We start from the raw sequence: 72,089 nt of genomic DNA, 5'->3' as shown, positions 1-72,089 counted from the left end.
TTGCTAGAAAGTCTGCTGTTCATGGTGGTTCCCTGATAAAATAATTGTTAAAAATTGCATGAAATCTAAACAGCGCAAAGATATTGTAAATTAATCCATAGAAAGAATTATAGAAATTTCCTGTGTAGAATTAGAAAAATATATTATTGTTTGTGTTTATAGACCACCATCAGCTGACTTCAGCACATTTGAAACTACAATGTGGATACTGTGGACCTCCCGGATCATTTCAATGAGCCGGAACAAATTAACAATCATTTTCTTGACGTTCCGGGTTCAAACAGCCAAAACATTTCTGTTCTCACTTACTACGAATTTCATAGGCACAGCTCTGCAGTTTTTAGGTTGAGCACGGTCAGTGAGTTAGTGATATCTAAAATTATTATGGGTTTTAAATCAAATGCAATGGGTATTGATCGTATATCGTTGGATATGATAATCCTTACTTTGCCGGAAACCTTGCCCGTCATTACGGAAATGGTTAATAGAGCTATCGTGACATCAACATTCCCTGAAATCTGGAAAACTGCTGTCGTTCGGCCAATACCCAAAAGTAATACTCCCACCAGTGTTCGCGACTTACGACCCATCAGTCTATTACCTTTATTGTCCAAAGTCCTGGAGAAGGCAGTATACGATCAAGTGCTTCAGTACTGCGAACTCTTTTGCCTGTTGCCAGAAATGCAATCGGGCTTTAGGAAACAGCATAGCACAAGCACGGCTCTTTCGGATGTCGTAAATAATATCCTTACATCTCAGGACGAAGGTAGTGGGACAATTTTGACGCTGCTCGATTTCTCTCGTGCCTTTGACTCTATAAATATTACACTCTTGTTGTCAAAGTTATCTTACTACGGTTTTGAGAATTCGACCATAAAATTCTTCAATAGTTATCTCACTAACCGCCAGCAACTAGTTGAGCTTAGGAAGTCAAATGGGTTGGTCATATTTTCCGACTGTTAAAAGAGGTGTGCCTCAAGGTTCGATCCTTGGCCCTTTGTTATTTATAATATACTCGGCTGATATTACACACAGCATCAAAAATAGCAAATTCCATTTATATGCTGATGACTTGCAGTTGATGGTCCCTTTTCATAAACACGACGTCAAGGGAGCTATCCACCGTATGAATGAGGATCTCTCTAGCATAGCTCAGTGGTCTGCGAAAAACTCCCTCGTCTTAAATCCTGCTAAGTCTAAATTTCTCGTGCTTGGGAGTAAAAAACAGATTTCTGGGTTTACGCAGTGCGATGATAAAGTACAAATTGCTGGTTTTCCTATTGAGCGAGTATACGAAGCCCGAAATCTAGGCATTGAAATAGATTGTCACCTACGTTTCGAGGCACATGTCATTAACACGGTCCGCAACTGTTTTTATAGACTGAAAGTGCTTTACGGGATACGTCATTTTATTTCGGTAGACATGAGAATAAAACTCTGCGAAGCTCTCGTACTGTCTAAGTTTAACTACTGTGACACAGTTATCGGCCCGTGTCTGAACAAAAAAACTCAAAAGCTGATCCAAAGAGTACAAAACGCTTGTGCCCGTTATTATTTTAATATTCCCCCGCGGGCATCAGTTTCACCTTACCTATGCAATGCAAGGCTGCTTAAAATGGAACATAGGCTGCACCTCCACTTAGCTTCTCTATTGTTCGGTGTAATTAAATACGGCAAGCCGTCTTATCTTCTGAAAAAACTTATGTGGCGACAACAAAGGCGGTCAGAACGGACTACAGCTAACTTGAAGCCGCTCATTCCCCCAAAATATAAATGTGCTGCATTTCGTGGCAGCTTCCGGTTCCAGGCTACCAAGTGCTGGAACGATTTGCCGCCTCCGATTAGAAACTGCGGTTCCAAATTTAGTTTTAAAAGGAAACTGCGTCAAATACTTTTGGACACCCAAATTGAATCCGCCCCACTTAAGTAATTTTTCTTTCTCTTTTTTTCTTATTGTAAGTACGTGTAGCATATTTGCTCAAATATCTTTCTGTAGGTATTGTATCAACCAATATATATTTTATGCCGATTTTACAAACGCGGTAACACAACACATGAAAAAAAACACGCTATATTTTATCCACAGAGTTAACGTCCAATAAAAATGTTATATGTAGGTATCACGAATATTTACTATTTATTTATTGCACTTTACTTATCTATTTATTTATTATTTTATTTTTATTATGTGTAGTTTTTTTTTTTTTTTTTTTTAATAAACAGCGTTGCAATTTTGCCTTGTTTGCAAATTGTGACAATATGCTGAGCCAATAAGCCTTTTCCTTACTGCACACATTGCTGGACTCAAGTCACTCAAGTGTGATTTATTCTTCTGTCTGTGTGTATATAATTTCTCTCTGCTGTCTTTGCATTGTCATTGTTATCCTTTTCTTTTTCTTTGTTTTTCATCTTTTTGTCCTGTGTATGTGTGCTTTATCGAATAAATGACTTTCTATTCTATTCTATTCTATTCAATGTAAAGTGTGCTGAAGTTAGCATGTAAGGGCCAAAAACATGTTATAGTCTGTGGAGATTTTAATGTTAACTTGCTCGAGTCCTCTAGTAATACTCTTAAAATGCTGTGTTTGTTTAAATCATTCAATTTATTTAACTTGTTTCTTGAACCTACCCGGGTAGGGGTAACTAGTGCAACATGTCTGGATAATATATTTTGTAATTGTGAATTTATAGATAAGCAAATGTTTAACTGTTTTCATTCTGATCATAGTGGTCAAAGGGCTGTTTTCTTAAGCGATATTCATGATACTCCACAAACAATAACATACAGACCCATTACTAGTAGTCGCTTGGAATCATTCAAAAATGAAATTCAAAAAAATCTCTGTATGTTACCATTTTCACATTATAGGTAACTGTAATAGTCTGTATGAAGATGTTTGTAGTATAATTATTTATCATTTTAATAAAAATTTCAAGGAGAAAACTATTAGTGGGTCAAAAACTAGAACAAAGTTTAGTGAATGGGCTACTGCAGGCATTTATAAAAGTAGAAAAAGGCTTTATGAACTTTATGGTGAGAGAGAGCTGAACAAAAATTCTGATTTCCTGGACTATGTAAGGAACTACTCAAAAATCTTCAAAAGAGTGTGTGTAACAGCCAAGACAAACTATACAAGTTCTAAACTGAAAGTGTCGGACAACAAAGTGAAGACAACATGGAATATTATAAATAGGGAAGCTAGTAAATGTAAATCACGTGATTGTCAAGTCAACATTGTCTCGGATATAACTTAAGAGCGCGTGAATCATTAAGAGAACTTTTCAAAGAAATTAATACCAACTGTAGCTTCCAAATACATATATGATAGTATTATTTATGTTATTAAGAATCTAGACTCCTTCACTAAGAATTCTGATGTCCATAACTTTAACACTAGAAATAAAAATAAGCTTGCTATCAGAAAGTTTCGTGTCCGTAAGGTACAAAAGTCATTCGTTGGGCAATGCATTCATTTTTATAACAAGTTACCTGAGGATGCTTTAAGATTACCCTTTCCAGCTCTTAAGAATTACTTAAAAAAGTCATTGATGTTAAAAGCTTATTACAGAGTCGAGGACTACTTGACAGACAAACATGCATGGTCCAAACCAGAAACTAATAAAAAGTAGCAATTAAAAACATTGTATTATGTATAGAGTTATAGGTGACACAGCTCAGGTAAGCAGGAAAGCACATCAAATATTATAATTATATCTAATTCTGTTGTGAAAGGGTGTAAAAACGGTTACAGAAAAATCTAATAAATTGATGAGATTTCATTTTATCGGTAAGTAATTACAGATTACATTGATTTCTTGCTTAAAACAAACATCAAGCGATCATTATTTCGTTACTGCGCGTGCGGCCATGATGGCCTTGTACGTGCGCCGTCCAAAGACACATTATAAAATAGACTGCGCTTTCGTCTCCGGCGAGCGTGCCGATCGAGACGGCCCGAAAGGGGGACTTCTGCTACCACATTCATTAAAAAGAGTGTCTATTTTGTGGGTTTTGACGTGCTGGTTTACTAACTTTCCCTTTAATAATAATAATATGTTTCTAAATGTTGTCATTTGGGAAATATAAAGCTTCTTTGGTTGTTGAATATTTTGTACGTGCTTAATTAAAAATATAATGTATTTATTTTAACATATTTTATATCTTTTAACTCCCACTTACTGCTACTTAATACTATTATATTAACTGAGTTAATAAACTGGCACGGCGGAATTTGTAATTATGACATTTATATTAATAAAAAAGGCGCATGCCTTGTTTAGCTGTGGCAACAATAGCAACATTCATTCAATTGTCACTTCGTCGATGCCCTAAAGAAAAGAAAGGGACACCGCTCTCCCTCGAGGTATTTTGTTCGGCGCGGCGCGACAGTGCAGTCTACTTTAACATATGTCTCCGACTTGGCCGGTAGTACGCATACTATACAACAGATGGCGCCTGTGTTGCTTAACGAGAATGTTCAGTCGGATTAGTATGAACGTGCTTATCCCTAGTTTATATCGATGCTTTCAGAATGTCCGATACCCAATCGTCCGCCGAGAACGCGCGGCGGCGCGGCGCAGCCACAGCCCAATATCAGCCTACGTGTATTCCAATAAGGTTCGCGTTCGACTGTAACGTACCTTGTATAGTTCCTCAGCGAGACATTTTCGGACATCTTCACCTGTACGGCAGGGCGTACTACGAATCTCGTTCACTGTGAATAAGCACAATATTGTCTTCGATTACGCTATAGTTACTCATGAAATGTAACTTTGTAAACGAAGTATATCGCGTATAATGAATTTAAAATATATCCCAACCACAGACTTAAATATACCATAGATCAAGTAAATATCACGATTTGTATTGAAACCAGGGATGTTGCGAACATCCGCATCCGCATCCGCAACCGCGGAACTTCCGCATTATTTTCAACATCCGCATCCGCATCCGCATCCGCATAAAATCGATGCGGAGCTTATGCGGATGCGGATGTCGAACAAGTCGGTACAGGAACGTCTTAGCGACGGCGTAAGTGCTAGGTAATTTCGTAATTACCTATAACGAAATCGTCTAGATCCAGAAAAGTCAGCCAAGTTACTGTTTATTAAATTTAACGCACCTATATTCTTGTTCAACGACTAAACGTTTCGTTTTTTTTTTTAAATAAAAAAACCGGTCAAGTGCGAGTCGTACTCGCCCATGAAGGGTTCCGTATTTAGGCGATTTATGACGTATTAAAAAAAAACTACTTACTAGATCTCGTTCAAACCAATTTTCGGTGGAAGTTTACATGGTAATGTACATTATATATATTTTTTAGTTTTATCATTCTCTTATTTTAGAAGCTACAGGGGGGGGGGGACACACACACCCATTTTACCACTTTGGAAGTGTCTCTCGCGCAAACTATTCAGTTTAGAAAAAAATGATATTAAAAACCTCAATATCATTTTTGAAGACCTATCCATAGATATCCCACACGTATGGGTTTGATGAAAAAATTTTTTTTGTGTTTCAGTTCTAAGTATGGGGACCCCCAAAATTTATTGATTTTTTTCTATTTTTGTGTGAAAATCTTAATGCGGTTCGCAGAATACATCTATTTACCAAGTTTCAACAGTATAGTTCTTATAGTTTCGGAGAAAAGTGGCTGTGACGTACGGACGGACAGACAGACAGACAGACAGACAGACAGACATGACGAATCTATAAGGGTTCCATTTTTTGTCATTTGGCTACGGAACCCTAAAAATACTAAAAATACATTTTTAGTATTTTTAGGGTTCCGTAGCCAAATGGCAAAAAACGGAACCCTTATAGAATATTACAATATTTGACGTTTTCTAAGTACCTAATCTTGACATCCGCATCCGCATCCGCATCCGCGGATGTGAGCCTTTAAAAATCCGCATCCGCATCCGCATCCGCGGATGTCAAAAAATCGGCATCCGCAACATCCCTGATTGAAACCAAGCGTGCCGACTTTTTAGCACCTACTGTGACGTCACAGCCGCAATTTAGTGATGGAAAATCCTAACCGATTCAAAGACACCGATGCCCCTCTGCCCCGCTACGATTCAACTGTCTTGCTCATACTCATAGATTTTATATCTGCGGTCTCGCTCGCTCACTCCCCGCTCCCCCGCGAACCATGCCAAAAATCACAAATCGATTGTCATGAATGACATCGATTTTCTGACAGACGAATGATAAAAACATACAAATGATTTTCTCCCCAACTTTTTCCTTCAATGAAACTGGTATTTTCAAAATCTATGACTGGATCATGTGGAAAACAAAAATAATGAGTGTTTTTAACACAATAGAAATTTATAACCCTACTAAACGTATACGCAAACATATAATCGTATGTGGTTACATTTCTTCCCTCTTTTTAAAGGTGTCGTGTAAAATTAGGACATGATTTTTTTTTATCAATAACTACTAATCGTTTTTTTAAATAGTTAATATCATTAATCTGTCCGATAAAATTGTAGTTAGATTTAGAACTACAATTAAAATAACTAAAACTAAAAATACAAAGGGCCTGGGATAACATAGTTTCAGTCTCTACGCTAAACTCACTTCTGAAAGTTCTGGACACAGCGACAGGCAGGGACCGAGCGAGGCTTCTGGTATCATCTAGGCCAGAGTCAGGTCAGTGGCTACACGCGTATCCCTCGCCTAATACCGGCACCTTTATAGACCCAGAGACGCTTCGCATAGCCGCTGGTCTCCGGTTAGGAGTTGCTGTCTGTGCCGACCACAACTGCGCTTCATGTGGATCTGAAGTAGATAGCCTCGGTCACCACGGGCTCGCCTGCTCTTCGGGTGCCGGCCGCCTGTCTCGCCATTCCGCCCTCAATGACATCCTGAGAAGGGCGCTCGTCAGTGCCGGCGTTCCCGCCGCTCTGGAGCCCCAAATAGTGCGGAACGACGGTAAGCGCCCTGACGGGATGTCATTAATTCCCTGGAAGATGGGTCGTGCGTTGGTATGGGACGCCACTTGCGCTGACACGCTAGCGGCGTCCTACGTCCCATCGCCCAGCAGGCGTGCTGGCGCGGCGGCGGACACTCGGGAGCGTCAAAAGGTAGCCAAATTCAGCTGTCTCGGTGCTCAATACGAATTCGTCGCATTTGGCGTCGAGTCGCTTGGTTCGTGGGGCAGAGGCGCACAGATGCTCCACAAGGCGCTCGGGAAACGGCTGAGGGAGGCAACGGGCGACCCCCGCGCGGGCAGCTTTCTCGCGCAGAGAATTGCAATCGCAATCCAGCGCGGGAACGCTGCCTGCGTATTGGGCACCCTCCCGAGGGCACCAATTTTTGATACCTAGGTATTTTTAATTTTTAGTTTTAGTTATTTTAATTGTAGATTAGTTTCAGTTTTATATTCCTGTCTATGTCTTTTAGTAATTTATATTAATAAATCAATGCAATAATCTGTCCGATATCGATTAAAATCGATTATTAGAAGCGATCGGTAGAACGAACAACACTAGTCGCTAAATTTGACGGACGAATGATAAACGGCCTGTACCACGAAGTCGATGCGATGCGCGCCAGTATCGCTAGTTCCGATATTCATCGTTTCTTAACTCACAACGTCAGATCAAACGCTAAAAGCAAACGCGCAATGTAATTGACCGAAGCGTAGCGAAGGTCTACGTTTTGACTCGGGCATTTTGCTTTTGTATATCCGGATGTTCTCCTCTACAGGTCGCAATTCTTAACCGATTTTCGTGAAATTTTGTGACCGAATTCTATGACTAAATAAAATTTTTTTGTCGATCCGGTTTTTGGAAATTTTTCAAAATGGCGGAGTTGAGATAGCTCCCGCCTAAACAAATAGTCGTATCGGTATTATAAGAGTTTATTCTTTTTGAGATATGGTTATAGATTAAATGGCCAAAAAATTCAGAAAATTTGTATCGCTGGTTTTGACAGTATTTAGATATTTAGTTTTTACTTGAGAATGAGTACCTAAATTTCGTCAGCTTTAGTAAGAACTATAATGGCGTATTTTGCAAACGTTCGCTTTTTAGGGTTCCGTAGCCAAATGGCAAAAAACGGAACCCTTATAGATTCGTCATGTCTGTCTGTCTGTCTGTCCGTCTGTCCGTCTGTCTGTCCGTCCGTATGTCACAGCCACTTTTCTCCGAAACTATAAGAACTATACTGTTGAAACTTGGTAAGTAGATGTATTCTGTGAACCGCATTAAGATTTTCACACAAAAATAGAAAAAAAACAATAAATTTTTGGGGTTCCCCATACTTCGAACTGAAACTCAAAATTTTTTTTTTCATCAAACCCATACGTGTGGGGTATCTATGGATAGGTCTTCAAAAATGATATTGAGGTTTCTAATATCATTTTTTTCTAAACTGAATAGTTTGCGCGAGAGACACTTCCAAAGTGGTAAAATGTGTGTCCCCCCCCCTGTAACTTCTAAAATAAGAGAATAATAATACAAAAAAAAATATATGATGTACATTACCATGTAAACTTCCACCGAAAATTGGTTTGAACGAGATCTAGTAAGTAGTTTTTTTTTATACGTCATAAATCGCCTAAATACGGAACCCTTCATGGGCGAGTACGACTCGCACTTGGCCGCTTTTTTTGTTTGCATCGGCAGGTCCCTGGTTCCATCCCCAGTAATTGTATACTTCTACATAACTTTTTGTATTTATTTTATACTTAAATTTTGTATAGTTGTTTTTTATTTTATTTTGAAAAGATTAAAAATTTCGTATTTTTTATTTATCAAGCGCGGATTAAGAGTATTCGTTTAATTTTTGTTTGTAGCTTTATGTAGTTTTTAATTTTTTGTTTATATTACATGTACTATACCTATATTTTAATAAATATTTTTGCCATACATTTATTCAGTTTTAAGCTCTGCTTGCGAGGTCTACAGCTCACAGAGCCACTAGTGTAAATAAAGTTTTGTAACGTTAATCTATAGTTACTTAGGTATATTATTGGAATCACAACTTGGAATACTTAAAAAATTGTTTTAAAATGAATTTACACATAATGTCATTTTAAAATTACTTACCTGTGATAGGAAATATGTCCTTGCCCTTGTGCTTGCAATTTTTGGGCTGTTGCAGTTAATTATCACGCAACGAGGCATTTTTTATTTTTTTACGGAGTACCGGCTGCAACAACTGGCGCGCATGTCAATAGCGACGGCCAACCTCGACGCTTGGTCGGGGTTCGGACCAGGGATGTTGCGGATGCAGATTTTTTGACATCCGCGCATGCGGATGCGGATGCGGATATTTAACCTTTACCTACGGGCCCTTGAATCACTCCGTCACCGCCCAATACGGGCATGTTTTGGCGAGAGTCAGCGGTTAGGCATAATTTCACTTACTTGTAACTTTTGAAGTATTACAGCTATACACTTGAAACTTCACACACACAATAAGTATAATGTGTTTAATCAATAAATAATCACTTGGAGTAATAATATTCACTATTTTTTCTGCTATCAAGCAATATATCAGTCACTAAGAAATTGAAGATTTTTAAGTTACTACTCGCGGATTTCACAAGTTTAAGTTTAAGAAAACATTAGTTTATAGTATACTTAACACAAATAAATACTTAAATAACGATAATTATGAAAATAATGCATAAATATCAATCACTTAAAACGTTGCATAAACACAGTTTGCCACTTATGGAAAAAAGTGATGTGCGTCTATCGACACATTTGTCGATATATCGATAACCAAGTAAATGTAAAACTTATGATTTTGGTGAAATTATTATTAGGTTGGTACAATAGTACCCAATAATGATATCCAGGGGTCGGACAAAAAGTGCGGATGACGTCAAACCACTTATAGGATGATTTCAAATAGTATTTTTGATTTTCATAAACAATTATCACTTATCATTTATCAACCTCTTTATTAAACGATATCGCCACTTGAAATGAGTAAGTACGTTTTTGACTGACACATTGTCAATCAGATGAACAATAAATTGACTTCGTTATTGTTTAGCTATTGTATCTTCACGATTATATTTAGCTAAAATGTATATTTACTAATGTATAAGAAAACGCTCTAAAATGTCATCTGTACTCGAATATTGTGGCAATTTTCCGTTTTTGGAGGTACGTGACAAACACGTATACTGCTCTTGCTGTAATCAAGATATACCAACGAAGAAATTTATTTTATTCACTACATCACCCTACCACCTGTATTATTAATTCCATGGATTTATTTACGATTATTTTGTTACTTCATTAATACTACTTTGTTACTACATGTCACACGGAAGTTTAAATACAAACTCAAACATCATCCTGTGTGCAAGATTACGTCATTTTTACGTCATCGGCTCTTTTTGTCCGACCCCTGAATTGATATCATAACATGTTAAATTCCAATATTTGAACCAAACACGGTAAAAAAAACACTAAAAATAACACTCCAAACACTGCCACGTCGTACTCTCATATCGACAACAAGTCGATGAAATTTAATGGCTCCTCTACACGATGGCCCAGCGCTGCGCCAGCGAGATGACCTTGTGGTGGTTGGAACGCATCTACACGATGGCGACATTCAGTGTGATCTAACCGGTTTCCAAGATGGACGTGGAAGCATTAGCCGTTGCAACAATTTATCTTCGATACGCCACGTACCATTATTATCATCAAGTAATTTAAAAAATGTCGTAGAAGTTGCAAGAGTTTTTTGATGATACCTACTTCCCGAAAATAAATAAATGTTAGATTTTTTAAAGAATTAAATTAATTGAATATCTTTTTTAATTTCATGTTACCTTATAAATTGCTTAAATTATTTTAGGGCATATTATAATTTTTATTTAAATTTGCTACTAGCTTACCGACATAGCTGTGCAAATTGTGCAATATATACTTGGTCAACCAGATCTTGACAATAGTAAAGGCGGCAAATTTGAAAAATGTAGGCGCGAAAGGATATCGTCCCATAGAAAATTTGAATTTCGCGCCTTTTTTTACTGACAAGATTTGGTTGACCAGCTATAGTTAGATATGTATCTGATATTCATTTATTTAACTATAAGTATGTATTGTTATATATATTTATTTAAATTGTAAATGTACTGTCTGCGTAAATTTTCTATTTCTTCATTACTTTCCTAACGAGGCCACGTACTCGTCATTTAATTAAAAAAAAAAAACGTAAATTGATACTGAGCACAAACGTCCGCACTCGACCGTGTTCGAGTACGCACTGTGGCTTGGGCCACGTGTAAATGCGTACCGCCATCGCTTGCCCAATCCCTTTGATGTGCGGCCGAAAAACCGACACCGCGGCCGCGGCCAACCCATCGCCATCCCGCGCGCCATAAGCCAACCGACACCACTACGCCCTCTACACGTTGGCCCAACATATTGGACCAATAGGTTGGGCCATCGTGTAGAGGAGCCATAAAACAACACTATTGTACGCCACATTGAGTTCAATTTTTAGCACCTCTGCAGTACGGGTGTCAACCCCAGTTGCCAGCAAAAAAGCGGTAATTTTAAAATTATGTTTATGTCAGAGCCATCTACCGAAATATTATGATATTTTTTTCTTTGTATCTATACTAATCCCAGTGCATAATGTGACGTTATTACCAAGCAAGGTCTCGTTTTGATTTAAAAAAATGTTTAACACGACCATTACTCCGATCAACTATTGTTGACACCCGTACCCCGTACTGCAGCGGTGTTGCCTTACTGGCAACTCTGGTTGACACCCGTAGGTAAATGGTTAAAGGCTCACATCCGCGGATGCGGATGCGGATGCGGATGTCAAAATTAGGTACTTAGAAAACGTCAAATATTACATTTTTAGTATTTTTTTATTAAAAAAAGAAACGTTTAGTATTTGAGAAGAATATAGGTGCGTTATATTGAATAAACAGTAACTTGGCCGACTTTTCTGGATCTAGACGATTTCGTTATAGGTAATGACGAAATTACCTAGCACTTACGCCGCCGCTAAGACTTTCCTGTACCGACTTGTTCGACATCCGCATCCGCATAAGCTCCGCATCGATTTTATGCGGATGCGGATGCAGATGCGGATGTTGAAAATAATGCGGAAGTTCCGCGGTTGCGGATGCGGATACAGACGTTCGCAACATCCCTGGTTCGGACACGCAAAAAAGATATGCATTTGCGTCATCTAGGTATATTTAAGTCTGTGATCCCAATGTTTTCAACTGTTTACAGCGGTCGTGGTCAACAAGATACTGAGGAAATAGTGGAGTCAATATAAAGTTAAAGTTACATTACATTAATTGCACAGTCAAATGTTTCTACACGGGTGAATTATATATCATATTGAATACCCGTCTGCGAATTAACAACTTGATATCAGTTCCCGTTTTTGAGAAATAACATTTTTTTTATTTTATATTTTATACTACCTAAACAGTAATTTCACACTAGAGATTTTTTGAAGAATGGGCTATGAAGCTTACACGACTACACGGTCTGAATTTCTCCCGACAATAATATTAATTATAGATTTAATGAAAAAAACAATAATTTTGTAAGTTTTTCATGACCGAGAATATCCCACACTGAGAGAAAAGTTTACTATTGTGGTTAATAGTATTTGTTTCGATCATGTTTAATTTATCTGCCCGAGGAACTGCTATATTCGCAGAATAGCAGCATGATTTTGGAAACAAACAGCAAATAATGTTCTACACAATTAATGGACACTTCTAGTTTTTTGGCAGTAACTGTACAAGTTACTGAAGAATAACATACTTATTTTTCTCGCAATAATTAAATCAATTTCCAGCATAAAAAGTCAATGAAGTATGCTGTATTTCCAGGCTTCCACAGAGGTCAAGTCAAAATTTGTTTGAGATGTCAAAAAGATATCATTTTGTTATCATTCGCCCAACCGTCTCGCTCGCACCAATACATATTTCATCTAGTACGAGTGAAATGCACGCGCGAATGATATAAAATGACATCTTTTATAACAAAGTTCGAATTAGCATCAAGGTATATTAGGAAAATATACCTTATGACTTATGGCATTGCGTTAAGGTTTAATAATTCAATGCATAAAGTGTCTGTGTTTATGTGAAAAATGATAGGTGTCAATTTTTATATCTATTCACAAAACGTTTAGAATACAGGATGCACAGTCAGATATAAAGAGTCCCTTGAAGTCTTACAACTATCTATGATACTGGATCTCAAGCTTATTTGGTTAGTAAGTACCGTCCACCAAGTTATACTTCGAATAGCCACCCGGACAAATTCCAAAGCTAATTTTGAATTTTAAAATTTGACAATCCACGAGAAGAGTAACGTAACGTCAAAGGATATGTTTGTCCCTTTTCAACGATCCTGTCATCCGATGCTTGAGTAGAGTGAAACTAAAAGAAGCAAATGTCAGCAATTCGTAACGCTTAGTTTTTCGTCGACCGTTAATTCTCCCATGACTATCTCACCCAGTTTCATCGGTATGCGTTGCGCGCTTACTTAACACACCTCAGGCCAAGCTCCTATAAAACGCGCAATGCATGCATACATTGCGGTATCTCCTATATGTCACATATGTCAGCTATGAAGCTATGACATGGCTATGACAGACTGTGGCAGTTAGTTCCAAACAAGTATACAGACTTGTCTACCCACCATAAAGTTTAGCGCAAAGAGAATATATCATCCTTAGTGAAAAACCATACGGTTTGTGCGAAGTTGAGCGTTATCTCAATGCTAATAAAGATGATGGTTTGACTTACGGAAATGAATAATATAATATCATTTTATTTTATATTTCCAATTCCCGTTTCATTTACACCCAATATTATAGTTATTTTCGATACAAGTGCGAAAAAGAGGAAATTCGAAACGAGTGGCGATAAATTAAAACACGACCGAAGGGAGTGTTTTAAATCGACACGAGTTGCGAATTACCTATTCGCACGTGTATCGAACAACGTTTTACAGTACATATGGCACTTTAAAGTTTCGACATACGCACGAAAACTGCTATTTTACGCACTAGTGCGGAAAAGTAGCCCCATATGTACTGTAAAATCTTTTTCCGTAATAAAATGCGTAGGTATATAATTACTGTCATCATCTGTATTTATTTTATTTCTTTAACCCCTTATTCATAAATGCGCTACAAACCTCAATTAGCTAATAATAGTAATAATCGTTTGTCCTTATCTGTCACTTTAACTTATGTATTTGTAAGTAAGGGATACACATAATTTAACTAAATCAGGCCCGTAAAGTTTATTAATAAAGTGGTTAATCTTTATTGCACAAAAGAAAAACCTTATAGTACAAGAGGCGGACTTAATGCCATAAGACATTCTCTACCAGTTAACGATGGCTTGTCCTCGGGGCCATTTGATCGATGACCTCCTTTGATTATTTATTTTTAATGGACGCCAAAATCCAGACAGGTACTTCGATTTTGACATTTACCACAGTAATGCAGTCGGTAGCAATGTCGCGCTTCAAAATTGCTGCAGTCGACTGCATTGCTGTAGAAAACGTGAAAAAGGTAATTCAAAGGGTAATAGGGTTATATACACCGCGGGATTTAATAACCCGAAAGATTTAAACCAACGATTTTAGAGCCTAATTAGAGTATATAAAGTTATATAACACATAGTCCAAAAACCCTTAATTTAAGAGATATTAATTATTTAAAACAAATCACAAGTTAAAAAATCTCAATTCTAACACACCCTTATGCGTGACGTAGCCACCAACTAATTTTACACGCAGACGCACTAACTGCATGGTTATTAGCCAGTTTCACTTAACTAAGTTTGGTATCTATCCTACAAAAAGGTTTCACTACCGAAATTTTGTTCTGTTCTCAATCACGAGAGTGCAAACTATTTACCTTCACGATAACTGGCTGATAGTTTGACGAAAATGACGAAACATCATCCTAGATATAACTTGACACTTCTTGTCATGGAACCCATGTCACTGCATTCGCCGTGCATCGTATGATATCGGAGTGATTCGTGAAATGTCATGCTCGCTCTCTGTTTCTCTACTTGAGATTAATTAAACTCGCTCACTTTCTGAAGTAAAGGTTTGTTCACAAAGAAGCGGTAAATTAATATGATTTAATTTGTACTGAAATAGCAGTTTAATTAAAATACATAATTGGACCCATGTTGATATAACAATATTTACTCGTACTGTCGTCAAAAATACGTGGTTTAAATCTTTCGGGTTATTAAATCCCGCGGTGTATAAGATGAAATGATGCATTAATAAAACTTTAGTTAATTAACAATATTATATTAAATCATTAACAACTTTGACAGCACGATCTCTTCGCAGGTAGGTGCTCTACAAGGAGTTTATACAACATTATTTTCAAGAAATAATCTCTCATTGTTACGAAAAGGTTGGTAGGGTGGCTTTAGGTTACTTTTCGTTCATATCGTCTTGGATATGGGTGAACATGGTGTTAATACACTCAGTATCAATCAACCTGTAAAGATATTGTAGCCTGGCCTTTTCTCGAAAAGTCTTCTAGAAAAATTTACGCTCATGTCGTCTCGGATATGAGTATATTTGGTATCAGTGCATTCAGTATAATATCCTGAACACAAATATATGAGATGACAAGCGCGAAAGGGGTGAGGGTAGTTGCTGTGACGCAAAGTTTTTACCATTTTTCTTTTAAACATACCATGTGGGGTACCAAATGAAAGGGCCTTGTGAGTAGATCACAAATATATAACATACTGTAACACTTTTACTACTTAATCCAACAAATTATTTGAAAACGTTCAAAAATTTCACAATGAGTTGATTTCCAACTGTTCTAAATTGACTAAGATAACTTGATCCCAAGTTTCCTTGCAATTATACGTAATCGAGGGCCAGGCTCATACTAGTTCTCATGTCGCGATGCGCTATCGCTAACAAAAACTAAGCGTTACGAATTGCTGACATTTGCTTCTTTTAGTTTCACTCTACTCAAGCATCTGATGACAGGATCGTTGAAAAGGGACAAACATATCCTTTGACGTTACGTTACTCTTCTCGTGGATTGTCAAATTTTAAAATTCAAAATTAGCTTTGGAATTTGTCCGGGTGGCTATTCGAAGTATAACTTGGTGGACGGTACTTACTAACCAAATAAGCTTGAGATCCAGTATCATAGATAGTTGTAAGACTTCAAGGGTCTCTTTATATCTGACTGTGCATCCTGTATTCTAAACGTTTTGTGAATAGATATAAAAATTGACACCTATCATTTTTCACATAAACACAGACACTTTATGCATTGAATTATTAAACCTTAACGCAATGCCATAAGTCATAAGGTATATTTTCCTAATATACCTTGATGCTAATTCGAACTTTGTTATAAAAGATGTAATTTTATATCATTCGCGCGTGCATTTCACTCGTACTAGATGAAATATGTATTGGTGCGAGCGAGACGGTTGGGCGAATGATAACAAAATGATATCTTTTTGACATCTCAAACAAATTTTGACTTGACCTCTGTGGAAGCCTGGAAATACAGCATACTTCATTGACTTTTTATGCTGGAAATTGATTTAATTATTGCGAGAAAAATAAGTATGTTATTCTTCAATAACTTGTACAGTTACTGCCAAAAAACTAGAAGTGTCCATTAATTGTGTAGAACATTATTTGCTGTTTGTTTCCAAAATCATGCTGCTATTCTGCGAATATAGCAGTTCCTCGGGCAGATAAATTAAACATGATCGAAACAAATACTATTAACCACAATAGTAAACTTTTCTCTCAGTGTGGGATATTCTCGGTCATGAAAAACTTACAAAATTATTGTTTTTTTCATTAAATCTATAATTAATATTATTGTCGGGAGAAATTCAGACCGTGTAGTCGTGTAAGCTTCATAGCCCATTCTTCAAAAAATCTCTAGTGTGAAATTACTGTTTAGGTAGTATAAAATATAAAATAAAAAAAATGTTATTTCTCAAAAACGGGAACTGATATCAAGTTGTTAATTCGCAGACGGGTATTCAATATGATATATAATTCACCCGTGTAGAAACATTTGACTGTGCAATTAATGTAATGTAACTTTAACTTTATATTGACTCCACTATTTATTAGGTCGACCTGTATGTAACTAACTATGTAATGGAATCTAAGGTAACTAATTTAACCATCTTCCAAGGATCGTAGCGTCATGGAAATTGGCAGCTGTATGTAGTTTTGATGACAATACAATAATATGGTACTGTTGAACTGATCTAATGATGGCCGGAAGATGTGAACTGGAACTTCATGATGGAAGCTCATAGCTGTGTTTTAGTGCACTGCCGTATGGGAATATAGTTCAGATCCGGAAACCGCTACCAACTTTTAGTATGTTGTTGGGCATGGTATTTAGTCTCCAAAACTGCCGGGAGCCAGCGGCGCCGGCCATCTACTTCAGCGGAATGACGTCATCAAAATGACTCCCGCTTCGTTGAGAATATTGCATATTGTACCCAAACTATGCATGGCACATAATCGTGTGGGGTACTGAATGAAAGCTAGTTAAATATGCTATATTTTATTTATACAGTGTGTACCAAAATATACAGCCGTTTAAGAGCCATTTACAAAAGAATAAAAATGATGTAAAAGAATATTCAATTATTTGGGTTTTACAACCAAACCAAAAGTCGGACGTTAAAGCAATGTACTACAAAATTTAAGACGACGTCTGAAGCCATAAGTTGATATCAATAAAGTCAAAATTGGACCAAATATATGGAAATTATGCATCAAAATGTAGGTATTTGCCCATACAAATGCATTAAATTAAAAAAAAATCAAAATTGGTCATTTTCAGGATAATCCGCGTAAGCTTCTAGTATGTTATTAGCAATAGGTATGACCTGGGTTCTAAAACTGTCGGGAGACCATCTCTATTGTCCCCCAGTCAGGAATAATGACGTCATACAAATAATCACTGCCGAATTTCGTAAAATGTAAATTATAGCTATACTATGAGTCACACATACATGTGTTTTACATGTAATGAAAGGTTATGTTACGGCAATACCTAAAGCGCATAGAAACGACGGCGGCCCGTGACCTTCAACCTGGCTCGCGCCTAGCGACTAGGGCTCGCGGTCGTGTCCGTGTTTCGTGTACACGTGTTCGGTACCCGTTTCCGAACTACACGTACACGGTTTTCTGACCCGTTCTACACGTGTAGTCGGGTACCCGTGTAATTAAGATCCGTGTATCCGTGTACCCGTGTACCCGTGTACACGGTGAACGGAACATAAATACACGCGGGCCTAACCCGTCTTTGCGTGTAGCGGAGATTGAAGTAATGTATAGAGCTTTAAATAAAACAAAGATTCAGGATCAGGAGCTCCGACTGGAATCGAATCCGATCAGTTTTATCGAATTTTCAATGTTATTGATATGTATTATACTAATTTAATTAATTTTGTATTGCCTTTGTCATCATTTAAGATATGGGGATATTCATAAATTACGTCATTTCAAATTGGGGGGGGGGGGGGGTCTGGACATCGGATGATGTAGAAGGAAACGGGGTCATTCGAAGCATGATTTTTGGATGATTTTAGGGGGAGGGGGGTCAAAAAACGTCAAAAATCGATAACGTAATTTATGAACAGCCCCTATACAAAATAACTCGTTATTCAAGTAATAATTAGGTAGCTACACAAAAAACATGTACTTACGGTTTAGTTCTTTATCGTCGTAGACGTAGAATAACATGCATAGATAAAATAAAGACCATACCGTACGTGATGAGATACTTTATAAATCTTAGGCACAGATATTATTCATTTCTTGCTGTCTTTGTCATTAGCAAAATGCTCTTTAGTGCCGCGTTGCAACAAAACAATGAGATAATTCTACCTGAATGATTAGTTGTTGTATTTTTTGCAGACGTGTTAAGCTTGTTACAAAGAGATAACACCAAAAGCACCAATTCATATTGGTAAAACAACACGGTATATTGTGGCATATGGCCATTTTAAATACTTCTTCTTCCTCGCGTTATCCCGGCATTTTTTTGCCACGGCTCATGGGAGCCTGGGGTCCGCTTGACAACTAATCCCATGATTTGACGTAGGCACTAGTTTTTACGAAAGCGACTGCCATCTGACCTTCCAACCCAAAGGGGAAACTAGGCCTTATTGGGATTAGTCCGGTTTCCTCACGATGTTTTCCTTTACCGAAAAGCGACTGGTAAATATCAAATGATATTTCGTACATAAGTTCCGAAAAACTCATTGGTACGAGCCGGGGTTTGAACCCGCGACCTCCGGATTGCAAGTCGCACGCTCTTACCGCTAGGCCACCAGCGCTTTTTTAAATACTTAATCCCTTTTTGTGATGTACTGTATGTATGAATTCTTGTACATTTACTTCACGCTATTCAACATTTGGATAAAACAACACAGTTTATTTATCAGCACGACTGTAAATACACTGGAGCGGCGGCGAATTGATCGATCACGCTAATCGATGTAAGAGAGCTTTTAGGTTACCTAGTACCTACTTATGTTTGTAAAAAGGTCAGAGATGCGTGCTTATTGCCTTGTCTATCTTACGGTGCACAAACATGGTTCTTCACAAAGGACATAATAAAAACAAAAATACGTTCATATCAGCGAGCTATTGAACGAAGTAACCTGGGCATTAAGCTCAGTGACAGATGTAATAGCGAAAACATGCGCGAGAAAACTAAATTAATAGACGCAGGACAACACGCTCTACAGCTGAAATGGACATGGGCGAGACACGTAGCTCGCATCACAGACAAAAGAGGGACAAAACGGGTAACTGAATGGGCGGGCCCTATCGGGAAAAAAAGAGGCAAAGGGAGACCCAAAGACCGCTGGATTGACGAAATCCAAAGAATTGCTGGTAGAGACTGGAAGCTTAAAGCACAAGACAGAATAAAAAGGAAACAAATGGAGGAGGCCTTTACCCAAAGCGGGGCCATGTAAAGGAAAAAACGACTAAATGTAAATTTGCATGGAAATCAATGGCTATATTATTAGTATTATTATACTTATGTCTCGGGTCTTGATAGTATTATTATACTGGTTTGTTCAAGCATCAGAATTGCCCACCCTCGCGCTACAAAGGAAAATAATGACATATCCGTTCGTGGTAGTTTCAGTAAGCATAACTAGCTACTTTTGTATTAGATTATCATTTAGGTTTACTTTCATTATCAAAAAAACGGCCAAGTGCGAGTCGGACTCGCCCATGAAGGGTTCCGTATTTAGGCGATTTATGACGTATAAAAAAAACTACTTACTAGATCTCGTTCAAACCAATTTTCGGTGGAAGTTTACATGGTAATGTACATCATATATTTTTTTTAGTTTTATCATTCTCTTATTTTAGAAGTTACAGGGGGGGGGGGGACACATTTTACCACTTTGGAAGTGTCTCTCGCGCAAACTATTCAGTTTAGAAAAAAATTATATTAGAAACCTCAATATCATTTTTGAAGACCTATCCATAGATAACCCACACGTATGGGTTTGATGAAAAAAAATTTTTTGAGTTTCAGTTCGAAGTATGGGGAACCCCAAAAATTTTTTGTTTTTTTTTCTATTTTTGTGTGAAAATCTTAATGCGGTTCACAGAATACATCTACTCACCAAGTTTCAACAGTATAGTTCTTATAGTTTCGGAGAAAAGTGGCTGTGACATACGGACGGACAGACAGACGGACGGACGGACAGACAGACAGACATGACGAATCTATGAGGGTTCCGGTTTTTGCCATTTGGCTACGGAACCCTAAAAACTACAATGAAGAAAACGAGCTATCAATGAAATCAACGGATACTAAGATACCTATTGTTAATTTTAATATTATTTAGAGTAAAGCTAAAAATATGAATTATTGAAACAAAGTGTACTTACCTACCTATTAGACATTACCAATCAATTTTCCAATTCAATCGTATGTCTTCAAGCACGAATCTCCCCAACACGAGAGTGAAGGGTCGAACCCGCGGGTAAATAAGATCCGTGTACACGGGTACCCGTGTACACGGGTACACGAAATACACGGGTACACGGGTAAACGTTTCCGAATCCGGGCGGGTTCGTGTAGTTCGGGTTCTTAATACCGCCGGGCTTAAGAACACGGGTACCCGTGTCAGCGTGTAACACGTGTATCGGGAGCTCTACTAGCGACCCGCGCGCCCATCCCCGGCTGCGATGCACCTACCACGAGTACCATGACGTCACATACATGTTATCGCGTCATGTCACCAGCAGCCAATGAGAAGCATACATCAGATATGTCGTGATCGACGGCCAATGGTGTAGCGGCTCGTCATCCCTGCGCGCACCAATGACGACACAGGATGACACTTACAATTTGCATATCTCTCTCAACTAGCTACCACGTAGCCCATACCTATCTTTTGTTACTCATTTTTATTTATTTAATTTACGTAAAAACAATGTAAAATCCCGAATTAAATGTAGTTAATTCGAAGAACCTGCTGCCTTCGTCATTTCATCAACCTGCCATCCACATCAGCGCAAATCCTGGCCATCAGCCCCAACGTATGTCTATACGCGCAGACAGTTATTAAATTTATTATGATTCATTTAAACATTGTTTCTAAAAAAATGTACGGTTTAAGAGCTAGAAACAAAGAAATACCACTTTTTATGGAAAAAGTAGATGTATATCAATTTTATAGCTAAACTAAAATCGTCAATAAAATGTTGCGTATAATATTTAAAATACCAGTTATTCAACTATATATCACAATTTAAATTTTACATTTCCGATAAAAACTGTGGAAGTTGTGGAAAAAAAACCGGCCAAGTGCGAGTCGGACTCGCGCACGGAGGGTTCCGCACCATCAATAAAAAATAGAGCAAAACAAGCAAAAAAAGGGGCCAAGTGCGAGTCGGACTCGCGCACGGAGGGTTCCGCACCATCAACAAAAAATAGAGCAAAACAAGTAAAAAAACGGTCACCCATCCAAGTACTGACCCCGCCCGACGTTGCTTAACTTCGGTCAAAAATCACGTTTGTTGTATGGGAGCCCCACTTAAATCTTTATTTTATTCTGTTTTTAGAATCTTATATATCTCTCCTTATATAGAAGCAAAATAGAAATACATCATCTGTGAAAATTTCAACTGTCTAGCTATCACGGTTCGTGAGATACAGCCTGGTGACGGACGGACGGACGGACGGACAGCGGAGTCTTATTAATAGGGTCCCGTTTTTACCCTTTGGGTACGGAACCCTAAAAACTAAAGGCTGCTATTTAACTGATCACCAGATTTAGTAAAATTTTATACCAAAAAAATGTATTTTACCACCCTAAAATAATAAATGATCACCAAAATTATAACTCCATTTTAATGTGAAATGATTACCAATTTTATTACATCTTACTATCCTATTAAAGAAAATGACACCAAAATAATAATTGTAAACCCAAAAATATTAAATGACCACCAAAATTAGAACCCCATTTTAATGTAAAATTATAATCAAATTTTTAAATCTTGCTATCCTATTAAAGCAAATGACTCCAAAATAATCATTGTAAACCCAAAAATAGTAAATGATCACCAAAATTGTAACCACATTTTAATTAAAAATGTGCAAATATTTAATATATTGTTATCCTATTAAATTAATTAATCCACTTCGTCACCTTTTTCTAGTAGCATTTTATTTCTGTAACAGTCGTAGTTCTAACAACCTAACCCACTTTTCTAGTAGCATTTCTTTTCTGCAAGGGTCGCAGTTCAAACCTAACCTAACCAACTTTTCTAGTAGCATTTCGTTTTTGTATGGGTCGCAGTTCAAACCTAACCTAACCCACTTATCTAGTAGCATTTCTTTTCTGTAAGGGTCGCAGTTCAAACCTAACCTAACCCACTTTTCTAGTAGCATTTCTTTTCTGTAAGTCGCAGTTCAAACCTAACCTAACCCACTTTTCTTGTAGCATTTCGTTTCCGTAAGGGTCGCAGTTCAAACCTAACCTAACCCACTTTTCTAGTAGCATTTCTTTTCTGTAAGGGTCGCAGTTCAAACCTAACCTAACCCACTTTTCTTGTAGCATTTCGTTTCCGTAAGAGTCGCAGTTCAAACCTAACCTAACCCACTTTTCTAGTAGCATTTCTTTTCTGTAAGGGTCGCAGTTCAAACCTAACCTAACCCACTTTTCTTGTAGCATTTCGTTTCCGTAAGAGTCGCAGTTCAAACCTAACCTAACCCACTTTTCTAGTAGCATTTCTTTTCTGTAAGGGTCGCAGTTCAAACCTAACCTAACCCACTTTTCTAGTAGCATTTCTTTTCTGTAAGACCAAGACAGCCAGACAGACAGACAGGGGCTAGTAATTTTGGCATCATTTTACTTTATTTGGTAATATGTATAAATTTTTTGGTAATCATAGTGGTTTAATTAGGTGAAAATGTCGCATTAATTTGGTCTTCAAGATTTGGTGATCATTAATGATTTTTGGTAATCGTTCAATATATTTGTTATTTGAATACAATTTGAAGTGCAGTCGTAATTAAAACGGTGGTACTTTTGTAATTTTAGGCCTTATTAGGGTTCCGTAGCCAAATGGCAAAAAACGGAACCCTTATAGATTCGTCATGTCTGTCTGTCTGTCTGTCTGTCCGTCTGTCTGTCGGTCCGTATGTCACAGCCACTTTTCTTCGAAACTATAAGAACTATACTGTTGAAACTTGGTAAGTAGATGTATTCTGTAAACCGCATTAAGATTTTCACACAAAAATAGAAAAAAAACAATAAATTTTTGGGGTTCCCCATACTTCGAACTGAAACTGAAAAATTTTTTTTTCATCAAACCCATACGTGTGGGGTATCTATGGATAGGTCTTCAAAAATGATATTGAGGTTTCTAATATCATTTTTTTCTAAACTGAATAGTTTGCGCGAGAGACACTTCCAAAGTAGTAAAATGTGTCCCCCCCCCCTGTAACTTCTAAAATAAGAGAATGATAAAACTAAAAAAAATATATGATATACATTACCATGTAAACTTCCACCGAAAATTGGTTTGAACGAGATCTAGTAAGTAGTTTTTTTTATACGTCATAAATCGCCTAAATACGGAACCCTTCATGGGCGAGTCCGACTCGCACTTGGCCGCTTTTTTTTTGTGTTCAGTAATTTTTTTTGGTAAGCATGATTTTTAGGGTTCCGTATCCAAATGGCAAAAAACGGAACCCTTATAGATTCGTCATGTCTGTCTGTCCGTCTGTCTGTCCGTCTGTCTGTCCGTCTGTCTGTCAGTCCGTATGTCACAGCCACTTTTCTCCGAAACTATAAGAACTATACTGTTGAAACTTGGTAAGTAGATGTATTCTGTGAACCGCATTAAGATTTTCACACAAAAATAGAAAAAAAACAACTAATTTTTGGGGTTCCCCATACTTCGAACTGAAACTCAAAATTTTTTTTTTCATCAAACCCATACGTGTGGGGTATCTATGGATAGGTCTTCAAAAATAATATTGAGGTTCCTAATATCATTTTTTTCTAAACTGAATAGTTTGCGCGAGAGACACTTCCAAAGTGGTAAAATGTGTGTCCCCCCCCCCTAACTTCTAAAATAAGAGAATGATAAAACTAAAAAAAATATATGATGTACATTACCATGTAAACTTCCACCGAAAATTGGTTTGAACGAGATCTAGCAAGTAGTTTTTTTTTAATACGTCATAAATCGCCTAAATACGGAACCCTTCATGGGCGAGTCCGACTCGCACTTGGCCGCTTTTTTATTTAGGGTACCAAGTATTTTTTGGTGGTCATTATGATATTTGTAGCCAAAACTAAAGCGCGCCAACAATTCTACCTTAATGCGCTCATATTATGCAAAGAATAGTTCTAATTATCGAGTATTAAATGAATGAACATTACATAAAATACATGAAAACGACATTTTCGAATGGAACCTTAATTAAAAAAATAATAATTTACTTGATAAGTAAGCAAAATAGGTACTGTTTCTTTAAGTACCGAATCTCCTCCTTTCAAAGTCGGTTAAAATACTTAAAATGTAGCTTTTGTGACCTGGGCAATACATACATAATTACATACGTAGATAGCATGCAATACATAATGGCATACGTTCCTGCCGTAGTCGAGGTAAATATGTATTAATATGAAATAGACTCTTATTGTTATGGCCTAACGCTAACAAAACTTATTATAGAAATGTAAAGTTACATGCCAGTAAGTAGGTACATGCCTAATAAAAAATGCCTTATCGAGGTAAATGCGATACATAATTATATATTTAAGCCTCAATTAGCCTTATACATACATACATACATACATCACTGGCTCAGTGACCCAAAGAGGATCTTGGCCTCTGACACAAAAGAGCGTCACTCTGCCCTATTCTGCGCCACTTCGCGCCAGTTGGGTATTCCGAGGGCTTAGCCTTATATAGAAGCAAAATTTAACTACGAGCGTAGCGAGTAATTCGAAAAGTGGAATCTTGAGTGGTGCAAGGGTTTCAAGGCTGAACTGAGAAGACTGGCAGAATTTTCCCCCTGATCCTCCGAAATACAGGTCACCCCTCTGGTCATTCGAAGCCTCCATAAGGCATCTTGCTAACTCATCGAGGCGACGCCCGCTAGGCCTGCTAACATCTACGGCCTGAGGGTTTCAACACTTTCAACGTTAGATGCCAAGCCACGCCAGGCCATAATAGTAAAGGTCTAATTATTGAATTTTAATTTTTTGTCCGACTAATGCAGAATTTGCTATCTATGCGTGCATGTGTAGGTACCGTTTGCATGAAACTACTGAACTGATTTTGATAAATTAGGTGTCAATTTATTTGTCTTTATAGCCCAGGTCACAAAAGCTACATTTTAACCGACTTTGAAAGGAGGAGATTAGGTACTGAAAGAAACAGTATTGTGCTTACTTATTGACAAATAATAGGCGTGCGGTCAGTATATCGTTTATTGCAAGACTGGTTCTACCCTCCATATCTATACATATACCTAATATGTACCAACACCTCGACCTTTATTCGCTACTAACTAACTTAATACTATTTGGTTCTAAATTCTAAACAGCTGTGAATCGTAGCCGATAACAATAATACAGATGTGTACGAGTGACCTTATCTAACGCACACACCGGTGGAAATTGATTTACAAGTTCTTTAAGATTTAGCCATCATCTGTTTGAATGTGTTTATTTTAGGAATAGGTACAGTGATATCTTAATATTGATGGCTAAGTACTCAGGGTAAGCGTGCGAATATTCGGTCTGTTAATTACTTACGTTAATTTACTCTGTGATTATTCCGTCTATTACGATAAACCATAAATTTAGATAAAAGGGATAACAAGTAGGTAGTGTTGAACACTCGGACGCTTACATTATCTTATGCAGCTAACAATTAATTTAATACAATCATACAGTATAGAAGGGAGGTGATACTTAATTCTAAAAATATTCCTCAAATCCGAAACGTATAGGAGGTTTAGGTACCCTTTTAGGTGGACACATATTATCACCCATATCGGTTGCAACCTGGGGCTGGTCCACGGCGGCAGCCTGCGGGGAAGCGTCTTTAGTCGCAGCCTCGCTCGCGCCAGCTCTAATCGGCTCCGCTGGTCGTTCCTCTGGTTCCAGCTCGCCTCTATCTACTTGCGGAACAATTAATGAGCTATTTCTACGCTGGACGGATGATCTAGACGGTGTACGTACTTCCTCGGTTACCCTTGGGACCCTACGTCTTAGTTGGTCGATGTGTCTATGTACCTCGGTTCCCTTATCACAAAATACTTTATAGTCTGTATTACCTAGAATGTCTGAGACCTTTCCCGGGACCCAGCGATCGGAAGAGCGGTAGTCGCGGCACCACACTTCGTCGCCGCGTGCGAATTCGCGCCCTCGCATCCCTCGTTCCGCGTTGTCATGCCCTTGACGTTTGTTTACACGGTCTAAACGATCTGGTTTTAAATTATCTAAGCGCATACGTAAATTTCTTCCCTGTAAGATTCTGGCCGGACTTTCACCTGTAGCCTGTAGTGTAATGCTCGGTATTTCTATATGATAATAAAAATCTGTTTAAAGCCGTATCTATATCTACTTTTTGTTTGATAGCTTTTTGAATTGCCCGTTTGCAAATTTTAACACTATTTTCTGCGGCACCGTTGGACGCCGCGCCGGGTGGTAAGGCGCTGAAAATAAATGATCCATTTCATTTCTTGCCAAAAAAGCCTCAAATTCCGCACTAGTAAAAGGAGGGCCATTATCTGTAACTACTTGTTTTGGTAGGCCAAATCTCGCCCACATTGGCCTTAACTCTGAAATAACTGCCCCTGCGTTCGTTGATTTCATACGAATGGCCTCAATCCACTTAGAACCGGCATCTACCACAATAAAATAAGTATTCCCTAATATGGGCCCTAAAAAAATCACAATGTAATCTTGCCCATGGGCGATTGGGCCATGGCCAGGGGCTCGGTGCGTGGCCGGGCGGCGCGCTTGCCATTGCCACGCTGGCGCACACCTCGCAGCCGCCGCAGGCCGCCTCCACAGCCTCGTCCACTCCCGGCCACCACACGTAGCTCCGTGCTAACGCCTTTGTTTTAACAACACCCATGTGTGTGTCGTGCAGCTCTTTCATTACCTTGGATTGACAAGATATCGGGATAACTACTCTGTGTCCCCACATGACACAACCTAGTTCGATATATATCTCTTTACGTCTATTCAAATATGGCATAAGCTCTTTTATATCTACGTCGGTAGGCCACCCATCCACGACGTAACTCAAAACTCTGCCAAGAATCGGGTCTGAAGCTGTTTCCCTTTTTAGTACCTTATAGTCTAATAAAAGGGCTTCAGATGCGAAATGTAAGTACGTCTGCTCTGGCAACACTTCTTCAGAGGCGATTGAGTTATCCTTGTGAGAATCAATTAAACGCGATAGTGCATCCGCGGTATTTTTATCGGTATTTACATATTCTATGTTAAAGTCATAAGCTGATAACTTAATCGCCCACCTCTGAAGCCGACTTGCTGCCGTAGTCGGTATTCCAACATTTGGTCCAAAAATGCTTACTAGAGGTTTATGAATTTTATGATCCGTGCCAAGAATGAATTTTCTACCAAATAAATACTGATGGAACTTATCTGTGGCAAAAACGATGGCTAAAGCCTCCTTGTGAATTTGACTGTAATGCATTTCTGCGGAGGTAAGTGCGCGCGACGCGTAGGCGACGGCGCGCTCGGAGCCATCAGGAGCGCGTTGGGCCAGTACCGCCCCAAGGCCACGTGATGACGCGTCACAAGTTACCACACTAACCCGTGACATGTCAAAATGAACCAATACCTCCGCTCCACAAAGATCTTTTTTTACCTGAAGGAATGCCTCATTCTGCTCCCTCCCCCAATGATAATGTTTGCCTTTTTTTAATAAGCTACGAGGGGTATTCAAAATATTCTCGGTATGAGAATGAAAACAAACAAGTACGAAAAGTTTGATATTTTTATTTTTCAATATACTCCCCCCCTATGTTCATACACTTAAAAGATCGATCAATTATTTTTATTAATCCTGCATAAAAATATTTTTTATCTTTGGTGTAAAAATGCTCCTCCACTGCCGCCTTCAATGCTTCATCATCGGAAAATTTATTTCCACGCAGATCCTTTTTAAGATTGGGGAACAAAAAGAAGTCGCTGGGGGCTAAGTCCGGACTATACGGTGGGTGAGTAACAGTTTCAAACCCACATTCAACAATAGCTGCCTTGGCAATATGAGCAGTATGGACGGGGGCGTTGTCATGCAGAAGCATAACACCTTTGGTTAACTTTCCTCGCCTCTTTTCTTTGATTGCATCCTTTAATTGACGTAGAATGTTAGCGTAGTACTGTCCTGTGATATTTACACCTTTTTCTTTATAATCGATCTGTAATACTCCTTCACAATCCCAAAATATCGTGGCCATGACCTTGCCAGCTGAAGGGATGACCTTGAACTTCTTGGGATGAGCTGAACCCTTAATGTGCCACTGCATGGACTCTTGTTTACTCTCTGGGTCATAATGATGAACCCAGGTTTCATCTCCAGTAACTATTCTTTGCAGCACCTCATCAGGATTTTCACCGCACAGGTCAATAAAATCGGAACAACAAGCTACACGCATGCCTTTTTGAAGCCGAGTCAGCATTCGCGGAACCCATCTTGCACTTACTTTTGACATATTAAGATGGTCATGGATAATATCATGTATGGTACCAATAGAGAGATTGGTTACTTGTGCTATAGATTTTACCTTCACTCGACCATCTTCCAATATAAGTTTTTCCACTTTATCAATATTTTCTTGTGAAGTAGCTACTACAGGCCGGCCAGGTCTAGGGTCGTCTTCAACACTCTCCCTTCCACGTTTAAACTCGCTTGACCACTTTTGAATGGTAGATAAAGAAGGAGCAGACTCACGGTAAACACAATCCATTTCCTCTTTTATGGTTTTTTGATTTTTACCCTGTTTTGTCAAGAATTTTATCACGCATCGATGTTCTAATTTAGTTAACATTGTCAATTCCCACATGATGTTCATGTTTGTTCAGCAATTGCAGAAAAACAAAAGAACATCTCGCTTCGAATTATACTTTTTTTTAATGTCAATGAATAAACCTTAGCGGCCAGTAACGAAAGAAATTTTAGAAGAGGTTGTAAGATATCAATACCGAGAATATTTTGAACGCCCCTCGTATACAGTGGTGTTAATCGGGATGCTAAGTTTTTTACAAATTTCCCGTAAAAATTGATCATACCTAACAAAGATTTTAATTGATGGTTATTCTGGGGTGGGGGCATGTCGATGATAGGTTTAATTTTATCCGGATTTACCCTTAAACCTTCCTTGTCGAGAACAAAACCTAAGTACTCAACTTTCTTAGTCAAGAAGTCACATTTACTTTTTTTAATTTTTAACCCATTTGACTCTAATATACTTAGCACCTGCTCGATCATATGAAGGTGACTACCTATGTCTTTACTTTTAATTAAGATATCATCATAAAAAATTATTACATCCGGTACCCCTTTAAATAAATCTTCCATAAACTTTTGAAAGAGTCCTGGGCTAGACGCCAGCCCATAAACTGAGCGAGTGTATTTAATAGTCCCTTATGTGTATTTATCACCGTGTACTCCGTGGACGCCTCATCTAGGACTAGTTGATTATATAAGCTTGTGACAAGTCTAATTTAGTGAAATACTTATATCAATATATCAAGGTCATCGACCTTGGGAACCAGGTACCTATCGAGTCTATCGACCAATAAGTTAGGATTAAGGGTCACCTTATAGTCCGCACACAGCCGTATTCCGCCGTCCGCCTTACGAGCAATCACCAGAGGAGTGGCCCAGTCGGAGCGGCTGACGGGCCGGATGACGCCCGCTTCAAGCATGGCGTCAAGCTCGGCGTCAACGCGCGGCCGCAGCGCAAACGGCACCGGCCGCGCGCGGCAGAACACCGGGCCCCCGCCCGGGCGTACATGCAGCCGCACCGTGCCGCCCGTGTACCGCCCCAGGGTGCCGTCAAACAATGACTCATGCCTGGAAAGGATTTCATTAAGGTTATTAGATTTATTTACTTTTTCTGTGTCTATATTACAAATCTTAGAAGCAGGAACATCTATACCTAACTCTGAAAGCCATTGTCGACCTAAAAGAGTCGTGACACCGTCGTCCATGACATACAAATCTAATCTTTTTGTAATTCCTTTGTACCTAACTACGACTCGCAAATAACCCTCCGGTTGAATCACAGCTTTATTGTATAGCGTTAAATTTAAACGACATGGCCGTAACGGTAAATCACTGAAATGTTTATGATAAGTATCTAGCGTAATACATGATAAGGCGGCCCCGGTGTCAATTTCCATATTTAGCAACTGATTTTCAACAAACATTGTGATACATACCGGTTTATATTTGCTTAACGACATTTGGTACATAGGTTCGTTGTCATCATCCGAATCACAACTATTGTCCAGCGCCGACGTATATCCGCCGTTAACGCTCGCCTCGTCAGCTGATGCCCGGTGCGCGTGCACCCAATAGTTGTTTGTGCCTCGGCGGCCCGAGCCCCTCCGCGCCCGCGCCCGCGCCCGCTGCCGCCTCTCCCAGCTGATCGGTTACCGCGTGCTCCGCTACCGTTATAGATCACGCCGTCTCCGCGTGATTGTGACTGGCTGCCCGCCGTTTCCGTCACTCCGAATCTTGCATTTTTCTCAGGGCACATCCTTCTTAAGTGGTCTATGTTTTTGCACATACTACACTTAAAGTTTTTATATTTACAGCCTTCCGTTTTATGCCCAATCTCCCCGCACGCCATACATTTATGGTTCGCTTCTAGTTTATGTACACCCGTGATAACCTTAGCGTCACGATCTACGGCGACTGCATTCTTTTCTGCCGCCTCCAGTGTCGTAGCCAAGCTGACCGCCCTCGAGTAGCCAATTCCGTCCTCCGCAAACAATCTTTGCCGCGTCGACTCACTGACAATGCCACAAACAAGTTGGTCGCGAAGATTATCTTCTAACGAGGTACCAAAATCGCATGTTTTTGCTAACTTCTTCAGTTCAGCCACATACTCAGCTACACTCTCTCCCTCTGCCTGGCGCCGCTGTCGAAATCTGTAGCGTTCGGCCAAGATGGAGGGCTTCGGTTGCAAGTGATCCTTTAGCAGCTTCACCGCGTTAGTGAAGGTCAAAGATGAAGGTTGTTTGGGGCTTGCTAACGTAGATAACAATTGATATGCATCTTCTCCCATTACGGCGATTAATGTTGGCAACTTCACTTCATCCTTAATATCGTTCGCGAGGAAATACATTTCTAACCTCTCACAGTACATAGTCCAATTTCCAGCTTTCACGTCAAACTCGGGTATTTTGCCGACGCCCATTGTTTTTTAACAACTATTTAGATTTAGTTATCACTCGTACACAGAATAATACTTGATTTTAGCACGTATTGACTAAAATAACGGTAAAAACCACGCCTCGTTCGCCAGTGACAAATAATAGGCGTGCGGTCAGTATATCGTTTATTGCAAGACTGGTTCTACCCTCCATATCTATACATATACCTAATATGTACCACTTATCAAGTAAATTATTATTTTTTTAATTAAGGTTCCATTCTAAAATGTCGTTTTCATGTTTTTTATGTAATGTTCATTCATTTAATACTCGATAATTAGAATTATTCTTTGCATAATATGAGCGCATTAAGGTAGAAGTTGGCGCGCTTTAGTTTTTTTTCCACAACTTCCACAGTTTTTATCGGAAATGTAAAATTTAAATTGTGATGTATAGTTGAATAACTGGTTGCTTAAATATTATACGCAACATTTTTTTGTCGATTTTAGTTTAGCTATAAAATCAATATATATCTACTTTTTCCATAAAAAGTGTTATTTCTTTGTTTCTAGCTCTGAAACTATACATTTTTTTTACAAACAATGTTTGGTGAATCATACTAAATTTAATAACCTTTCATTACATGTAACACATGTATATGTGACTCATAGTATAGCTATAATTTACATTTTACGAAATTCGGCAGTGATTATTTGTATGACGTCATTATTCCTGACTGGGGGACAATAGAGATGGTCTCCCGACAGTTTTAGAACTCAGTTCATATTTCTAATAACATACTAGAAGCTAACGCGGATTATCCTGAAAATGACCAATTGGGATTTTATTAACTTTAATGCATTTGTATGGGCAAATATCTACATTTTGATGCATAATTTCCACATATTTGGTCCAATTTTGACTTTATTGATATCAACGTATGGCGTCAGATGTCGTCTTTAATTTTGTAGTACATTGCTTTAACATCCGACTTTTGGTTTGGTTGTAAAACCCAAATAATCGAATATTTTTTTACATCATTTTTATTTCTTTGTAAATTTCTCTTAAACTGTTGTTTATTTCGGTACACACTGTATGAATTAAATATAGTATATTTAATTGGTTTTCATTTAATACCCCACACGTGTATGTGCAATCCATATTATGGGTGCAATATGCAATATTCGCAACGAGGCGGGAGTCATTTTGATGACGTCATTCCGCTGAAGTAGATGGCCGGCGCCGCTGTCTCCCGGCAGTTTTGGAGACCCAATACCATGCCCAACAACATACTAAAAGTTGGTAGCGGTTTCCGGATCTGAACTATCTCTTCGACCGTTTCCCATAAGGCATAGTACTATTTGGATTTGTTAGAAAAGTCTTGTAATGAACTTTGACCACGATTAGGTTTCAAGGTCTGATGATGAAGTCGGAAGATAGGCACTGGCATTCCATGATGGAATAATTTTTGGTTTTTACGTGCATTTATAAAAGCGTGTTTTTCTAGTGTTTTTTAAACTATTAATTTTTAGCAATGTGACAGACAGATGGACGGACAGAGTGGCACCATAAGGGTTCGATTGTACCTTTTTGGTACGGAACCCTAAAAAGCTATAATTCCCGTGGGAGTAAAATGGACTCTAGCTCCCGCTGCATGCACTTGCGTGAAATAGCATGCTTACTGCGCGAGTGTGATAGAAAGGTAATATAAAGGCTGTACAGTGTACAGTGTATATTTACTGTTTACGTTAAAATCTGATACACCTTTTACCGAATGCACTGACATGTTAGTGCGAGCAAGATGTAGAGAATGGTTATTTGTTTTACAAGGGGGCAAAGTTGTTGTTTAACCGCTCCAAAATTATCATTTAAAAGTCAAGTTCTATTACCAGCAAACATAACAAAACAACTCAAAGTTTGCATTTGATTACTTTGCCTCACATGTGAATAAAAATCCAACTTTCTTATCCGTTTTTGAACAATCAAGAGAGCCTTTACCAGTATTGGTGTGGTGAAAATATATTTACTTACCACGGTTGCATGCTGCAGCAATTCGGTCCGCTTGATGTTGTTTTAGTATGCCCATGTTTATGGGCAGCTTCATCCATTCTAGCATTTTACTCTCCACATAATACCACAAACGACCGTCGTTCTGTTCCCCGGGATCCTCTATCTGCAAAGTACAACCTATTAAGTAGCTCCGCTCGCGTAAATAAAATAAAGAGTTTGTGTTGTGTTTAGTTAAATACCGACAGTATTGTGTATTCAATCCTGCCGGGGTTCATAAATATATGATAGGGACTTCTTATATTTATAACTTAATTCGCAAATTTCTCAATAAATGATAAAAGATGGTGATTTGATAAAAGGCAAGATTGTATTTTTTCATCTACGTAGGTATTTATTTAAAACTAGTTTCAACATAAAATTATTATTTATTTTTATAAGCCCAGCTGCAAAAACGTTCATTAGATTAATTTCCGCCTTATGGTAGGTGAAGTGAGTTCAGAAAACGGAGTTTTAAAATATTCGTAGCGGTTTTTTGGATCACCATACGGCTGCCATAAATTGTATAAGCAATCTTGAGGCCTTTTTCTAGGGAACTCCACGATTCGAATCCTAAGTTTTTGACTTTCGCTCGGTAGAAAACAATCACGAACATAGGTCTAAAACGGACTTGAAATATTCGTAACAATTTTGGCACAAAAGATAAAGATATGAAATTTGCTTCTAATAACGCGCAATTTTATTCTTGATGGAACTCCATGATTCCTTTTTTTTTAATTGAACATTAAATAAATATATTCAATGACATGATATCAGCGGTCCCGTGCATGCAACTTCTTTGATTCAGATGGCCGCTGTAGACATGGGCGAAATGTGTCAGTAGAGGGAAAAGATTGATATATATCTTTTTATCATTGGGATATGTATCACTCTTTTATATCTTTATATCCGTGTGTAACAGTCGTCCCGCTCGCAACATCGGCACTTGCTGACTTTGAGTCATGAGAGAGAGAGACAGAGAGTAGTTAATTATAATGACGCGTCCGAATCCGTCCGAACGACCGCTGTCGCTCGTTCGTGTTACTTCGGTCGATGCGCGACCGAGACTTCGCTTATCGCTTTCATAAATCGTCGCCGAGGGAGTGAGACGTACGGATATACTGATACATTCGGATTCGTAAAGACAAGAAGAGTGATTCATGAAACGAGAAAGGTATATATCTTTTTTATCTATCACTCCGGAGTTACCCATGTCTAGGCCGCTGGCCTCGGACGAAGGCGGACGCATCGCGATTTTATATAACATGACAGCTGTCAGACAGCTTACTCTTGACAAATCATGTACGTATACGAAAAAGTATACCAGTACGGATATGATGGTCGTTCTTGTCTACGTGACAGCGTGATAAAACGGTGTCCGTCACTTTCTTTCCCACGGTGTTAAACAGTGACAGTTATTTTATCACGTGGATAAAGATGGATAAAGCTATCCATAATAGGCTGGCAGTAGACAGTTTGTATAAGTATTATTTAATCTACTTACTTATTACATTATAGAATAATTTGCCAGTTACTGGCCGTTTTAATAACTAGCCGCTCTAAACTAAAAATGAATTCTATTCACCTATAAACAGAATTCATTTTAGTATAAGGTTCCAAAAACTGGCCAGCTTTCAATAACTGGCCACTGGCTAGCCTAAAATGAATTTTTGGTTTTGGGTGGCCAGTTACTAAAAGTGGCCAGTTACTGGCGAATTACCCTACCACACTTTAATTTTGCGTCTTGTGTCGTAATACAGTTCCTTCCCCAGACACATAAATGCGTACATTTCATCATTCATGTAGTTGCATCGCGTTTTTTATTCCGGTTTGCATTTACTTCTGGTCAGTTTCAACTATATTCTGGCCAAAGCAGGTGTCAGACCAGTGTGGAACCCGTCGTCTGCTTCTTGCTTCCATTCCCAAGAAGTCTGACGGACTGAGCAAGTTTCATAAATCGCCTAAATACGGAACCCTTCATGGGCGAGTCCGACTCGCACTTGGCCGCTTTTTAGGGTTCCATAGCCAAATGGCAAAAAACGGAACCCTTATAGATTCGTCATGTCTGTCTGTCTGTCCGTCTGTCTGTCCGTCCGTATGTCACAGCCACTTTTCTCCGAAACTATAAGAACTATACTCTTCAAACTTGGTAAGTAGATGTATTCTGTGAACCGCATTAAGATTTTCACACAAAAATAGAAAAAAAACAATAAATTTTTGGGGATCCCCATACTTCGAACTGAGACTAAAAAAAATTTTTTTCATCAAACCCATACGTGTGGGGTATCTATGGATAGGTCTTCAAAAATGAGATTGAGGTTTCTAATATCATTTTTTTCTAAACTGAATAGTTTGCGCGAGAGACACTTCCAAAGTGGTAAAATGTGTGTCCCCCCCTGTAACTTCTAAAATAAGAGAATGATAAAACTAAAAAAAATATATGATGTACATTAATGTAATAAAATTACCATGTAAACTTCCACCGAAAATTGGTTTAAACGAGATCTAGTAAGTAGTTTTTTTTATACGTCATAAATCGCCTAAATACGGAACCCTTCATGGGCGAGTCCGACTCGCACTTGGCCGCTTTTTTATTCACCATGCGGGATGCCGCCGCGGAGTCCTCCTTGACTTGTACGAGTAGAGCGCGCGTCGCGTGGGACTTGTTGTCCCGCTCTCGCTTGACCGGTAATGATCACTTCATAAGTCATTATCTAAATTCTGTACATTATGTAGTTCTTTAAGCATGACTCACGCTAGACCGGCCCATGCCCAGACTGAGTCCAACACGTCATTTTCTATGACAGGTGATCGGTAATCACGTGGTGCTTTCGATAGAGAAACGCTGAAAGCTCCGGTCCGGCCCCGGCCCGGTCTAGCCTGGGTCATCCTTTACGCGTAGCAGATTGCATATTCACCACGGCGGCATGCGTGGTTATAACCTGGTTCGACCAACTTGTACGCTGTTGGGCCGCATTTGATGAATAAATCGCGTAATATTGCAGCAATTTTGCAGCTAAGTGTGCAGCGAGCTGAATCCAATGATAAATTGGCCACGCACTTTTGCAGGTGGGTTTATAACCATGATAAATAATAGCAACAACACTTACAATTCCCATTTTTGACAAAACGCACAACATTAAACAGTCTAGGTCCACCCACTGGCAATCAACCATAATCAAACTGAGTGTTTTGACGACGTCCTCTTGTGCCTTAAAATGATCGAGAAATAATTAGTTAGAAAAATATAAGTTTGTACAAAATATGTTATAAATACGGTAAAAGAACAGAATAGATATTATCGTCCGGCAATTTGTTTGTCATAAAAAGGCATGTAAACCTTACATTGTAAGGCAGAAGCCAGTTAAGCATAATATATAGACACGATTTAAAATTGTGTACAATTAATACATTTTAATTAGGTATTCAGATATGAAAACAATAGGTTCGTACAATACGTATAATGACTTGGCCATCGCACGGCTGCATAATGACATAAGGACAGCATAAGGATCATCGTCACCTATTAAAAATAATTCTAATTGAACATAACGCTAGTATAGCGCTAATTGCAGTTTGAGCATTACACATATTTACGAGTACGGTACGAGTAAAGCATTATGTGCGATTGCCAAGTCATACAAATTAAAGATATCTTATTGATACGGTTTTAACACCCCCTGGCACTGATTAAAATAACCGACTTGGTTTCACATTACATCTCAAAACTTTTTTGTAGTAGAAGCGCTGCGAGACTTGCACCTTTTTTAGGGTTCCGTAGCCAAATAGCAAAAAACGGAACCCTTATGGATTCGTTCTCTGTCTGTCCGTCTGTCTGTCCGTCCGTATGTCACAGCCACTTTTTTCCGAGACTATAAGAACTATACTGTTGAAACTTGGTAAGTAGATGTATTCTGTGAACCGCATTAAGATTTTCACACAAAAATAAAAAACAAAACAATAAATTTTGGGGATTCCCCATACTTAGAACTGAAATTCAATTTTTTTTTTTAAATTAAACCCATACGTGTGGAGTATCTATGGATAGGTCTTCAAAAATGATATTGAGGTTTCTGATATCATTTTTAGGGTTCCGTAGCCAAATGGCAAAAAACGGAACCCTTATAGATTCGTCATGTCTGTCTGTCTGTCTGTCTGTCTGTTTGTCTGTCCGTCCGTCCGTATGTCACAACCACTTTTTTCCGAAACTATAAGACCTATACTGTTGAAACTTGGTAAGTAGATGTATTCTGTGAACCGCATTAAGATTTTCACACAAAATAGAAAAAAAAAATTTTTTTGGGTGTTCCCCATACTTAGAACTGAAACTCAAAATTTTTTTTTCATCAAACCCATACGTGTGGGATAACTATGGATAGGTCTTCAAAAATGATATTGAGGTTTCTAATATCATTATTTTCTAAACTGAATAGTTTGCGCGAGAGACACTTCCAAAGTGGTAAAATGTGTCCCCCCCCACTGTAATCTAAAATAAGAGAATGAAAAAACTAAAAAAAAATATATCATATACATTACCATGCAAACTTCCACCGAAAATTGGTTTGAACGAGATCTAGTAAGTAGTTTTTTTTTAATACGTCATAAATCCCCTAAGTACGGAACCCTTCATGGGCGAGTCCGACTCGCACTTGGCCGCTTTTTACATGTAATGTTTTTGATGGGATCTCATCTCTTTTTGTAGACAGTCCTTCTTTTCCGGTATCCATAGCCATACTATGTATACATATATCACAACTAAACACATCTTTATTCATACTCACATCGTACATCGTAGTGTACCTTTACTTTACCTACTATTTGTAGAAACTGCAACAGTAACTTTGTAATAGCATATAAATATATGGGAATACAAACTTATTTATGCAGTTCAAAACGTGACATAAGTTACAATATTTTTAGGTTTTCTATGGCTTGATAAGCTGAACCTACAATCATCATAATTCTAAGGCACTTCTAGCATACCCACAAGCTTCAAATTTTAAACATAAGTAGTTTTCAGCTTATCAAGCCATAGAAAACCTAGAAATATTGCAATATCAGTCACGTTTTAAAGATCTAAGAACTGCATAAGTAAGTTTGTAATCCCATATAAACATATGCTATTACAAAGTTACTGTTGCAGTTCCTACAAATAGTAGGTAAAGTAAAGGTACACTATGAGCTGCCCGTACCATGAATCACTGACAGTGTCAAAAGTCAAAACTGACATTTACGCTATCGAGAACGTAATTTACTTTCTATACATCTCGTTTGCACTAATATGCGACTACGAGCGAGATGTATAGAAAGTAAGGGTGAAATCACATCTGTCAGCATCGAGCCGCATTTTATATATGAGAAATCGCTTGTTAGTATGAAGATGCGTACGCATGCGGAAAGCTGAAAGCACGCGTACGCATCTTCATACTAACGAGCGATTTCTCATATATATATCGGAATCGTGGGCGTATCATACTATCAGGAGCACATCAGGACCTTCAATCATGGATGGCGAGCCCTCGTCAATGAAATACGTTATTCAACTCACAGTCTTTACTGGATAAGACTGATTACAAATCATAGCACACGTTACACTTCTTATTCAAAGCAAACCAGTGGATTAGACCCAGGAACCGCCACAGACGACATCTTCTCCCGATCTTTCTCATCATGTTTTCGTCTGAAGATTGATTGACAGCCTCACTTCAATTGTTCTGGCTTTCATTTGTTTTTGACAGCGCACTCTAGGACGCCTTGGCGGAACTGCGCCGAACACCACTCAGGTGTACACATAACACCAGTTTGCTCTATTTGTCAAAGATTGCGTGATGAAACGCCTCTTCAAGGCGATAGATGGCACAATTCAGCCATTCTCCGACATATAAAATGCGGCTCGATGCTGACAGATGTGATTTCACCCTAAATTACGTTCTCGACGGCGTTTATGTCAGTGCCAAACTGATGGTAGCCGTACAGGATCTTGGAGGATGAAAAAAATACACAAAATAGTTATTTACCTATAGATGACAGGAAAACCTATTAGAAATGTGCAGTCAAGCGTGAGTCGGACTTATTTTAATTATAATCTCTAAATTTAAAACGGTAATAGGTAATTTTTAAGAAATTTTGTGATCATTATTAGGTTTAATACTGTTTAGCAAAACTAATTTCATTTTTTATGGTAAAATAATACATAATAATTAATTCAATTGTTGTTAATAATAATATATTTATGATTTTTATCCAATTTTATTGAATGGATCCTTATTCTTCTCTTCTTCCTCGCGTTGTCCCGGCATTTTGGCCACGGCTCATGAGAGCCTGGGGTCCGCTTGGCAACTAATCCCAGGAATTGGCGTGGGCACTAGTTTTTACGAAAGCGACTGCCATCTGACCTTCCAACCCAGAGTGTAAACTAGGCCCGTATTGGGATTAGTCCGGTTTCCTCACGATGTTTTCCTTCACCGTAAAGCGACTGGTAAATATTAAATGATATTTCGTACATAAGTTCCGAAAAATTCATTGGTACGAGCCAGGGTTCGAACCCGCGACCTCCAGATTGCAAGTCGCACGCTCTTACCGCTAGGCCACCAGCGCTCTATGGATCCTTATTGCATAATTTAAAAAAAAAGCGGCCAAGTGCGAGTCGGACTCGCCCATGAAGGGTTCCGTATTTAGGCGATTTATGACGTATAAAAAAAAACTACTTACTAGATCTCGTTCAAACCAATTTTCAGTGGAAGTTTACATGGTAATGTACATCATATATTTTTTTTAGTTTTATCATTCTCTTATTTTAGAAGTTACAGGGGGGGGGGGGAACACACATTTTACCACTTTGGAAGTGTCTCTCGCGCAAACTATTCAGTTTAGAAAAAAATGATATTAGAAACCTCAATATCATTTTTGAAGACCTATCCATCTATACCCCACACGTATGGGTTTGATGAAAAAAATTTTTTTGAGTTTCAGTTCGAAGTATGGGGATCCCCAAAAAATCCCCTTGTTTTTTTTTCTATTTTTGTGTGAAAATCTTAATGCGGTTCACAGAATACATCTACTTACCAAGTTTCAACAGTATAGTTCTTATAGTTTCGGAGAAAAGTGGCTGTGACATACGGACGGACAGACAGACGGACAGACGGACAGACGGACAGACAGACAGACATGACGAATCTATAAGGGTTCCGTTTTTTGCCATTTGGCTACGGAACCCTAAAAACGAGAGTCCATGAAAAGTGTATTTTTATGAAAAGGATCCAACCCACATTTGGTCAAATATCTCGACAAATGTTGCATGAAACTGAACAATGTATCTATAAATATATAAAAGGCGAATTGGCTCGTTTTTCATCCAAACACATAGTATAGAAAATATCTACCAGTATAGAGGAATACCGATTCAAACTTTAAACTGCCATAACTTTTGTTCAACCTTTTGTGGATTGGATCTTTTACCTGTAACTACGTCCATTTGATATAAAGTATAGCAAAATCACTTCATATTAAAAAAATATATCACAAAACCCGGGCAAGTCATACTACACGGTGCGTGACATTTCGACCTTGTAATTTTTTTAAATATTTTTTTATTAAGTACCCTTAGGACAACGAATTCTAGAGTTCAATTGCTAAGTATATTGATGTAGAGTTCACATATTTTCTTAAAAATATATTATATGCTATTCTTTTGTATAACAAAAAAGACACAAGAATAAGAATTACCACGGAATTACCCATGTATTTTATTTACTGACCAAACAAGAATGGGGCAGCTGTGCCCACAACGCCGCTGTCATGGAGACGAAGAACGTTAGTGACGCCATTGTTTTAAATATATATATTCATGTATCTTCACGAACTGCAACAGAAAGAAGGTATTTATTGTGAATATTTAACTACAAAAAAGTTTTGAGATGTAATGTGAAACCAAGTCGGTTATTTTAGTCAGTGCCAGGGAGTGTTGGGGGAATGACTTGGCCATCGCAATGCTGCATAATGATATATCACATAAGGATCATAAAACTACTATTAAAAATAATTTTAATTGAACATAACGTTAGAGCTAATCAGATGCAGTTTGGCCATACATATTTACGATTACAGTAAGAGTAAAGCATTATGTGCGATTGGCAAGAATGCCAAGTCATTATACAGGATGCCATTTGAGTCGTGATCAGTAATATGTTTTTCTAACTCCATAAACAACGAGCAATTTAATGCCCCTACTACTCTTAGTAAAATCAGACAAGATTTTTATTTTTATAATTTTTTTTTCATTTATTTTACTTTTACAAGTGGCAATGTGGTATTTCAACAGCTTTGTAAGATATTTAAAATGAAAAATTAAGTATATTTTATTTTTAACTGGGACAAATGACAAAATTAATGTCAATGACAGTTCCGATTCAAAGAGGCGATTCAATTTACTAATTTAAATATCTTAATAAGCCGTTGTAATATACTAAATCTACTTATAAAAGTAAAATAAATGACAAAAAATAAATAAAAAATAAAAAAAATCTTGTCTGATTTTAGTAAGAGTAGGGGCATTAAATTGCTCGTTGTTTATGGAGTTAGAAAAACATATTACTGATCACGACTCAGATGGCACCCTGTATGTATTAAAAATTAAAGATATCTTATTGATACGATTTTAACACCCCCTGGCACTGACTAAAATAATCGACTTGGTTTCACATTACATCTCAAAACTTTTTTGTAGTTGAATAATTCCGTTGCGAGACTTGCATCTTTTACATGTAATGTTTTTGATGGGATCTCATCTCTTTTTGTAGGTCTTCTTTTCGGGTACCTACTACTTCTTGTACGTCAGCTACCACATTTATCAAAGCTCATACTCATACCCATCCCACATTACACTCGTATACTCATACCTATACAATACTCATGGCCATACCCAACTACACTTGTACTCATACAATAGGCTAGATGACAAATTTTCATTTATGGTATCAATCGATCAGGTTTGTTTTTAGGATCAAATGTCTCTATGGGATCCGTTGCATTAAAGCAATACAAAAGTCAGAAATGATAGTCAAAGTCCGACAGTCGTACTTCACTCGTGAAACGTCCCGAACCAAACGCTATATGAACGTGACGTCAAGGTCACTGAGATAGCATCTTGAAGTATGAACAAAACAAGAAAATAGCATTTTTGTCGGTGAAATATTGCGTTTTTATTTTGGATAAAATGTGAGGAATCAAATGGTATCCTTACTTAATTCGTTTATGAAAATAAAATAAAAAATTAAACTTTCAGGTGCTGTATTTTTGTATTATAGTGGCCCGGCCAGCGAAAGAAAAGTCTTCTAGAAATCGATTTTCGCTCATGTCGTCTCGGATACGGGCGAAAATGGTATCGATGCATTCAGTGTAATGCCCTGAACCCAAATATATGAGATGACAAGCGCGAAAGTGGTGGGGGTAGTTGCTGTGACGTCATAAAGTCGGCAGTACAAACTTTTGAAGTGAAAACTTCTTTAGCGGCGCTGGGCACTTTTTGAGGTGGGGAAAAAATGATAAACTCGAGACAGCGTAAGGCGATCACGTGACCGTAAGGCCAAGACGTGACCGTAAGGTTCAGATGGCCACTCATTTAGATGGCATTTAAATCAATAAAGAAAAACTGGAAAAACCTGGAAGAGCTATTGGTCTATGAAGGAGCAAATGAAGGGAGATTTCCCTATCTCTTTAAAAAGAAAGCTCATGGACATGTGCATTCATCTGATTCAAAAAAGAATGGCATTTAAATCAATAAAGAAAAACGGCCAAGTGCGAGTCGGACTCGCCCATGAAGGGTTCCGTATTTAGGCGATTTATGACGTATAAAAAAAACTACTTACTAGATCTCGTTCAAACCAATTTTCGGTGGAAGTTTAAATGGTAATGTACATCATATATTTTTTTTAGTTTTATCATTCTCTTATTTTAGAAGTTACAGGGGGGGGGACACATTTTACCACTTTGGAAGTGTCTCTCGCGCAAACTATTCAGTTTAGAAAAAAATGATATTAGAAACCTCAATATCATTTTTGAAGACCTATCCATAGATACTCCACACCTATGGGTTTGATGAAAAAATATTTTTTGAGTTTCAGTTCGAAGTATGGGGAACCCCAAAACTTTATTTTTTTTTTCTATTTTTGTGTGAAAATCTTAATGCGGTTCACAGAATACATCTACTTACCAAGTTTCAACAGTATAGTTCTTATAGTTTCGGAGAAAAGTGGCTGTGACATACGGACGGACAGACAGACGGACAGACGGACAGACAGACAGACAGACATGACGAATCTATAAGGGTTCCGTTTTTTGCCATTTGGCTACGGAACCTTAAAAAAATGGACCTCGTACAACGTATCCAAGACCTAAAGGATTCGATTGAAGAATCCAGCCGACAAGTTTCCGGACCTGTTTCGTTTGCAGACGCCCTTAAGAAAAATGGAACGAGGTACGTCCAACCGTCTAACATTAGTTCAGTCGCAATTTACCCGGTCGACAAGTTGAAAACGAGTGAGGAGACAAAATCTCTCGTTCAAAAGATTATCCGGTCCGACTAAATGAAGCTGCACGCGAGAGGGTTGCGCAAGATCAAAAATGGCGGTGTAGTGATAAGCACTGACTCAAAAGAAGACGTCATAAAACTCAAGCAATCAGCGCAGCTTACGGCCTCGACTGGACTCACCGTTGACGAGCCACAAAAACGCAAGCCCAGAATTGTAGTCATCGGAGTTCCCGCAGACATGCAAGAACCTGAAGTCCTGAAGTGCATATACCATCAAAACTTAGCCGATAAATTACAGTACAAGATTGGTCACTCGAAAAATGTATGGCTTCCACTAAGCTAATTAAGTCACAAATCCGGAAAAAAGGACACCGAGACCTGTAATTATATAATTGAAGTTTCTGGAGTAATACGCAAGGCCCTAATTATGAACGACAGAGTTTTTGTGAATTGGTCATCGTGCCCTGTTAGGGATTTCACGCGCTGTTTCAAATGTCAGCTTTACAATCATGCAGCGAAGACCTGCAAAATGGATACTAACAGCTGCGGCCACTGCGGCGAAGCGGGTCACTCATTCAAGGAATGTACAAAAAAGGACGAAGCCCCAAAATGTGCCACAAGCTCGCACTACAAAAAACAAAGCAACCACCAAACAGACGACATCGCATGCCCAGCAAATGGCCGAAAAAAGGTAGGTATTTAAACTCCATAGATTATGAAGGCGCCTAGGATAGCGCCAACTTTTCACATATTTTTATAGCACTTCTTGTTTCATTAGTTTAACTACCTATGAATTATAGCATATTCTCTGACCTAGATAGTTTCTCTGTATCAGAGTCTAACTAAAGCATACCACAGAGCTGCCCTAGGAGCTGCCCTACTAACCCTCCATCGTAAATCATGTAATACATGGACGCGCACGCATTTTGTCAATAAAATAAATATAATCAAACTTGGAGATGATTTACGCAATATTGACTTTGGCCCCGTTTATAATTCTGCTGATGTAGAAAATAGTATACTGTACTTGATTAAAAATGTCCAACTAATAGTCGTAAAATGATTACCTTTAGTCATTCCATGCACTGACTTAATATAAATGAAATAGACACACAAAGTAAAACAAAAACCTCAACAAATGTGGAGCAGAATGACATTTCGCACCATTTGCATTGATGATAAAATCGCCTACATAAATTTTGAGACAAGATAAATGTTTCGTACGGAAAAGAACTTACTGCAGTATATAAGCATTAAGTGTCAAAATAATATATGAGCCAGAACGCTTATGGTGACGTCATATCGTGGGATTCGACAGGTTAAACCCATAAAACTGCACGTAAATAAGAATTGTTTCATAATTAAATGAAAAACATCCACAAACATCACTATAAGAAAGAAATATACTTACTTATATAAAAAGTTCACAGTTTTCTCCCACACCTAAGCCTATCGAACACTGCATATTGTAGTTATCACAGTATTAAATAAACCATTAAAATCAACAACAATAACAACACATGAGAAAGCAGATCCGGGACAATTACTTCTTATTCATTTTGACAAATTGTGGGTATTTCGTTTTAAAGTGACATATAACGACACAACCATTAATAAAAACTGGCCAAGTGCGAGTCGGACTCGCGTTCCAAGGGTACATTTAGTCCGACTCACGCTTGACTGGACATTTCTAATAGGTTTTCCTGTCGTCTATAGGTAAAAAACTATGTGTATTTTTTTCAAAATTTTAGACCCAGTAGTTTCGGAGATAAGGGGGGGGGGGATGGTCATTTTTTGCCTATTTTCTTGAATAACTGCTAAACTATTTATCCTAAAATTATATTTAAAAAAATTGAGATTCTTACAATGAGCTCTTTCATTTGATATGTAACACGATATAGTTTGTAAAACTTTATTTTTTACACGACTGCCCAAAAAAAAGGAGTGTTTACACGACTGCCCAAAAAAAAGGAGTGTATTGTTTTTACACGACTGCCCAAAAAAAAGGAGTGTTTACACGACTGCCCAAAAAAAAGGAGTGTATTGTTTTCAGCGTTCATGTTTGTGGGTATGTAAGTTTCTTTGTTCCACCCTAGCAGCTAAATGCCTGAACCGATTTAGATGTATGATGTATCATTAGAATCCTTACGTCATCCCGAGTGACATAGGCTATATGACGTCATTATAAAAACAATATGGCGGACTAAATACGCCATATTGCGAAACATTTATAAAAAAATATCTTGCAAACCCATCGAGTAGGGCATCAAAATGAAGCGCTTTGAAAGACGATCAATAATATATATACAATATGAGGGTTTAAGTCTAATTTCTAGAAAGTAAGAATTCACAAAATATGTTAAGAAAAGCTAATCTTATAAAACCAAATATTATCCTATTGTTGGGATATTCAAAGGAAGTGGCTTGACCGCTGGTCATAAAAAAAATTATACATAGGTAGGTATTATATTAATCATATTTTACTTGTTTTGAAACCAAGCCAATATGTTCTAAATTGCGCTAAAGGAATAGAAAAGTGTAAAAGTTCTTTGTAGAGAGTCTGAGATTGTAGAGTCCGTCTTCAGATATAACTCTGCACCCACTTTGACGGAACAAGGTGTAAAAGTGTCAGACCGAAGGCCGAGCTCTACGTAGGGATGACGGCCCGGAGCGTACGGCAGATGGGCTCTTCCTGCAACTTCCCCGAGTATTCAAATTGCAAAGGTCGAAAGCCGAGCTCCGCGTAGGGTTGAAGGCCCGGAGCATAAGACAGGCTCGGTGCGCGCTTCCAAATTTCCCAAGAATATTAATTACGAAGGCCGAGCTCCGCGTAGGGGGCAAAAACTGGGAGCTTGAGATAGATGGGCTCTTCCTGCAACTTACCAGAGTATTTTAATTACGAAGGCCGAAGGCCGAATTCCGCATATGGCCGACGGTCCGAAGCGTAAGGCAGGTGCGTGCTTCCTGTAACTTCCCAAAGTATCTTAATTGCGAAGGCCGAAGGCCGAGCTTCGCGTAGGGCCGAAGGCCCGGAGCGTAAGAAAGGTGCACGGTTTTTGCAGCTTCCCCAATAACTCAATTGCGAAAGCCGAAGGCCAAGCTTCGCGTAGGGCCGAAGGCCCAGAGCGTAAGCAAGGTGCACACTCTCTGTAGCTTCCCCAAGATTCCCAACCGCGAAGGCCGAAGGCCCAGCTTCGCGTAGGGCCGAAGGCCCGGAGCGTAAGAAAGGTGCATGGTTTTTGCAGCTTCCCCAAGTTCCTCAATTGCGAAGGCCGAAGGCCGAGCTTCGCGTAGGGTCAAAGGCCCGGAGCGTAAGAAAGGTGCACGCTCTCTGTAGCTTCCCCAAGTTTCTCAATCGCGAAGGCCGAAGGCCGAGCTTCGCGTAAGGCCGAAGGCCCGGAGCGTAAGAAAGGTGCATGCTTTCTGCAGCTTCCCCAAGTATCTTAATTGCGAAGGCCGAAGGCCGAGCTTCGCGTAGGGCCGAAAGCCCGGAGCGTAAGAAAGGTGCACGCTCTCTGTAGCTTCCCCAAGTGTCCAAGTCGAGAAGGCCGAAGGCCGAGCTTCGCGTAGGGCCGAGGGCCCGGAGCGTAAGAAAGGTGCATGGCAGTTCGATTTTAAACAAAAAATACAAATACAAATACAAATGCATTTATTTCATTACTTTTTACATCAGTTCTTAGGTATAATATAAGGGTTAGGTAGGTAATTAGTCCATCTTAGGTACATGAAGTAAGTACAGTATTTATCTAAACATTGTGCAACAAATTGTGTAAGTAATGAAAAAGGTGCGGGTACAGCTTGCTAAACTGCAGTTGTGTTTTTTAATTTTTAATTAATTTATTTAATTTTATTATTTACCCCCAAAAATGGCCTCCATATTTAAAATTCATCACAAACTTACATATGTGTGCCTAATTTCAACTTAATTGGTCCAGTAGTTTCGGAGAAAATAGGCTGTGACAGACGGACGGACAGACAGACGAGTGATCCTATTAGGGTTCCGTTTTTTCCTTTTGAGGTACGGAACCCTAAAAAGGTAGCTTAGATTAAATTTCTGACCTTTTATTTTACCACTTGAAAATAGTCAGGTCTGCTCAAAAAGCCTATAAACATGTACATGTTATCATATGTGTGATAGAAATTAGATAAACAATTTTATCTTATTATTAACAGTGTTGTGCAATTTTTACAACTTTCAAAAAATCATATCTCCTTACCTAGCAAAAATAACACTATAAAATCTAGTTGCAATGTAAATTTGAGCGTATAGTCTATTATGTAATAGTAAATTCATTGTTTTATTTTCACTTAAACATGGATTTTTCAGCGGCCAAAGTGGGCCCCTTTCGTTTTTTTTGAAATTTCGATATGTCTTTTCAATATCAAAAATACATTTTGACATTTTGAAATTGACATCATTTGTTTAAATTGTAATCCCATCAAAAACATTACATGTAAAAAGGTGCAAGTCTCGCAACGCTTTTACTACAAAAAAGTTTTGAGATGTAACGTGAAACCAAGTCGAATATCAAATATCAAATATCAACATTTATTCAGCAAATAGGCCACAAGGGCACTTTTACACGTCAATATGGAAATTACATACAGCAAAAAAAACACATCAATAATTATAAAATACAACTAAGCCGTAAATATCAAATCAAACTAACATAGAGATGTATAAAGCCTCTAAATGTCGAATTACAAAAAACGCAATAACAATAGTATTGAAAAAAAAAACACAAAAATACAAAAACTATAATCTAAAATTATTTAGAGATGTAAATGTCTCTAAGTGTCATCATAACTAAAAGATTACAATATATAGTAGTTAATCAAATTATCCTTAGAGATGTATAGGGTCTCCAAGAGTCAAAATCCTGTATACCTAATTAAAACATTCATTAAATTAAAGAAAATGATAGTAAAAATAAAATAGCATACGAGAACCGAATGAGGTGTGTAATGTAATGTAATGTAATTATACTCAAAAATAAAGTTACTAAATATAATAGCTCGTGTTAGCTTAAATAGACCAGTCTCCACAAACAGCACCCGTTCACGAGTATGACGCGTATCTCAGCCATCGCCTCTCTCAACCTTCATTCGGGAAAGTGGCGACCCGATCAACAACGCCACCGTAAGCAAAGACTTTTAAGCGAGCATGACATATTCAAGCTGCCGGGCCATATTAATATTTAAATTGTAATAACGTATAGCTGTGAGACACAACATTTTGTTCTTGTATGTTACATGAAAAACGGTATATCTTCACATAATATCTTCGGTATTTTAATCAGTGCCAGGGGCTGTTAAAACCGTATCAATAAGATATCTTTAATTTGCAATACGTATAATGACTTGAGCATCGCACGGCTGTATAATGACAAAAGGATCATCGTCACCTATTAAAAATAATTCTAATTGAACATAACGCTAGCGCTAATTGCAGTTTGAGCAATACACATATTTACGAGTACGGCACGAGTAAAGCATTACGTGCGATTGCCAAGTCATTATATGTATTACAAATTAAAGATATCTTATTGATACGGTTTTAACACCCCCTGGCACTGATTAAAATAACCGACTTGGTTTCACATTACATCTCAAAACTTTTTTGTAGTAAAAGCGTTGCGAGACTTGCACCTTTTTACATGTAATGTTTTTGATGGGATCTCAACTCTTTTTGTAGGCAGTCCTTCTTTTCGGGTACTCATACTATGTATACACATATCATAACTAAACATATCTTCATTCATACTCACATCGTACATCGTAGTGTACCTTTACTTTACCTGCTATTTGTAGGAACTGCAACAGTAACTTTGTAATATCATATATTTATATGGGATTACAAACTTACTTATGCAGTTCTTAGATCTTTAAAACGTGACTGATATTGCAATATTTTTAGGTTTTCCCTTTATGTGGCCATTAAACCCTAACTCTGTACCAAATTTCAGCTCTCTGAGTTTATGGTAGTAAGTACTAGTTCCATTCTGATGATCATGAGTGAGTGAGTGTCATAAATGCGAAACTTTGCTTTCGCTTAACTTCGGAACCAAATGACCTACAGACTTGAAATTTTGGATTTTAAGTATGTGATTATAGCTTACTGGATGACAAAAATTTCTGCGTTCTGGTCTTATCCAGAGGTTCTCAAATAGAGGCCTGAAAATGCGGCGAAATGGTTCCAATAAAGGATGGTACGGCAGTGTTTGCTTCGCGCTCGACATGGCGGGGGCACTGCCGTGCCCCCAGATGTTCTAGAAGTTAGAAAAAAAACATAGTCTTCGGTCTAATAGGAAAGTCAGAATTCTAGTCTAAAAACTAAGAAAATTGGCATATTTATACGAAACTTCAGAACCTCAGTACCCAATTTCGAAGCGTATTGATTAGATATTATTAGTCATTAACTCATTATGGAAACGATGGTTAATAAGATAATAAGCCACAATAAAAAACAAATATCATTTTCGGCAAAAGCTTTTAAGCAGAGTTTGAACCTAGATTATTGGAGTATGAAAATGACACCTTTTCAAACTTTCAATGAGTGCAGATCGAAAAAAAAATTAAAAAAAAATCCCCATGGGTTTAGTGATTTCATACCTCAAAGTACACTCCTGATTTTTTTCAAGAGAATCTAAAATCAGTCAGCGCACACCTTCAGACGTTTTCATATGGAATGACGTAATGATATTTAATATACTTAAGAACCTACTTCTTTGTTAAGGTGATTACAGTTATATAATACATATATATAGTTTATAATTAATTGAATAATTAAAAATTAATTAATATTGTCCTTCGCTGCCTGAAACACAGGGAATCCTAGTTCAGGCATTTGTAAACCATTGTCTCTATATAAATTCTAAGTCTTTAAAAACAACTACTGTACTATACTTTTCTCAATAAATTATTTGTATTTGTATTCTTCCCATCCTTGGTCTTTGACAAAAGTTCAGAAATCCACCCTTAAGATTTGTCAACGCGCCATGGAGCGTAGTATTCTCGGCGTGAAGTTGACCGATCGCATCAAAAACACTGTACCTACTACGCTCCAAAACGCAAATAGCGGACGTAGCTCAAACAGCCGCCAAGCTGAAGTGGGACTGGGCGGGACACGTTTGCCGTATGCCGGGTGATTTGTGGGCTAAAATAACCAATTGGGTCCCACATCAAACCCGGGGTCGCGGCAAACCTCGACGGCGTTGGCGAGATGACCTTGACGCCTTTGACAGGAACTGGTGGGAGACGGGTCAAGACCGGGATACGTGGAAAGGGAGGAGGGAGGCCTTTGCTCAGCAGTGGGACACTCTAAAGTCTATACCGAATAAAAAAATAGACTTTAGGCTCATATAAATATAAAGAAAAACTCAATGACATTACATGAAAAAGGTTCTAATCTTGTACGGGCTGAAATACGAGGATCTCACAGTTACATTCTAACTTTATCACTCAAATATAACTCAGTAAAGCTACATCTTGATGAAATCGCTAATAAAAGTGAACTCTAATACTGGTGAATAAAACTCAAAATATCATGACCAAATATATTTAGATGCGAGGTCTGCAAGGTAACTTTACAATTTCTATTCGAATTTTAAACAATTAACGCTACAAGCTCACTGGCCAGCAATTTCGGAACTAAAGTTTTTCAATAGAAAGGAGGATGGGTCAATTATACATAGTGCTGCAGACATTTTGGACTAGTCATTGAGTTTTCACTTCTGTCGGCACTCCCGGAGTGCAACCCGTTGTTTTTTATTTTTCTATTTTCGTTTAAACATACCATATGGGGTACCTTGTAACTAGATCACAAATATATAACATACTTACTGTAACATTTTCAATACTTGGTGTAACAAATTATTAGAAAACGTTCAAAAATTTCACAATCCACAGTTGACTTCTAACTGCTCTAAATTGAAAATGGCTGAATGGATTAGTCCAAATTATATACCAAGTGATTATGAATATCCTCTATGTAATGTTAAAAAATAATTAATCACATCAAGTTGAAAAAGTATAATTTTCTGTTACATTAAACTGCAACTATTATTAAAACAAACAAAAAACCCGACAGTTTACATATATTTTTGAAATGGCCTTTTCACTAGCTTTCATTTGGAACCCATATTGCTAGAGTAAGAAAAAAAAAAACAATCCCCCCCCTCAATTTTTTTATTAGCGGGCGCCATTTTCAAAATTTATATAGCCTACGTCACTACAACAATTCTGACAAATTCAACCACACCTCATATGTCAAAAACTGTCCAGCCGCTTGGGCTGTGTGGAGTGGGGGAAATTGTTTTTTTCAACTTGATTTTCTTATTCTTTGCTATAATACATCTAATAGTCGAGTGTGCTCATCAGGGCATAAAAAAGTACCGCTAAACCGATTTGGATGAAATCTACATCTTTGATTTAGATGAAAATGATACTATAATTAACCTCAGATGACGCAGACGCTTACTTCTTAAATCCATTTTAGGAACGGGCCTACATTTTAGAAACACAAAGATTAATTCTGCGAAAGGAAATCTTTTATTCAGAGAACGCAGTCTTTTTTTAGGGTTCCGTAGCCAAATGGCAAAAAACGGAACCCTTATAGATTCGTCATGTCTGTCTGTCTGTCTGTCTGTCCGTCTGTCCGTCTGTCCGTCTGTCTGTCCGTCCGTATGTCACAGCCACTTTTCTCCGAAACTATAAGAACTATACTGTTGAAACTTGGTAAGTAGATGTATTCTGTGAACCGCATTAAGATTTTCACACAAAAATAGAAAAAAACAACAATAAATTTTTGGGGTTCCCCATACTTCGAACTGAAACTCAAAAATTTGTTTTTCGTCAAACCCATACGTGTGGGGTATCTATGGATAGGTCTTCAAAAATGATATTGAGGTTTCTAATATCATTTTTTTCTAAACTGAATAGTTTGCGCGAGAGACACTTCCAAAGTGGTTAAATGTGTCCCCCCCCCCCTGTAACTTCTAAAATAAGAGAATGATAAAACTAAAAAAAATATATGATGTACATTACCATGTAAACTTCCACCGAAAATTGGTTTGAACGAGATCTAGTAAGTAGTTTTTTTTTATACGTCATTAATCGCCTAAATACGGAACCCTTCATGGGCGAGTCTGACTCGCACTTGGCCGCTTTTTAGGACCTACGCTCTCGACTACTAAGCTACTTACACAATAGGTATGTATAGATTACAAAAAAATGGGCTGTGTTTTAGATAAAGAAATCAAATCAACACCATTTTTTCTTAATTTTCTCGAAAACTTTTAGCATTTTAGGGTTAACGATTGGTGAATTACCCCGCCAAGTCGAGCGCGAAGCAAACACTGCCGTACCATCCTTTACTGGAACCATTTCGCCGCATTTTCAGGCCCCTATTTGAGAACCTCTGGATAAGACCAGAACGCAGAAATTTTCGTCATCCAGTAAGCTATAATCACATACTTAAAATCCAAAATTTAAAGTCTGTAGGTCATTTAGTTCCGAAGTTAAGCGAAAGCAAATTTCGCATTTATGACACTCACTCACTCACTCACTCACTTATGATCATCAGAGTAGAACTAGTACTTCCCATAAACTCAGAGAGCTGAAATTTGGTACAGAGTTAGGGTTTAATGGCCACATAAGGGGAAAACCTAAAAATATTGCAATATCAGTCACGTTTTAAAGATCTAAGAACTGCATAAGTAAGTTTGTAATCCCATATATATATATATATATATATATATATATATATATATATGATATTACAAAGTTACTGTTGCAGTTCCTACAAATAGTAGGTAAAGTAAAGGTACACTACGATGTACGATGTGAGTATGAATGAAGATGTTTAGTTATGATATGTGTATATGTCGCAGGGAAATGATCAAAACAGAGATTTGAACAAATCTCTAAGGGATATGATCAAATCACGCAGGATGTTAAAATGGCGAATCCATATCATCATTTCCCTAGAAAAATTCAGTCATTTGACCAAATCACTGACTCTGTTTAGTGAAAAGACAAAATCGGCCAATAAACGCGAAACGCTTTTTCATTTCACTAGATTTGTTTAGGGATTTAGTTGACGAAACGAACTCAAAAAGTCAACTAGTTTTATCATTTCGCTAAACAGGTTTAGTGAAATGATAAAGTCTCAACTGGAAGATGGTATAATTATGGTGATTTGATTAAATCTCTGAACGGTTTAGTGAAATGACGAAAGCAAGTACAGAATACAACAGTTTACTCTTGTAACAACAAAATTTCTATTTCTTTATTTTTTCAATATCAAACAGTATGTGACCCATATTCGTTTGATACCCTTAACGCCATCTAGCGAGCACAGTCGATAACAACATGGTCCGGGTTGCTAGATTAAAAATAATTTCGGTGCCTTCCTACATTTTTGGTTTTTTTTTTAATCGAAAGGGGTTTGTAAATTAAAATTGTCTTCAAATATTGTTCTTTCTTTCTATTTAATATTAGTCCAAATAAAGTAAAGAAGAAGGGTAATGTTTTCTTTTCAAAATCACCTAGGATCGCACGAATCCAGTTCGGGCTGTGGCAACTCTGTCATTTGGTCTGTCATTATTCTGCCAAAATGAAGGACGATTTTTTTCGTTGGTGTTGTTCCGCAAACAAAAAGCCTTTTTAGGCGATTTCTAACCCAATCGGGAGACATCTCCCTTTTGAGTGAGTATTTTAGTGGTTTTTGCGACGGGTTTTGTGTGTAAGATTCAGTTTAATAGTGTGGTGATTTTTATTTTCAGCCCAGGCGAAAAACTGGAGCCATGCCGCCCCAAATTTAATGGCCCTTGATGGCCGTGTTTTATAGACCTCGCTTGTGTCGACATATGTTGCAAAGCACCTTTTGCGGGCCATTTTTCCACAGCGAGTAAGTTATCATTTGTTTTTTTTTAAGAGTTAACCTTCCGCCGCGCTGGTCAAATGTTAACCTTGACCTGACGCGTGTCGTTCCAAATTCGAAATTATGTATGTCTGGACTCCATTTTGTTGCAAGGTTATTTAGGTTCCAGCGTTGCTAAAGCGTTGTGTACTCTTGTCTTACTATTTGAAAACTTTTCCAGGGTCTACATTTTACCTGCAAATCCGCCTGGCGCGGGTTTTACTTACTTGTGTGCCCGGTTGACAACGTTGACTGGTGATCGGCGGGTGCTGCCTTGGCCTGTACCTGAGAGGTTGACGACGTGGCGGTGTTGTTGGTACCCTAAACTCTGCGGACCAGGTCAGCTCCTTCCAACCTTTAATTTACTCCTACGGCGCCCAACATTATTCTAGTTCAATTGCAAATATTTGAGTAAAAGTGTTCAACCATAAGATTTTAGCCGCTAAACCCACATTCGCTCCCTCGACCTTATTGGAGTCTCAAGTTAGATAAAATTAAGAGCTAGACTAAGATAACTGCAGTGTTTACAAGGCCCTTAAGGCCCTAGTAATAACTTTCCTTGTCTTTTTTTATAAGAGAATAAACGTTGTAATTACAGTGGTCGTATTTTCCTTTTCTCGCCTTTAAATCTTTAGTATAGCCACCCTAAAATAATTTTGGTATCACTCTCTACAGTTAAGGGATTTGATCAAATCTCTCGTTTTGACAGTTCTAAAAATGTAGCTGATTTGACTAGTATGAAAGTAGCCAATTATTTGTTAAAACATGTGTAGATTTGTGGCATCTTGAGTTACACACATGACATTTTTTTTTACAGGCACATCTATTTCGTCGGGTGACAAGTAAAAGTCACTAAGTACTATCAAAAAATTAAAGTAACAATGCACTTTACGAGTATAACACTTGTAACAGTTGTAACACGGTTTATTGTCCAATAATTTCAATGATGTTAGTTAGTGACTTTTACTTGTCACCCGACGATTTGTTTTGCATTGTACTTTGGATTTTTTACACGAACACTTCTTGAACCCCTGACCTCCAAATACAGATAACTTAGCTGTAATTTCTCGTACACTGTACTTCGTAGAGGGAACTGCTGCGGTGAATGACGTTGTGGTTGGGTGAAGTGCGTTTCTAGGCAGCCAGTCTTTTATGATGCCGACAAATTTACCGATTTAGTACAGATTATTTTTAATATTTAAAACAATCCCCGGTACATTACTTCCATCTAATGGACCTCTGTCTACCTAGGGACGTCCACCAACACGCTTGATTTGATTAGCAACTCTTTGAATTTGTGCAGAGAAGTCTCTTTCATTTTTTCAGCCGATATATAAAAAAAAATCACTTAATAATCGCTTAACTGTAGAGAGTAAACTGTTATATTCTGTACTTGCTTTCGTCATTTTACTAAACCGTTCAGAGATTTAATCAAATCCCCATAATTATACCATCTTCCAGTTGAGACTTTATCATTTCACTAAACCTGTTTAGCGAAATGATAAAACTAGTTGACTTTTTGAGTTCGTGTCGTCAACTTACTGTCGTGGTTAGGGATTTTGTCAAATCCCTAAACAAATCTAGTGAAATGAAAAAGCGTTTCGCGTTTATTGGCCGATTTTGTCTTTTCACTAAACAGAGTCAGTGATTTGGTCAAATGACTGAATTTTTCTAGGGAAATGATGATATGGATTCGCCATTTTAACATCCTGCGTGATTTGATCATATCCCTTAGAGATTTGTTCAAATCTCTGTTTTGATCATTTCCCTGCGACATATACATAGTATGTGTATGAGTACCTGAAAAGATCCCATCAAAAACATTACATGTAAAAATAAATTATAAGCTTTTATATCATATAAATTGTGTAATGACGTTAAAACTTAATAGTAAAAATTTTTAAAGGAAAAAAATATTTTATTCTTTTTAGCGCATTTAAATAAAAGCTTGTTTTTAAATAAGTGTTTTAAATTTAATTTATTTTTTACTTTTTAGTTCTCGCTGGACAGGTTTCTAAGTCTGTTCATCTCCGTTACTAAACTGTTCTGAAATCTGTAGGGACATATCTAGAGGGTTGATCAAAGACTTGATTTCGTCGAACAGGAGGCAACTGCATTACGAGTAGTCTTTGTATTCTTAGGCTCGAAGCTCTTCGCTGCTCGTCAAGCATAAGTGGCCTTAAGTAGGGTAAATATTTGTCTATTTGGTGATTAAATGCGAAGGCCGAAAGCCCGAAGCGTCCAGGATGTCAGTGCTTAATTACAAAATAATAGTATAAGCGTCTAAATGCGAAGGCCGAAGGCCGAGCTCCGCGTAGGGCCGACGGCCCGAAGCGTTCAGAATGTCAGTGCTTAAAAACAGAACAATAGTATAAGAGTCTAAAAGCGAAGGCCGAAGGCCAAGCTCCGTGTAGGGCCGAAGCCCCGAAGCGTTCAGAATGTCAGTGCTTAAACACAGAACAATAGTATAAGTGTCTTAATGCGAAGGTCGAGCTCCGCGTAGGGCCGAAGGCTCAAAGCATCCAGGCTGTTAATATGCTTAAACACAGACCAATAGTATATATGTGTCTAAATGCGAAAGCCGAAAGCTCGAAGCGTCCAGGATGTCAGTGTTTAATCACAGAACAATAGTATAAGTGTCTAAATGCGAAGGCCGAAGCCCGAGCTCCGCGTAGGGCCGAAGGCCCGAAGCGTTCAGGATGTCAGTGCTAAATCACAGAACAAAAGTATAAGTGTCTAAGTGCGCGAAACGCGAGCGCAGCGAGCGCGAAATTTTTTTGATAGAAAAAAAAATAGAGTGGCTATGTCAACCGCAATGGTTTACGACTACGTGAAACGTTGGTGTGGATATCTAATGCGAAAGCCGAAGGCCGAGCTCCACGTAGGGCCGCAGGCCCGAAGCGTCCAGAATATCAGTGCTTAAACACAGAACAATAGTATAAGTGTCTTAATGCGAAGGCCGAGCTCCGCGTAGGGCCGAAGGCCTGAAGCCTCCAGGCTGTCAGTACTTAAACACAGAATAATAGTATGTCTTAATGCGAAGGCCGAAGGCCGAGCTCCGCGTAGGGCCGAAGGTCGGAAGCGTCCAGACTGTCAGTGCTTAAACACAGAACAATAGTATAAGTGTCTAAATGCGAAGGCCGAGCTCCGCGTAGGGCCGAAAGCCCGAAGCGTCTAGGCTGTCAGTATCTTAAACACAGAAAAATCATGGGCTTTTAGTGCTTAAACACAGCTTCATCATCAGATCAGCTTCATGTCATAATTTTGTCCAATATTGTCACCTTCTATTCATCGGAAACCGGAAAGTGGGTCAAATTTAACTTGCATGATTTGATCCGTACAAACATATGTACATAGTTACTTATACATTTCAAGTTATTTCTTTTCATGGGTGATTTATTATGCTAATTGCTGACAATGACGAACTGCATGTCAACGGATAATTATAGGATAACTTTCACGTGCGGAGCCATGATAAGTTTTTTGTCGAAATTCAATTATTTTGATACTAGTTTTTGTCGTTGACTGTACTTTTTTCCACAGTCAACTAATACTCAACAAGACAATTTTAACAATCCTAAACACAATTACGTTGTGTTATTTTATCACCAAGTTCCTATTGCCACCTCCTGTCTCCATCATCAGATCAGCTCGATGGTACCATAATTTTGCATTGTCATCCGACTTACATATGTATGCAAATCTTCAGCTTTTGTAAAAATTTAATTATTATGATACTAGTTTTTATCGTTGACTATACTTTTTTCCACAGTCAACTAATTGAAATTGAAATTGAAATTGAAATTGAAATTGAAATTGAAATTGAAATTGAAATTGAAATTGAAATTGAAATTGAAATCTTTATTCTCATATTGTGAGTTACAATGATCTTAAAATTATGTTAAGGTAGAATCATCACAATCAACCGCGATGCGGAGTACAATATTAATACTAAAACTAATCTTACAGCTAAATACTTATACAAATATCATGCCATTACATGAGTAAATTAATAAATATTACTATTCGTACGAATTATTGTTCGAAGACATAAAGTGGTCACTTATCTTATAGTAAGATTTTTCTAGGCACCATTTATAAAGTTTACGTCCGAAGTCAGGTTGTTCAAGTATTTTAATTTCATTAGGCAAGTGGTTAAATGTGTGAACAGACATATAAAACACACTCTTTCTAAAGTAAGCTGTTTTGTGATCAATGGGATAGCACAAGTTAAAGCCATGGAGTTTGGACGTTATTCTCGGATTGCATTTTTGTATATTAAACTTGTGTAGATTTTTTTTCACATAAAGACAGATTTCATATACATATAAAGAGGGGACCGTTAGTATTTGTAATTCCTTGAACAATGGTAGGCACAAGTCTCTACTTAGGGCGCTACAGATCGCCCTTACACATTTTTTCTGCAGCTTAAAAACTCTGTTAATGTCTTTGCAATTGCCCCATAAGATGATGCCATAGCGGAGGTTGGACATTATATGGCCATGAAATGCCGATATCGATGCTTGCCTGGAAGCGATATTCCTCAATCTACGCAGAGCAAAGATAAACCTAGTCAATTTCTTAATTAAGTGTTCAATATGGACTTCCCAACTATTGTGACAATCTATCATAACGCCTAAAAATCGCAAAGATGTTACGCTATGTATCTTTACATTGTTATACATAATGTTGATATTTGTGGGGTTACCCTGAGGAGCATGAAATTCCATATAATTTGTTTTATTTAAATTAACTCTTAACTTATTATTATCTAGCCAAACATTAATATCATGGAAAACAGTATTTACTTCAAACTCGTATGTAGCAGGATCTTTGCAGCAAACAACAACGGAAAACAATCATCAGCAAACAGAGTTACTTTGTACTTAGTAATATTAGGTAGATCATTTATATATACAAGAAATAATAACGGATCAAGTATACTGCCTTGTGGAACACCCTGTTTTACAATTTCAACGTCAGAGTGAAACTTTACTATAGTTTGAGTCTTAGGACAGTATTTTGTGGTTTCGATCAACTGTTGCCTGTTCACTAAATACGATTCTATCCAGTCCGCACAGATCCCACGTATGCCATATTTATGCAATTTGTCTAATAGAATATTGTGCTGGACATAGTCAAACGCTTTTGACATGTCCATGAATATTGCTGTCACGGGCAACCTCTTCTCTCTGCTCTCAGCAATATCTTCTTGCAACTCAAGTATAGCCGACGTTGTAGACCTGTTCTTTCTAAAGCCAAATTGATGATCAGACAGGACATCAAACCTATCAAAGAAATTTAATACTCAACGAGTCAATTCTAACAACCCTAAACACAATAATTACGTTGCTTATTTTATCACCAAGTTCCTATGGCCACCTCCTGTCTCCATCATCAGATCAGCTCGATGAAAATGAAGCACCCTCTTATCATTCCACATAGAGGTCGCCTGACGGAGCTGCTTATAGATCAAGCACATAAAGCTGTTTTGCACGGAACCGCCAAACTCACTCACTCCAAAGTAAGAGAATCAGTCTGGATAGTAGGAGGTAATAGAGCTACGAAAAATCTCCTACGCCGTTGCATAACGTGCCTTAAGCAGAAACCTCCAAAACTATCACAACTCATGGGTGACTTACCTGAGTCAAAACTGCCAGTATCAGAAAACGAATCATCAACCTGTGAAGAACAGAAAAAAGATTCATCGGCCACGCCCCCTGCAAGACAAACAAATCAAAGAAAACCAGCAAAATCCAAACTCATTGGTGACATCACTATGGCGCTTATGATGTTCATGTTATTTATATCGCCGGCGCAATGCGCTCATGACGTATCACGTTTCAAAGAGGGACAAGGCATTTACTTTGATAAAATAACAAATATGAAACTGGCCCGAGACGAGTGGAAACTTGTAGTTTATTATGACATCAATCCATACTGGGAAGGATCAGAACTATTTTCCAAATACATCAAGCACTTGGAAAATATGTGTCACGCCATCAAAAATAAACAACAGTGCAACATCGTACTCACTCAACTGCGTCATGCCTTTTCGGAATTAAAATACTACGACAGCATGCTACTCGGTCAACGTGTCGAATCACCACGAAAGAAGAGGGCATTCTTCAACGGCGTCGGTAACATCGCTCACAGCCTATTCGGCGTGCTCGACGATCAATTCGCCGAATAATATCAGAAGGACATCGACCTGATCAGAGTTAATGAAAAACACTTGGCACAATTATGGAGGAATCAAACCTCGGTTATAGAAGCGGAAGCCAACTTACTAAAGAGAGTTGAAACATCAATGCAAAATCAGCACAAAACTTTCAACCAACACATAAACAACATCGAGATGAGCCTTAACAAACAGGCCACCGAAATTCAAGAATCAACCCAAATTAATGAAATCACCGTGTCATCAATCATCGCTAATAACATACTCGTGAACCTGAAAAGCATACAAGACACTTTATTGGACACCATGGCTAACGTCATCATAAATATCAAAAAGCGGCCAAGTGCGAGTCGGACTCGCCCATGAAGGGTTCCGTATTTAGGCGATTTATGGCGTATAAAAAAAAACTACTTACTAGATCTCGTTCAAACCAATTTTCGGTGGAAGTTTACATGGTAATGTACATCATATATTTTTTTTAGTTTTATCATTCTCTTATTTTAGAAGTTACAGGGGGGGGGGGACACACATTTTACCACTTTGGAAGTGTCTCTCGCGCAAACTATTCAGTTTAGAAAAAAATGATATTAGAAATCTCAATAGAGACAAACCAAAGAAAGTCTGCAGCGCAATAATTTGACATCGAATTAAAAAACTACATATGGCAATGTTTTTTAAGCAGTCAGTAAACGTCATGCACTATGGTATCTGTTTGTCAAAATCGTTTAAATATTCATTGTGTTTTGTGATGAACGGAATAAACGGAACAAACCTTACAAAACCGGCGTGCGGGAGTTACTTTTCCGCATGACGAATAATTTTACACTTGTAAAAAGTCAGCACGAGGCGATTCAAGCTGAAAAACGACAATGTTTACAAAATTTGTAGTTGATGACGGGTAAGTGGAATGAAACATCTTAATACTTCACCATATGTACCTACTTAGATAATATAATATTGGTTTAGACTAAGGTTTCACAGCAAATTGAACACACCTAATAGGTATAGGCATACTTATGAACTTCCTCTAACATTTCGAGAAACTCATTGGTACTAGCCGGGTTTTGAGCTCGAACCCACAACCTCCATGCTTATGCTCACGGCATGGGTACCTACTAGTTAAAGCTAAAATTAATTTTTAATATATGTTTATTGTTTTAATGGTTTATTTCGTTTTTCCGAAAACTTCAGTTCGCAAATTGCGGGCAATTTCTCTGTCAATCTAATTACGCCTTAATGGGAGTAAAAGAGAAAGATGCTCGCATATTGAGAACTTCGGTGTTCGCGGTAGGCCCTCTGTGCCTATTTACCGCCGTCGCGGATATTACAAAAGCTTATTAATTTTGATGAAGCCAAATGTCACATTCTCCCAATATTATTTATCAATATTAGTATATGTCTACATATTAATAGTGACATATATTGTTGGAATGAAATTTATTTTACCATAAAAATTAAGCTGTGCATACAGCTTAATTTTTTCATAGACGGTAAATATGGTAGAAATTTCACAAGTATCAAGACTATTTAATCCATTTTCTGTGGTGTTGTCGCATACTGATTTTTAAAAACTACTTTTAATCTAGCGCTGCAGACTTTCTTTGGTTTGTCTCTATCATTTTTGAAGACCTATCCATAGATGTAGGGTATGGGTTTGATGAAAAAAAAAATTTTGAGTTTCAGTTCTAAGTATGGGGAACCCCAAAAATTTATTGTTTTTTTTCTATTTTTGTGTGAAAATCTTAATGCGGTTCACAGAATACATCTACTTACTAAGTTTCAACAGTATAGTTCTTATAGTTTCGGAGAAAAGTGGCTGTGACATACGGACGGACAGACAGACGGACAGACGGTCAGACGGACAGACGGACAGACAGACAGACAGACAGACAGACAGACATGACGAATCTATAAGGGTTCCGTTTTTTGCCATTTGGCTACGGAACCCTAAAAAGAATCGTATATACCTATGTTGGATGAAACCGTAAACAAATGCTCGCACTACGATCCTAATACTCTTATTTGTACGCTACAAGGTCCAATTTATCAACTAAAGTCTGACTCACACCTTTGCATTGCCGATCAAGTTTCAAACGAGTGCTCAGCTGACTCTGACACTTGCCACAACATATGGACGGAACTAAGCACTATGAATACATACCTATTCTTTTGTTGTGACGAATGTACTGCGAGAATCATATGCGGACAGGAGGTCAAGGCCGAGCATCTAAATAAGGCAGGAATCATAACCCTTCAAACAGAGTGCGTGTTAAATGGAGACGCCTTTACCATATTTCCACAGAAGAAACTTTCGAACGACATCAAAACACAAGCAACCGTTGTTAAATTCGACGTGCCCTCTATAAACAACGTTATAAACTTAACAGTACCGGTCTTACAAGGCGAATCAAATGCTCTTGAAAGCAATGACAAATATTTCAAGGTCATCAAAGACCAAATCGAACACATGAAGAACGAGGGAGCGCTATCAGACAGAATCAACTACCACGACGTGCATCACTACACAGTAATCTACGTGTTCATGGGCATCGTCATCGTGTTAGCAGCACTGTACGTGCGCCGCTGCATACGACGCCGCCAACTTGTCGCGCGCCTCACCCCTTCGTTCGCCGCCGCCGCCGCCCCCCGGGAGAGCGGTCGCAGACCAACCTCGATGTCATCCACATCGCGCAGCTCCATCCCATCAGCGACCGAGCACAACCACAGTGGACAATCCCCTGAGAGACAAGATCATCGCGTCGCGCCAACTGCGCTCAACTCTACCTCTATGCTTAGGGGATTTACTTCTATCAAATAATTTAATTCAACTTAGATATCATTTGATTCAGTTTAAAATTATCTCACTATAACAATCAGTTTTATATAAAAATATCTTCTTAGCATCTCTTATCATTCTTATCAACTTCTCATCTCCTGGCCGGGAATATCTACAATGCAAGCATCGCACATTTCTCGCGTCAGCATTAAATACAATGACTTTATAATAATTGCTGTATTTGCGATTACGCCATACATCGATTTATGAATTAGTTTACGTTTATACGTGCTCCTAGCTAGTACTTACTTATATACCTTGGTTATCAATAAATACATATACCGACATCAGTGTTTTCATCAAGATTGCAATCAACCATCAAGAATCATATCAGCTCAGATGTACGACCCGTACATTATACGTATTACAAATTAAAGATATCTTATTGATACGGTTTTAACACGTGGCACTGATTAAAATAACCGACTTGGTTTCACATTAAGTACATCTCAAAACTTTTTTGTAGTAAAAGCGAGACTTGCACCTTTTTACATGTAATGTTTTTGATGGGATCTTACTTACATCTAGGTAAATAAATCGGCAAAACGGCAATCAATTTGATGTCTGGGGCCAATTGCCCATACATACACGACTAGATTCTACTGAGTACATGTTCGCTAGTACCATAGACGAAACGGTAAGAGTTCTTGTTAAAAGTAAGAAAAAAAATAACTCACCAAAGAAAATATCAAGCAAATGTATAACGACAACGCGTAACTTGCCGAATAACGACTAGATAGGTATTACGTTCAATTGCATACGATAACCGTTAAATTATCTTGGAAATCAATGATATGGTTTTGATTGCAATGCATTGATGAGCAATAATACTGATTCGTTCTGCTGTTTACCCTAGTAGGGGAGATATGGGAACGAATATGTACAGTCCGTTAACTCTCAGAATGATCTTCGGATTTTAGAAAGATACATCTGGTATCGGCGGTAACACGCGAAGGTGATACTGCTGTTCTGCTTTCTTACTAACTCACAAAAAGTTTTAAACTTACCGCAAAATGTTAAGGATACCTATTGTCTCAATTTAATTTTAAAATACGCACTAATTTAATGACATTATGCTTAATAATATTAAGCATAATGTCATACAGCCATCCACCGTATATTAAGTTAATATACGGTGGATGGCTGTATTGCGATATGACTTTTTGTCATAATCTAAATAAAATACAATCAGAATTTGAAAACAGAACGTCACACCGTCATTTATTTACTACTTCTGGCGGAAATTATATTCATCTACTTACAAAAAGGTTTTGAGATGTAATGTGAAACCAAGTCGGTTATTTATAGTCAGTGCCAGGGGGAGTTAAAACCGTATCAATAAGATATCTTTAATTTTTAATACGCATAATGACTTGGCCATCGCAATGCTGCATAATGACTGAATGATTTTGAGATGGAGCCGCCGGGTGATATCAATTTAAACTAACCGCGCCGACAACGTGTTCGCCAGCCGGCTCCGTTCCTATTGATCGCTGCGATGCTAGTATGATTAGTAAAACCAATTTATTGAACTTAGTTCACCAAAATATTCAAGGATTTACATGTAAGGAACTCGAAATTGATCTGTTTTTAACCGACTTCCAAATCTAAAAGGAGGAGGTTCCTTGGGGTTTGGGAAGGGTGCTAGTGTGGGACGCTACCTGTGTAGACACACTGGCCCCTTCCCACCTCACCGGAACCAGTAACCAAGCTGGTGCGGCGGCTAAAGCGGCCGAAAAGCTTAAAATGCATAAGTACAGGGGTCTCGGCCCCGAGTATATTTTTATGCCATTTGGGGTTGAGACCCTTGGCCCGTGGGGTCCTAGTGCCCTACAACTTTTTAAAGAGCTGGCAAAAAGATTGATCGACCTCACTGGTGACCGAAGAGCTGGCAGCTTTCTCGCGCAGCGTATTAGCCTCGCTATACAGCGGGGAAATGCTGCCAGCGTCTTCGGCACTATGCCAAAGGGGTCCAACTTTTTAGATTTATTTTAATTTTATATAGTATTAGTTTTTAGTTTTAATTTAGTTTTATTTAGTTAAGTTAGTTTATTTATTGATGAATGTACATTTACCTGTTAATTTATTTATTTCATTAAAAATATTTAAAGGAGGAGGTTATCAATTCGGTTGTATGTTTTTTTTTATTATTTTTTTTTTTAATGTTTGTTACTCCATATCTCCGTCATAACTGTACCGATTTTGAAAAAAAATTTTTTGATTGTATGCATATGCATACAGATTGGTCCCGTTTTTGTCAAAACCCAGTTCATGGATCCCATCAGGAATCGAGGAAACTGCATGCTCAAATCATGCCTTTAAGGCATACATATAGTGATTTTTGTGTTTTTATCAACAAATCAAGCATATACATTCAAAAAAGTGACATTTGATGAAGTGGATGATGATCAGAACGGAACTCTTCAACGACGCATAGTTCACGTTTGACGATTTGTCCTCTTCGTTATGTTTGTTAAGCAAGTTAAGTTTTTAAGCCACATTTTTGTCAAGCTCGAGTTCTAATGATGGGATCCATGAGGAATCGAGGGAACTCCTCAAATCTTAAAGGCATGCGTATAGAGATTATTGTATTTTCATCAAAAAATTAAGCATTTTCATTAAAAACTGTCGCATTTGATGCAGTGGAACTGCTGATGATGATCAGAACAGAACTCTTCAACGACGCATAGTTTACGTTTGGCGATTTGTCCTCTTCGTTATGTTTGTTAAGCAAGTTAAGTTTTTAAGCCACATTTTTGTCAAGCTCGAGTTCTGATGATGGGATCCACGAGAAATCGAATCGAGGGAACTCCTCCAATCTTAAAGGCATATACGTATAGAATTTTATATATTTTCATCAGAAAATCAAGCATTTACATTAAAAACTGTGGCATTTGATGAAGTGGAACTGCTGATGATGATCAGAACAGAACTCTTCAACGACGCATAGTACACGTTTTGTGATTTTTAATTTCGATTTTGACTTGGACTGGGCCCCGAACTCCGGACTCGGACCCGTACTTGGACTCGGACCCGGACCTTGACCCGGAAAACCGCTATGATACCTAAACTAAATAAACCACTATGATTACCATAAAATGTATACATATTACCAAATAAAGTATAAGCGCCGTTAAGTGGTTTAGGCTAGTAGTTAGAGAAGTCGGTTTTTAGGGTTCCGTAGCCAAATGGCGAAAAACGGAACCCTTATAGATTCGTCATGTCTGTCTGTCTGTCTGTCTGTCCGTCTGTCCGTCTGTCCGTCTGTCCGTCTGTCCGTCTGTCCGTCTGTCCGTCTGTCTGTCCGTCCGTATGTCACAGCCACTTTTCTCCGAAACTATAAGAACTATACTTTTGAAACTTGGTAAGTAGATGTATTCTGTGAACCGCATTAAGATTTTCACACAAAAATAGAAAAAAAACAATAAATTTTTGGGGTTCCCCATACTTCGAACTGAAACTCAAAAATTTTTTTTTTCATCAAACCCATACGTGTGGGGTATCTATGGATAGGTCTTCAAAAATGATATTGAGGTTTTTAATATCATTTTTTTCTAAACTGAATAGTTTGCGCGAGAGACACTTCCAAAATGGTAAAATGTGTGTCCCCCCCCCCCTGTAACTTCTAAAATAAGAGAATGATAAAACTAAAAAAAATATATGATGTACATTACCATGTAAACTTCCACAGAAAATTGGTTTGAACGAGATCTAGTAAGTAGTTTTTTTTTATACGTCTTAAATCGCCTAAATACGGAACCCTTCATGGGCGAGTCCGACTCGCACTTGGCCGCTTTTTTTCTATTAACGATTATTACAGTCCACGAATGTTGACATTCTCTGTGTAACTGAGCACTGGCTTAAAGGTCATGAATTTATGTTTAACTTCAATAATCATATTATAGTAAGTTCTTTTTTTAGGAGATCCTGCAACCGCGGCGGGTCATTAATAATGGTTAAACATGAGCGTAGAGACATTGTTGACATGTCTTGTGGAACCAAGGACCGGAAAACCCCTCTTTACGCTTAATCCTATCCATTCGGTAACCCAATCAATTCGGTTACCGTATCATTCGGTAACCCTATCATACTGTTACCTGATTGTAACGGTAAGCTTATTGAAACGGTAACCTTAACCTTTAACCGAGTTAATCTCAAAACCCCATCGCGTTAGGGTTTTTGTTAGGGGTTTTTAACCGGTTTTTATTCAGTTATGGTAACCTTTATTATCGGTTGCTTATTGGTTTGCTACATTCGTATTTAGTGATGTGCCGTCAGTCAAATACCTACTAAAAGAAAAATTTAATTTATTAATAGAACATTATTAGTGTATTTTGTTATTTTTGTATTTTTTTTTTAATTTTGCTTATTTTAATGTTTTTGTTTATTTTAATGTTTTTGTTTATTTTACTTACTTTGTCTATTTTTTTATTTTGTTTATTTTACTTATTTCATTTATTTTATTTGTCATTAATTTTGTTAATTTTATTTATATAATTTATTTTGATTATTTTATTTATTTTGTTTATTTTTTTTTATTTTTTATTTTATGTATTTTATGTATTTGATTTACTTTATTTACTTTATTTACTTTATTTACTTTATTTACTTTATTTACTTTATTTACTTTATTTACTTTATTTACTTTATTTACTTTATTTACTTTATTTACTTTATTTATTTTATGTATTTTATTTATTTTATTTATTTTATTTATTTTATTTATTTTATTTATTTTATTTATTTTATTTATTTTATTTATTTTATTTAATTTATTTAATTTATTTAATTTATTTATTTTATTTATTTTATTTATTTATTTTATTTATTTTATATATTTTATTTATTTTATATATTTTATTTATTTTATTTATTTTATTTATTTTATTTATTTTATTTATTTTATTTATTTTATTTATTTTATTTATTTTATTTATTTTATTTATTTTATTTATTTTATTTATTTTATTTATTTTATTTATTTTATTTATTTTATTTATTTTATTTATTTTATTTATTTTATTTTATTTATTTTATTTATCTTATTTATTATATTTATTTTGTTTATTTTATTTATCTTATTTATTTTATTAGGATAAAGTTCATTTATTTAACTTAAAAGGTAATAATAAAAAAAGTTACAACTAACTATGAAATTATGAATTAAAAATTTAAAACCTAAACTAAAATTAAAATAAACCTACTTAAAAACTAAACTAATACTTATAATATTATATAAAAACTAAAATGCAATACTAATAAAATAGATGTAAATAATATAATTTATTTGTTTTTTTTTTATTTATTTCATTTATTTTATTTGTTTTATCTATTTTATTTGTTTTATTTATTTTAGAAACTTACAAAATTAAAAGTAGTAGTATGTAACTACAAAAGTTAAATTAATTCAGAATAACATTCTAATTGAATAAAACGTTATTTAGTATAATCCTACATCTGGAATAAATATTCCGTTTTGTCTTTTTCATTTAAAATAAAAGTGTCATGATTTATTCACTTTCTATTTATTCTAAAATAACGAGTGCAAGAATTATTATTATTCAAATCGATTGGAATAAGAATGAAATTTCTGTTTTTATTCTTATTCTTATTCAAGTTATTTTTTGCCCAACTCTGCTCTAGATTACTCTCGTGTTGTTGAAGGTGACTATTGAACAAAATCTGCAAAATATCTTTCATGTATGAAGTCAATTATTTGCACTTCCTAGTACCTAATAACATGAAGATAATAAATATACCTACACAGGCGAAGCAACATGCGTATTTAAATCGAAACGCTGCGCTCCGCTGGCACGCGCTACATACAACGCAAGTGCACCGAATGTTTAAAGGTCGTGGTATTTTCTATTGTATTAGGATATTTAGGATTAAGCAGAATGCGGTGAGAGTCATAGTGACAACAATAAAGCCTTATTATTGTACTACACTACAGTATTGTTATCAGTACTCTGCCGTGTCATGACTAATTGATGTAATTGTAGATACATGAGTTAGTGGTAACAAGGTTAAATGGCATTTATTTGGTCATATTATACGTCATATTATATGTAGTACAATGTATATAGATAGTAAAATGAATTTCACCCCTCTTTTCAATGGTTGGATTGATTTGAATTTTTTGAAGCCTTCGAAACGGTGATGATAATTTTATAATGAAGCTACATAGAAAGTAAACTGCGAAATTATAATTATGATGGTTCAATGTATATTTCTTTGCGTATTAAGTATGTATTTTGTTTATTATTCCTACCAGCCTTGAGGTCTTACGTATGCTATCTCTTTCACACCTACGGAAAGTGAATGAGATAGTAAATTACTGCAGGTAAGAAAAGAGTCCTACGCTTATCACTATAATTAAATAGATTTGCAGAAAGTTGCAGGCGTGTTTGCACTTGAGACCGTCATTTATTACTCATTGGCAATAACAATAGGATTAAGTCGTGGCGTGGTGAACTCTTTGTCAGCATTTGCTAAACACGTGCGGCAAGCGTTGTGTCAAACGATATACCTGTTAATTTCCGTCTAAATAATAAATGCAAATTTTAAATATCAGAAGAGCTTTTAAAAACACCATAAGTCTTGGTAGTAACTCGGATACTGAAACCACATATTATAGTTCGTTTTTTTTTAGCATTAGAAATAAGGTAAACAATCTTGATGTCTCTTTTAATTGAAAAGCACATTTTAAAAATAAGTTACGGTAAATATGTAACAATTATGAATCTAATACGATCTTTTATAGTCTTCTGCTTTCATAAGTAATAGTTATGGTTTTTAAAAAGTGTTTTTCAATTAAAAGACATGTCAAAATCGCTTACCTTCTTTCAAGTTCTTTCTAATGCTAAAAAAAACGAATTATAAACATAATTCGAAAACAGAAAAAAATCATGAGTATTTTCCCCATTTGTTCCTGCCCAACGTGATCGCCGCGATACATGAGGCGGGGACATATGGGAATGATTTAAATGAAGCGCCTATTCCCATCTGTGCCCGGCGGGGAGAAATAGGAATACACCATATCAAGCCATTCCTTATCCTACCTTTAAAAACATCTTTTTCAGGGTTCCGTACCCAAAGGGTATAAACAGGACCCTATTACTAAGACTCCTCTATCCGTCTGTCTGTCACCAGGCTGTATCTCATGAACCGTGATAGCTAGGCAGTTGAAATTTTCACAAATAATTAATTTCTGTTGCTGCTATTACAACAAATACTAAAAACAGCATATAATAAATATCTAAGTGGGGCTCCCATACAACAAACGTGATTTATTTGCTAATTTTTGCATAATGGTGCGGAACCCTTCCTGCGCGAGTCAGACTCGCACTTGGCCGGTTTTTTATTTTTTACATTAATTTAGGCACAGCCATTGAAGAGTTTCGCTATCCACCATCCGTTCAGAGCAGCTGAATTGTACCTGATGATTTAGTTATCACATTAAAATAAATACGGGTATCGTCCAATGCACTATGCGGCAGTAAATTAAATTTGTAAGATTTTATTGCATAAAATCAGGTATAAATTAGTCAAGAAACATAATAGTTTCTTGTCTAATTTACTTCTATCTATACGTAACGCCTATACGGCACCCATACTACATGTTTAATCCAGGA

At 37.5% G+C, this 72,089-nt stretch overlaps 1 protein-coding gene across 1 annotated transcript; it reads right to left on the bottom strand.

The window, feature by feature from the left end:
- Positions 1-26,501: 26,501 nt before the first annotated feature.
- LOC134662743 (uncharacterized) lies at positions 26,502-31,987 on the bottom strand. The gene is made up of 4 exons (XM_063519014.1): positions 31,107-31,987; positions 30,381-30,636; positions 27,496-27,693; positions 26,502-26,735 (listed from the first exon to the last, which is right to left on the bottom strand). Exons 1-4 carry the CDS (start codon positions 31,985-31,987, stop codon positions 26,502-26,504), a joined length of 1,569 nt encoding a protein of 522 aa, XP_063375084.1.
- Positions 31,988-72,089: the final 40,102 nt, after the last annotated feature.

The sequence above is a fragment of the Cydia amplana genome, chromosome 3, assembly GCF_948474715.1.
Source record: "Cydia amplana chromosome 3, ilCydAmpl1.1, whole genome shotgun sequence".
Taxonomy (NCBI): domain Eukaryota; kingdom Metazoa; phylum Arthropoda; class Insecta; order Lepidoptera; family Tortricidae; genus Cydia; species Cydia amplana.
This window is presented reverse-complemented; position numbering and strand designations above follow the sequence as displayed.

What these genes read in the sequence shown, in the direction of transcription:
- LOC134662743 (XM_063519014.1), bottom strand. Translation starts at nt 31,987, where the DNA reads ATGGGCGTCGGCAAAATACCCGAGTTTGACGTGAAAGCTGGAAATTGG. An exon ending in ACCGGGCATCAGCTGACGAG is followed by an intron (nt 30,637 to 31,106) that starts GCGAGCGTTAAC and finishes AATCCTTTCCAG; the next exon opens with GCATGAGTCATTGTTTGACG. An exon ending in CATGGCCCAATCGCCCATGG is followed by an intron (nt 26,736 to 27,495) that starts GCAAGATTACAT and finishes TCATCCGTCCAG; the next exon opens with CGTAGAAATAGCTCATTAAT.